Genomic DNA, 72,089 nt, shown 5'->3' with positions numbered 1-72,089 from the left:
CACACAAATAAAGTCAGACTTAAATAATTGGAAAAATATTAAGTGCTCTTGGATAGGCCGAGCAAATATAATAAAGATGACAATACTCCTAAACTAATCTATTTATTTAGTGCTATACCAATCAGACTTCCAAGAAAATATTTTAATGATTTAGAAAAAATAACAACAAAATTCATATGGAACAATAAAAAGTCGAGAATCTCAAGGGAATTAATGAAAAAAAAATCAAATGAAGGTGGTCTAGCTGTACCTGATCTAAAATTATATTATAAAGCAGCAGTCACCAAAACCATCTGGTATTGGCTTAGAAATAGATTAGTTGATCAGTGGAAAAGGTTAGGTTCACAAGACAGAATAGTCAACTATAGCAATCTAGTGTTTGACAAACCCAAAGATTCTAAATTTTGGGATAAGATTTCATTATTTGATAAAAACTGCTGGGATAACTGGAAATTAGTATGGCAGAAATTAGGCAAGGACCCACACTTAACACCACATACCAAGATAAGATCAAAATGGGTCCATGACCTAGGCATAAAGAACGAGATTATAAATAAATTAGAGGAACATAGGATAGTTTATCTCTCAGACTTGTGGAGGAGAAAGAAATTTGTGACCAAAGATGAACTAGAGACCATTACCAATCACAAAATAGAAAATTTTGATTATATCAAATTAAAAAGCCTTTGTACAAACAGAACGAATGCAAACAAGATTAGTAGGGAAGTAACTAACTGGGAAAACATCTTTACAATTAAAGGTTCTGATAAAGGCCTCATTTCCAAAATATATAGAGAACTGACTCAAATTTATAAAAAATCAAGCCATTCTCCAATTGATAAATGGTCAAAGGATATGAACAGACAATTTTCAGATGAAGAAATTGAAACTATTACCACTCACATGAAAGAGTGTTCCAAATCACTATTGATCAGAGAAATGCAAATTAAGACAACTCTGAGATATCACTACACTCCTGTCAGATTGGCTAAGATGACAGGAAAAACAATGATGAATGTTGGAGGGGATGCGGGGAAACGGGGACATTGATGCATTGTTGGTGGAGTTGTGAACGAATCCAGCCATTCTGGAGAGCGATCTGGAATTATGCCCAAAAAGTTATCAAACTGTGCATACCCTTTGATCCAACAGTGTTTCTATTGGGCTTATACCCCAAAGAGATACTAAAAAAGGGAAGGGGACCTGTATGTGCCAAAATGTTTGTAGCAGCCCTGTTTGTAGTGGCTAGAAACTGGAAGATGAATGGATGCCCATCAATTGGAGAATGGCTGGGTAAATTGTGGTATATGAATGTTATGGAATATTATTGCTCTGTAAGGAATGACCAGCAGGATGAATACAGAGAGGCTTGGAGAGACCTACATGGACTGATGCTAAGTGAGATGAGCAGAACCAGGAGATCATTATACACTTCGACAACGATATTGTATGAGGATGTATTCTGATGGAAGTGGATTTCTCTGACAAAGAGACTTAACTGAGTTTCATTGGAGAAATGATGGACAGAAACAGCTACACTCAAAGAAGGAATACTGGGAAATGAATGTGAACTATTTGCATTTTTGATTTTCTTCCCGAGTTATTTTTACCTTCTGAATCCAACTCTCCCTGTGCAACAAGAGAACTGTTTGGTTCTGCAAATATGTATTGTATCTAGGATATACTGCAACATGTTTAGCATATATAGGACTGCCTGCCATCCTGGGGGGGGGGAGGAGGGAGGGAGGGGGAAAAAACGAAACATAAGTGATTGCAAGGGATAATGTCGTGTAGAAATTATCCTGGCATGGATTCTGTCAATGCGAAGTTATTATTAAATAAAATAAAATTTAAAAAAAAAAAAAAAAAAAAAAAAAAAAAAAAAAAAAAAAGCATTCCTTTTTGATGCGTGTATACATGTCTATATTCATTCTTTTCTTTTCTTTTATGTATTTTCCTCTATCCCATTTTTCAAAAATATATTTTAGTTCTAAACACTGCCTTCTTCATCCTGCTTTATTTTATCATTTCCCCTTTTCTATAATCCTCTTTGTACCTTACTTCTCTATTTGGCAATACACACATATATACAAGCATAAAAATATACACATACATATATATGCAAACATAACTAGGTGTGTGTATGCATCAACAGTTATACATATTCATATATATGTGTATCTTCTTCCCTCTCTGAATCAGTTCTAATAAGTTTCAGTCATTGCCCCACCTCAGGCTCCTCTCATTTCTCCTTTGACTATAAAAGCTCTTCCTTATACAACCTTTTTTACAAGATATTTTCCCAATTCCATCTCCCATTAGAGGGTTTTGCTCAGCCTCACTCTATGTAAATCTTTCCAAGTTTTTCAAAAATATCTTGTTCTTTTTTTTTAATAAAACTATAATATTCCATTACTTTCATATATCATAATTTATTCAGACATTCCCTAATTAATGGGCATCTACTCATTTTCCATTTTTTTTTATCTCCATGAAAAGAGGTGCTACAAATTTTTTTGCACACGTGAGTTCTTTTCATTCCTTTATGATTTCTTTGGGTTACAGACCCAATAATGGCACTGCTGGATCAAAGGACATACAGTTTTATAGCCCTTTGAGCATATTTTCCCATTGCTCTCTAAAATGGTTGAATTGGTTCAGAACTCCACCAACAATAATTAGTGTCACTAATTCCCTCCATTTATCATTATCTTTTCCTTTTGCCTTAGCCAATCTAAGAGATGTGACGTGGCACCGCAGAGTTGTTTTCATTTTCATTTCTCTAATCATTAGCGATTTAGAGCATTTTTATATAACTATAGGTGACCTTAATTTTATCATCTGGAAAATGTCTGTTCATATCCTTTCACTATTTATCATTTGGTGAATGACTTGTATTCTTAGCCTTTATCAGAAACACTGACTGTACCTTTCCCTCCAATTTTTAACTTTCCCTTTAATCTTGCTTGTGCTGGTTTTGTTAAGATTAAAACTAAAATAATTAAAACTGCCCATTCTGCCTTTCATAATGTTCTCTGGTTATTTTTATTTATTTATTTATTTGGTCATAAAATCCTCCCTTCCCCAAAGATCTGATGTGTAAACTATCCCTTCCTCTCCTAATTTGGTTATAGTAGCACCCTTTATGGCTAGAACATGTACCCATTCTGTCCTTATTTTGTTATGGGATGTGAGATGTAGGTCTATCTTGAATTTCTGACAAATAATTTTCCTTTTTCCCAGCAATTTGGGGGTGATCAAATACTAGCTTACTGTAAGAATTGATTATTATGTGATGTGTATTATGTGATGTGTATTTAACCTAGTCCACTGATTCACCACTCTATTTCTTAGTCAGTGCCAATATTTCTGACTTCTTTTTTATAATAAAGTTTTGAGTCTGGTACTGCTAGGCCACAATCCTTCTTTTTTTTTTTTTTTTCATTAATACCCTTGATATTCTTGAGTTTTTGTTTTTCCAGATGAATTTTGTTGTTATTTTTTTCTAGCCATATTTTTTTTTTTTTAGAAATTTAGACTGCTATAACACTGAAAAAGTAGACCAATTTAGGTAGAACTGTCATTTTTGTTACATTAACTTATCCTACCCATGATAAATAGATATTTTTTTCCAGTTGTTTAGACCTAACTTTATTTGTGTAAAAAGTGTTTTGTAATGATATTCATATAGTTCCTTGGTTTGTCTATAATTTCTTGAAATATGACATGTAAGCATTTTTTACCTTGACATTTTGGTAGTTCAACAATTTTTAAAACCGCTTCATGACTTACTTACAGCTCAATTTTCCCTAACCCCCTACAATATAATATTTAATCTTTTTTTCTTTTATGAAAACAATTACCAAACACTTCTCACACAAATAAATTTAGATCAAAATAATTGGAAAAATATCAATTGCTCTCAGATAGTCTGAACTAATGTAATAAAAATGACAATTTTGTCTAAATTGATCTACTTGTTCAATGCCATACCAAACTGCCAAAAAATTATTTTATAGAATCACATAAAATAATAACAAAATTCATCTGAAAGAACAAAAGATCAAGAATACTAAGGTAATTAATTTTAAAAAAGTACAAAGGATAGTGTCTTAGCAGTATCAAATTTAAAACTATATTTTAAAGCAGCAATCATCAAAACCTTTTTATACTGGTTAAGAAATAGAGTGGTGGATAACTGGAATAAGTTAGATACATGACACAATAATTGAGGTCTATAATAATCTAGCATTTTATTAACCCCCCAAACCTCTAGCTTTTGGAAAAACAACTCACTACTTTTCAAAAACTGGGGGAAAATTGGGAAATACTATATCAGAAATTCCACATCTCTCACTCCACACCAAATAAAGGTCAAAATGAGTTGATGATATGGGCATAATTGATGATACCAGAAGCAAAATTGGAAAGCAAGGGATAATTTACCTATCACATCTTTGTAGAAGAGAAAAAATCTATGACCAAAGAAGAACTAGAGAACATTATGAAAGATAAAATTGATTACATTGAATTAGGAAACTATTTAAACAAATAAAACCAATAGAAAATAGATTAAAAAGGAAGTACAAAGCTGGAAAAAAAAATCTTTACAGTCAGTATTTTTGATAGAAGTATCATTTTTAAAATATATTTTAAAATCTGCATAAAATTCATAAGAATACAAGTCATTGCCCAATTGGTAAATGGTCAAAGGATATGAACAGACAGTTTTAAGATGTTGAAATTAAAACTACATATAAACATATGAAAATGCTCAGAATCACTATTGATTAGAGGAATGGAAATTAAAACAACTCTGAGGTACCACCTCACACCTTTTAGAATGGTTAAGATGACAGGAGAAGATAATGCACATGTTGAAGAGGATGTGGATACACTGGGACAGTGATGCATTGTTGACGGAATTGTGAAATGACACAGTCTTCTGGAGAACAATCAGGGAACATGGCTATAAAACTGTGTATACCCTTGATGTTACAGGAACAATTTGCTAGTGACTGTTGGGGATCTAATTCTGACCAGCAGAATAGATCCCTTCATGTGAGAGGATGATAACAATATAGGAGACTGAGAGGCAGGTGCGTTCTCTGATCTCTCTCCTCTTTCTTTTTGCCTCCAATTTATTTCATTCCCAATCCACCAGCAATATCTGTGTCAGTAAAGACTGAATTGCAATTCCTTCAAGTGTGTTATTATTCACAGTTGTAGGGGCTCTCCACAGTTAGGCATGGTCCTTAACACCTTTGACCAGCAGTGCCATTACTGAGTCTGTATCCCGAAGAAATCATAGAGGAAGGGAAAGGAACTGAATATGCAAAAATATTTATATGAGCTATATTTGTGGTGGCAAAGAATTGGAAAATGACTAGGTTCCCATCAATTGGGGAATGCTGAACAAGTTTTGGTGCATGAGAATAATGGAATAGTATTGTTCTATAAAAAAATGATGAACAAGCTGATTTTAAAAAGGCCTGAGAAGATTTACACGAACTGATGTTGAGTGAATCAAGCAAAACCAGGAGTACATTATATACAATAACAGCAAGAATGTGCAATGGTCAAGTATGAAAGGCTTAGTTCTTCTTAGTGGTTCAATGATCCAAGGCAATCCCAACAGACTTTGGCCAGAAAATGTCATCTGCAACCAGAAAAAAAGAACTAAGGAGACTAAATGTAAATCAACATATACTATGTTGACTTCTTTTTTCTAATTTTTTTTTCTCTCCCATGGTTTTTCCCTTTTGCTCTGATTTTTCTTTACCAAGATAATTCATAAAGCAATGTATATTAAAATAAATGAATAAATAAATTTAAACTTTGGGGGGGAAAGAAAGAAAATTTAACAATCAATTTTCTGAGCCAATACAAGTTGACTCCAACACAACTTTGGTGATAATTTTGGGGCAATGGCAAATTACAATTTCAAATAATCTGGTTTCAAGTTTTGAATCTTGGCTAACTAAAACATTCTAAGGTAAATATATACTACTACTACTACTACTACTACTACTACTACTACTAATACTACTACTACTACTTCTACTACACACATACACAACTAACAATTATATTGTGTCTATTGCATAAGTAACTAATTTAAGTTTATTTATAGATCTGTTCTTTCAGTTCACCATACTAACACTAATGTATTTTGAAGAAGAATAATCCTACACATATTTTGTTGTTTACTAAAATAGTTGAGGCTTGAACAGATGAAGCAGTTTCTAATATTGAATATATATGTGTATTTTTTTTTTTTGCTACTTTGGAGAACTGTTGATTTCAGATTCTAGTCCATACACATCCTTTTCTTATGTGATTCTTTTCGATGTTTTCCCATACATTCTCCATGGAAGATCTGTTCAATGTCAGCTTTTTTCGGGTTATTTTAATACTTCTATGCTTTTGTTTAAAGTATTCTTGTCATTCTTGCACCTTGATCTGTCTACCTCTTTTTATGATTGTACATTTCTTTATTAAGGTTTTTGCAAACAGAAAAGATGAATAGAAACATACATGCATACAAAACATACCTTACAATGTCCCAGGAATTGTGTAAAGTTTTGGAAATACAAATCAAAATAACTCTCTATCTTTATGAAGATCACTTTCTAACCAAGGAATAAAATACCTAAAGAATGACTGAAAAGTGTAAGTGGGAAGGGAGAGTACATTACCTTTGAAATGACATTACCAAAGATGTTCTAAAGAAATTGTTGTTAAATTCTGAAATCTAACAAAATAAATTTGAAGCTACACTATTAGAATAGGAAAAAAAAAGTATTATTATCCATTTTTTTCAATGATCGTTGAATTATTTACAACTTTGACTCTTTTGAAATGGTCATATTCCACGATTCATATTGATGTAGATTTATTAGGACAATATTATTGATAAAGACATGAGCATTTCTGTTAATGAAAAGTTTAGGATTATTTAAATTTCATTCAAATTTTTATTGACACAGTCTGGAGCAAACTCCACTTCCTATTCAGTTCTAGATACAATTAATTGTCTACTTCTTACATATGTTGAAATGATGAATATATGATGCTCTGCCCAATTAAATGTACAAGATTATTTCACTTACTCTACATATTCTGCCTAATGTAATGAAGATATTCCTTGGTATCACAGTGTTTTAGAGTATTTTTCTAATCTAATTAAATGTAAGCTGAGATCTGTAGAACAATAGAGCTATTAAGTTTCTGACAATGAACTACTGAAACTCATTTTAAACCCAAGAAATTATTCTCAGTTGGAATTCACAAATAACTATAAAGTAATGATAAATGTGAAGTATAACAATTTCACATGCTTCATTATAGGTTCTATTACACTTATTTCTAGGTGTGTTATTAGTCATGTGCATACTTAAGAATATAGCTAATTTTTCCAAATAGAAAACTACAATTCAAAGTGTTTGCAATTGTTCAAATGTTGATATATGGAAATTAACTTTGTGATTTGCTGAGAAATATAAAAGCACGAAGAACATGGGATATAGAGGGAGTTATTGTAAAAAGGTAAAACAAAAACAAAACAAAACAAAACAAAAAACCCTACTATTGTGTTATAGGCATTTCCTAAAGTATTTGATTGTGCAATAAATCATCCCTAGCAACTTATTCCTGTCTTCTCTTCATTCTTTCCTCCTACAGATGTATTTTTTTATAAAATATATGTGAAATTAATATTCATCTAAAGTAATATCCATTTAATAGACCTATTGATCTATCAAATTCCATTTGATAATTATGTAATTATCACATTTTGTTCTTTTTAAAAGATATACCATAAGAAATTTAAGTCAAAGAAAGGGATAGTAATAAAGACACATTTTGAACTAATGTTTCCTGATGATAAATTCAATGAACTTCTATATCCCCATAATATAGAGAAGATTGTTTTAATCATACTAAATTTTCAGTTGTTAGACATTTTTGGAAGTGATATAAAGTAGGGCATCAGAAGGGAGAAAAGGTAATGTTTACTTCCTAGAAGATGAATATTGAGGGAGCAAATGTCAGGGGTTTCTGATACTTCTTATTTATCAGTGTGATAAAAAGGCATCTTCCTTTGACAAATGATCAAACTGAGACTCAGAGACATGACATTGCTTGAAAAAGATCTCACAAATGTCATAGGATTTAGGAGTTGGAAAAGGCCACAGGAACAATCTAATCTAATTCATACTTTACATTATAATCTTTTTTACAAAGCAATTTGGCAGTACATAGTGAAAATTAATAATCGTCCTAATTTTTTTTAAATTGGTAAAATTGTACAAATAAACAATGAATAAATGTGGTCAATTTATGTAATTGCAACACTATTCTTTTAAGGTCCTTTATATAGTTAGTGGTGAAAAGGTGACATTACTAGAAATATAAGAAACACAATATAAAATAAGAAAAAAACTTATGGAGCAATGAAAAGTTAAAGAAAAATAAAAAATGGAAATGGAACAATAATTACCTGGCAACAACAATCATATGAAGAAAAGCAAATTAGGATCAACATACTACTGATGTTTCAAGAAATGACTTAGGGAAATTGATTAAGATAATGTCATATTCAAAAATTATTTAAATGATTATAGTTATAGATAAGGAACATTTCTATGTTTGTTTTGTGATTCAACATGTAGCAAATTTGATTTTCTAATAGAACATTAAGAAAATAAACCTCACTACACTGCTGAATAGTGGTTATCTCAGTTTTGTTTGAAGATCTCTATCAGGGAGAAACATAACCATTTCTTCAGAAATCCACTGTGTGTGCTGCATGTTTTAGAAAAAACAAAAAACAAAAACAAAAACAAAAACAAAAAGAAGGTTTTATTTTCCTGTATATCAAAACAAAATGCATTTCTTTGCAACTTTTATTCAATATGATGCTGAAAATTTTCCTGTAATACAAGATTTTAACTTAAATTTATACTTTCTGGAATATTGGATACTTGTAGCTTTGTCCCGCAAGTCAAATCTATAAATATCTATTACCTGCTTGTCATATGCCAAATACCAAGAGGAGTCCTAGTACTACAAATTCATACATAAAAACAGCTAATTTATGCTCTCAAAGTTATATTCAGATGGAGGAAGACAAAATATAAAAGGAAGCTGAATAGGGGAGTGATGATTAAGATATAGGGCATGATAGAGAAAGTAAAAGGAGTAAGAAGTAAAATCAGATGAAGAATGGAAATATTGCTGACTGTATCTTCATTTAAATGAAAGTTTTATGAGGAATAAATCAATCAGAAGGACAGACCACATGGAAAGTTTTCTTTTAATGTGAGAAATTCACATTTTAGAAGTTCCAGGGTAGAGTGATATTTCCAAGGTAAATAGGTTTCTGGAATAGGACACCAGAGAGTTAGGAGTGTAGCTTGGAAATGAATTTCTTAGCCATACAGTCATACTCATATATTATGTTACAATTGGTATTTTTAACTCCCTAGTTAAAGTAGTGACTATATATATATATATGTATATGTATATATACACACACACATACATAGACATGTCATAATTCTATATAGAAGTTAAAATAAAGTATATGTAAATGTTTATATAAATATATCAAAATATAAAATATGCAAACATGCACATATTATATATTCACATCCATATAATGTATAAACATATATACTTAAACATATATAATCATATATTTTATTTAAAACTATATATACATGTAATTTGTATAAATAATATGAATTGATGAGAAACTTTGCAATATTTAGTGGGACTATTTGTCAGGCTCTCTTTCCTACATTTTATCTGAATTGTAAGTAATTACTATTTTGTCTCTGTTGTCCTCATCAACATAATCAAAGGTTTTCTTGTCTTTCATTTAAACTGTTTGATTGCCCATGTTAAAGTGGCCAATTTGTTTCTGGCTTCACATGTTGACCTCTTAAGGCTTTTCATTCTTTTCCTGTGGGCTAAAAGGAAATCTCAATGAATTCATAATTGTTAGGTATCCAAGGAATATCTTTAATATTGGAAACTGTTGAATAACTCTAAGAGATCTAAGTAAATAAATGAATTGTAGAGGAGAGATTAAAGTAAAAAAACAATGAATGTCGGAAACAACAATTTAAAGCGTGTAAGGTTGAGGGTTTAGAACAGACCTTGGAGTTTATTTGGGACAACCCATTCTTTTTACACATTAGCAAACTGAAACCCATGGAGATGAAATATTTAGGGACAGGCAGAGAGACAAGCATATCTGTCCCTAATTTTTGGAATTTTTATTCCAAAATGAAAAACATTTCCCATATCAATCGCACTTTATTTCCTTGTTGCCTCTTTGTGGCCCATTTGGTTTTGTTAAACTTAGGAGAGATTTCTTGCAGCCCTGCTGTGATCACTTCAGTTTGGTAACCTCCTGTCTATATGAAGAGTAAAGGAATGAAGTTTTCCTACATGGTCCGATAGAAAGGCTGGGAGTAATTGCTTATTCATGAGGTACATGGTATCTAATCCCAGATCAAGAACAAAGTATAAGCAATAAGGTCAAAACTTAATGTTTATTTTGAAGACAAAAATAAATGAATCTTCCGTAGTTTTATATCATCCATGGATAACAGATAGATAAGAAAAGACAAGAATTACACCCACCTGTGTATAAGGTACAAGTGCTTTTTGGAAAATAAGTATTTCATCTCTCATAAGCCCTTTTGTTTCAACCACACAGCTGTAGATTGGCACAGGAAGAGAGATGCTAAAATGTTTTTCCAAAGAAGAAGAAAAATCATGCAATCTTAGACAGTATGCCAGGACTTTATAATTATAGCTTCTATCATGAAGAATTTAAGTGGAAATCTAGGTATGCTCATTAAAGCATACTATTAGCCATAACAAGACTTTGCTTAGCCCTTCCCTATTAACTTTGCAAGTCTTGGAAAGTAGAACAAGGCCCAAACTACTCTGGAGGAACAGAGCTGAGAATACACATTGGGAATATGGCCAGTGTCAGTACTCTGCTATTTTATTATTAATTTCTGTTCTAAATAATTATGATTGTTTCGCTGCTTTTCCTAACCTGAGCCTGCCAGCATGGAGAGACATTTCAATAGGGAAACCTGGGTCAACTTCAAAAATCCCAAGATTTTAACTTTGTAAAAGGAGCTATAATAGAATTATGGGGAAACTTAAGAGACATAGTATGTAGAGGATTAGGCCTGGAGTTAGAAAGACATGAAACAGAATCAAGAGTCAGATATTTATGAGCTGTATATGTAATCCTGGGCAAGGAAAATAATCTTCAGCCTCCATTTCCATTTCCACAAATGTAAATGAGTATAATAACAGTAATTCCCTCACAAGATGTTTTTGATACTCAACTAAGATAATGCATATAAAGTTCCTTGCAAACATTAATGGATGATTAATTGCTAATGTTAATGATGATGATGATGATGATGATGATGATGATGATGATGAAGAGAAAGCAAGAACTTCAAAAGAAATGTATTCTTCTGCTTCAATCTTAATTTGAAAAATAAAAATGTGTCCCGCCCTCCTTATTCTGATTATCTCCAAAAATAAGAGCAGTATAAAAGTAGGCTGACTGTCTCTTTTTACCCAGCCTCAGATGCCTCTTGAACCCAACTCTTTGTCTATTACAAATAGCCTATGTGTGAGATCACTACTGCATAGCTGGACTATAGGTTCCAACCTTTCTTAAGTCGGATCTTCCCTTTTCTGGTCCAGAAACCAGTAGAAGAGCAAGGGATCTCTTAGTGGATTGCTTAAAGATTGGAAGGAATACAGATTAATAAATAATGGGATTTGTTTGATGAGTCAGGAGTTTACAGAAAAACTAAATAAGGACAAAGGGAAGTAAGATGTCTGGAAGAGGGGTACTGTGCCTATGAATGTTAGAATGACCTTGTTCTTATCTACCCCACTCAAAGTCTTTCCATCTGTCTAGAATTTCCACTCCCTGCTTCTATGCTTCTGTTTATTTAAGCCCTGTAGAATTTTCAAAGCTCAACATCCAATCCTATTCCCTTCCTAAGTCCTTTCCTGACCTACAGGCCTGAATTGCTTTTGCTATGCTCTCAATTTCTATGGTAATAACCCCAGGTACAGTCTCTTGGGTAAGCTGGCTATGTGATATTTCTTCCTTCGTTCCCTTAGATAATAGTGTATTTCAAGATTAGGTAAACTTTTTACATGTTTGTTTAGCTTTGTCAATTCAGTTTAATTTAATGAATGTTTAATGAGTATGCATCTTGTATTAGACACCATGAAAGGGTCTCCCTCCTAAAAGCTTATATTTATTTGGGCAATACAACATTAATACATATTTTAAAACATATAACAAATTAAGTAGGGAGAGAGCACTAAGGGGATGGAAAGCAATGGAAGTGTTCCCTGCTCTAAACTTTGAAGAAAAGCATGGATTATGAAAGGTGGTAAGAAGAAAATTCTCTAGTGCTAATACATGGAGAGAAGAGACAGGATGCCAGCTGGAGAAACAGGTATTGAGGCATATTTTAGCTTTTTAAACCTAAGCAAGAGCTCATTTACTATACACAAGAGGGTCCCAATTTGAGATTAAGAAGCAATTGAATAATCAGATATGAAACCGAGTCAATATACAAAATGTTCACCATTCCCTAAGCAGGTCTTTGATTTGAAATTCCCCCAAAATAAAATATTAAGTTCTAAGAATTGTCATGTAGAAATTAGATGTTAGCCAAAAAAAAAAATGTCCTCAGGCATACCTCAGAGAGGGTTCAATTTCACCCAAACCCTCTCAGAATTGTCTCTCTCCTTTCTCATTTAGTTAACATGGAAATCCATCTTTTAAATGCTTCCAACGATCAAAACAAATGTTAGTATTAGAATGTGGATTCCTTAAGGACAGGAACTATTTTATTCCCCAACTTTCTTTGTATCCTCAAACTTTGGGATCCTGGAACAGAGAAATTATTAAATAAAAGCCTGTTGCCTGACTACATAAAAACTGGATATGTACCTAGAATGGATATGTACTAAAAAGTGAAATGAATGTAGAGCTATACTGGTAATTATAAAAAAAAAAAATAGAGTGCCATTAGGTTGTGTGACGGATAGTGTTTAGTCATGGGGTCAGGAAGACTTCTGTTCCTAAGTTCAAGTCTAACCTCAGAAAATTACTATCTCTGAGCCCATAGACAAGTCACTTTACCTTGTTTGCCTCAGTTTTGCCACCTGTAAAATGAGCTGTTAAGGGAAAGAAATGGCAAACCACACTAGTATCTTTGCCAAGGAAAATCCAAAAGGGATAGTGAAGAGTCAGATGGGACTTAAATGATGGGAGCAAATAAAAACATTTTTAAAAGGATAAAGTACAACTGAAGCAATATTTGAATCTACAGTCAACAGGGCACCTCTATAATTTATTGAATAGAAAAAAGAAATTGATCAGCTATGTAATTTAGGATCATTACATTGGAGGGTGGATTGGAGTGATGAGAGATTTGAAGTAGGAAGACAGATGAAGAGGCTCTTGAGAAAGTCCCAGGAGTGGTAGAGAGGGCCTGGATCTGAATAATAGCAAAATTAATAGAAAAAAAAGTGATAGGTATAAAGTATATGGAAGAAAGAATGAGAAGATTTGCAACTGTGAATGTGTGGCTGGAGAAAAGTCAGAGGCAATTTAATGATATTGCAAGGACCTTGCTTGATAGCAAAAGGGAGGTTTGCCTGTGTGCTTGGTAAAAGCTATTGTAGCAATACCCACAATCCAGGCCACAATTCACTCATGTCTACTTATTTTATGCAACTAACTCTCTGCCATCTCACAGTAAAAAGGGGAAAAACCCAGATTCTTATACTTTTAGCCTCTGATACATAGCCCAGAGTCAGCCTTCTCCAAGAAACTGGTATAGACACAAGCACTTGAGGGGCAAAGCTTTTAAGTAAGATGTTTTTATGGAACCCATGCAGCTGCTGCTGTGGATCCCTGAATGCTTTGAGAAACTAACATCAAATTCAGAAAGCTCACAGAGGATTGGGAGCTTCCACATTGGTTGGAGTCAGAAAGTGTTAGAGGTTAAAGTTGACATGCTAGATTGTTTATTTCTTTTGCAATTTTACTGTAATTTGTTGCAAATTTTTGCATTTTTTGGTTGATTTTCTTTTCTTCCTCATTTAAACAAAACAAAATAAAGCAAATTTTACTATAAAGGATGGCTCTCTGGGAATGTGATAATGGAAGTTTATAGGAAAAATTTAGGCAAAGTTAAAAACAAATAAAAACATAATAAATTCTATTAAAATACTTGAAGAGGAATAAAACAGAAATGGAGATTGAGAAGAGATTAGTATTTTAAAAAAAGAATTCAAATTTTGAGGTCTTTGAAGTGGCAAAATCATGGGTGATGGTGAATTTAAAATTATGACCATTCCTATAGGTTACTGAACTGGACAAAAGATGCAGCTAATAACAATAGAAGAGTTGCTGAATAATAACATTAATCTGTATATTGAAATGTTCATGGCTAGAGGTTAGGCCAGAATGGAAGACTGCAAACCAAATACTGAACTATTTGCGTTAAGAAGGGAATACAAACTTGAGGCTATAGTCTCAAGGATCAGAGGCTAGATTGCATAAAATAAAAAGATTGAATGAACTTCAAAGTAGGAGAGGTTATGATATCAACACACACACACAAAATGATCTAGAAGTACAGTGTCTAAGAAGAAATATTCTGTTTTCCACTCTTGGTCCATAGTATAATTCTTAGTGATACCTGTTTCCTCATCTGCAAAATACGCATGAGATATTACCTGCAGTGCCCAACTCACACAGTGGGTGAAATTCAAATGAGAAAACATACAAAAATAAAACATTCTCCATATTTTTAAGGCCTAGGGATTCACCAGTGATGGCAAGATGGCTATGATGAATAAGAGCCACCAGTGTTGGAAAGGGTGGCCAGCTATGGCTCTGAGGTATATGAGAAAAGGCAATCTCATAAATTCTCTTCCTATGTCATAGAACCCATGAGTTTGACCATATTAGGGTATGGCCAAACAATGATCTTTTCAAATATCAAATTTTTCTCCAGATAGGCAATTTGAAGTCTGACTAGTTAAAAAGAAAAAAAAAAATCCTACTGTTAAGACCTTTTTTTTTTTTTTTTTAAGAGAAAGATAGTGTGTCATAATAAGCTTCTTTTCTAACTCGGCCAGGCCTAATTATTTGTATGTAGACAGGAAGAGTGGAGAAGTGAAAAGCAAATGACATGCCTGAGCTTTCCAACTAGGGAAAGCCACATCAGCCTTCTGTTTATAAGCTATAAACCTACATGTAACACTGACAAACATTTCACTTATTCTGCAGCCTGGAGAAAACCCAAGTGCTCTGTTTCTGACAGTGTTAGTGAAAATGTGATGCTGTTGTTCCTAAATTGGGGTAGAGCTTGTTTAGAAAAGCTAAAAACATCCCCATCTTATTTATTATGAAATTATAAATTTTCCCTATAAAATCTTCTTATGAACCATCTCATGACTTGAAGAGTAGCAGTCATGCTTCTCATATTCTCAAATATTCAAAAATGAAAAACAAACAAACAAAAAAAACAAAAACAAAAACAAATCAGTAGGATGGAAGAAGAATACATAGTAATTTGGTGTAATGGCCATATTTCAGGTATATACCATGTTTTCATCTACACGCCCAAGTGTGATAACACCCCAATTTTGGATTAGATTTTCTCTATAATTTTAGCTGGTCAGGGAATGAGTCAGAGAAATATGTCTGAAAACAAGCACACCCTTTATCCTCCAAAGTATAAAATTGTTGTTCTACCAAGACTGCCTGCTATCTCGGATAGAAGGCTAGTTTTCAATGGCTGAAAGATATAGAATCAAAAATTATGTCAGATACTCAGTAATTGAGCAAATCTCTTCATAATTTAGAACCTGAATCTATCAACATATCTGCAAATCAACAGACATTTAATAATTTAAAGTAATTTGGGATTTTGTGTCATGAACCATATCATGGCAAAAAAAAAAAAAAAAGGAAACGAAAGAAACATAAATGGAGCCAATTCTGCCCTCAAGGAGCTTATATTCAATAGTGGAAGATAGGAAATATAAATAAGTATATACAAACTATACAGACAAATAATACAGTTCATTGGAGGCACTAAAGCTGAAAGTAATTCAGGAAAGGTCTTATGTAGATACATTTTGAAAAACTTATATTTGAAGAAAACTAGGGATTTTAAGAAGCAAAATTCAGACAGGAGTGGTTTCATTGCATGCAGGATAGCCTGAGTATAGAAACAGAAAGAAAATTGAAGGTTTGGGGTATTAAAGAGAAAGAAGGCATGTTTTTGCAAACCATATAGTGCATTGAGATGTTCTGAAAAGTTAAATTGGACCCAAATTTTTTGTTATGTGAGAGTGCTTCAGGAATATCACTTTGGTAATGTGTAAAGAAGGAAAATTAGAAGAAAGAAGAAATGTTGGTGACGGGAAGAAAGATGATGGAGGAACATTAACTAAGGTGGTTGTAGAATGAGTAGAAAATAGAGGGATATGAAAACTACTGACATATATACATACATATGTGTTTATATCTCTAGCTATAGATACATAGATAGATAGCAATAATATGATATGGGGTTTCACATCAAAATTATGTGGGTAATGTAGATACCAGATGATGATAGACACCAAAAGTTGGAGTTTGGTCATGTGAAGAATTCATAATGGCCATTCTCTTTGGGAAAAGTTAGATTTATTTAGGGAAGAAGTTACAGAACAAATGAAGGGATACAGTAGATACTAGGAATGTAAATATGAAATAGAGCGGAAGATCATATGAAAGAGAAGTTCCTCATTAGAACTCATAATTACCCAGGAGATAGGGAGCACCCCATGAGGTGGGGGTATCCTCTTAGCTGGCAGATTAAATCCAGAAAGGAATTTATCACCCTAAAAGAGTTAGTAAATTGTGAGGAGAAGGAGGTTGGGAAGCATAATAGAGTTAGGGGAAATAACATATGTTATTGGGGAAGGGAAAGGAGAAAAGGAAAGACACTGTGAGACAGAAAGCCAGGGTGAACTAACATGAAGGAAGCCAGCCTCCATGGGATAGCCCTTAAGTAGATTTTATAGGAAAAATTTAACCTCAGGGACATTACTGCCCTTTCTGACAGAGCATGACAAGGTGAGAGTGGTCCAGATCTCTACAGAGGGTATTCTAACTGGACTGCCTCCCCAGAAGGTAGGACCATGAAACTAAACTGATTACTATCAGTGTCTTCTCCTTGCCTGACTTAGAGATTATTTTTTTTATCAATTCCTCTGCTATCTACACCCAACATTGAAGATTGCATCAGACAGACAGACAGACAGAAAGAAATAGATATGAGATAGAGATAGAAACGAGAGACAGACACATGGAAAAAGAGAGGCAGAGACAGAGAGACAGAAAGAGACAGAGACACACAGAGAGACAGAGATAGACACAGAGAGAGAGAGAGACAGAGACAGAGACAGAGACAGATAAAGACAGACAGAGACAGATGATGAGGTATAAGAAATGAGGGTGAGAAATCCCCTGGCCAGTGCCACAGGTTCTTTGTGAAAGAATTTGCAATTCTGAATGCAGGTGAGGTTTCTGGCAAAAAAAAAAAAAAAAGTGTTTATTATACTGAGAAATAACTTCCCAGAGGGTAATAGTTCCAAAGGAATTAGCAAAAGTAAGTTTTTAGCCAAAATGGGTTTATACTGAGAAGAACCAAATTCTCCTGTTAGTATTTTTAGGAAGGGTTTGGGATTCAGCCTTTGATTATATTGGGTTTTATGGCCTGAAGCTAGGGAGCAATCTCCAGATGAATGTGAGGGATTAATTTTCAATTCAATAAAGGGTTATGATTATTCCTCAGGCCAAGCTTTCCAGTTGAATTGTAGTTGGAGATCACTATAGGAGTTTTCCCTAGGTACAAGAGGGTGGGGCCTCTCCCAGAGGTAGAGAGAGGTTGAGATTTTAGCGTTTTTTAACCCAGGTCCACCCCCCACGCACACCCCCACCCCCACAAAGATCTAGAGGGACACAGTTTACATCAGAGATACAGAGACAGAGAGAGATATTTTTTTTATTTGATCTCTTAGTGATTCAGACTTGGTAGTAGTATTCCTGAATCAAAGGGTGTACAAAGATTTATAACCTTATAGTTATAGTTCCAAATTTTCCAGAATGCTTCTTCCAGTTCCTAACTCCACCAAGAATGCATTAGAGTCCCTATTTTTTTTTCCCACATCCCATCTAGCATTTGTCATTTTGTTTTTCTGTCATGTTAACCAATCTGTTAGCTCAGAGTTGTTTTAATTGGCATTTCTCTAATCAGTAGTAATTTAGAGTATTTTAGATTTTTTAGAGTATAGCCATTGAGAGTATAGATAACTTTAATCTCCTTCATTCCTTCTTTCCTTCCCTCCTTTTCTTCTTTCATTTCCCTCCCTCCCATCCATCTATCTACATAGAGTTTTATACCCTTATCTTCAGGTGCTCTGCCCAAAGGAATTTAAATTTTGTTCAATTATTGAAACATCACAAGATGTCTGGACATAGGTGGGGTAGATTTTTTTATCTTAAATCCAAATCATTCTGAGTATCCTAGATTGGCTACCAATAGTCCCAAAGTCAAGCCCCACTATTAATTATTTATATTAATATTAATAGAAGAACTGAACATAAGTCCCCACCACCCCATCCACCACCACCACCAGTTTTCTACTTTCCTTCTCATCAATGCACAAACATTTTTTAATCACAGACTGCGTGTCCTATAAGTGTTAGGAGAGACACAAAGATAGCATGAAGCTCTTGTCCTAAAGGAACCTGGATTCAAATAGAGGGTAAAACACGAGCAGAGCAATGTATAAGAATCATTCATTCTACATGTTGACAGCACATTTATAATTTAGAGAGGGGCAATAAAATAAAAGCAATGCATACACATATGAAACAATTTTAAAGCATGTCATTTCTTACAGTAATAATGAGTCTTCACTTTTTCTAAGTCTACTTTGGGGTCAATGACATGTATTTCTTAAACCTTCGAGATAAAACTCAAATAATTAGAACTTGTATTGTCCAGTTTAAAACCTTAAAATAGCCAGCTGCCATGAAATATGCACTGAATGGAGACTTAAAGGTCCTGGGTCCAAATCCAGTCTCTGATACATACTGCCTGTGTGACCTTTAGCAAATAAAACTTCTATTTCTTCATTTGTGAAATAAGGGAATTCCATGATGTAATCTTTAAAATTTACTTTCTACATTTCCAAATCTATCTTGTTAAAGGTTTTTAAGTATAAAATCTTACTTGTAACAGATTCTTCCCAAACTTTCTGACTAGAGTATATTTCATTCCTGAGAATGAAGAAGCTTAAACAAGCTTTCCTTGTCTTGAATTTGTATGGTACTTTCTTATAGAAATTAGATTATGCCCTAGTTTGAAGTAAATTTAGGCGGTTAATATATTTATCTTTAAAGACCAGATGAACAATTTAGTATTTAAAATGTGATTTTCTATTTAAATGTTTTAAAACCAATTCAATCAGCATTATTTATATTCCTCCCTGCATTAAAGATATTATTCTGACCTAAACCATGTGATATTTATGTTCACAATATATATGACAAAATACTTTTTTTAAAAATTTGTGGTCTGTCTTTCATGGTGAGTTCCAGTTGTCTTTTCCTTTTGTTCCCTCTGAAAAGCCAATAAGTTTAAAAACAAATTCACAAAAGTTTACTGTAGTTATAATCTTTACTGGTCGTCATGTATTCAAGAAGGAGTGATAGGGGCATAAAGGAGTTATCTTTACTTCAGTTTCTGTTTTGTTTTGTCTTTAATCTAACTGCTAATCATTATCCAACAGTCTTGAGATTTAAGAATTCTGCTACATTTCTAGTGGCTAAGGATGAGAGTTTTCAAAATTCTGTTTGAACTTTTTATAAATAAATACAAGTTAACATAAAAACAAAAAATTAAATTACTAATTGGCAGATCTCGGAATGAGAACATACCACTGGGTTAAGTGGGTGGTATGTATTCCCCAATTATGCCTCAACTTTTCTGTTTACTTTGAGAAAGGAAAAAACCTCTATTCCTAAATAATAAATTTATTAATTACACTCCTTATGAGACCTGACAGCAGTCATCTTTGTGGAGTTTTGATTGCATTCCAAGGGGTAAAATGTCTATGTGATTTATGCAATAGGCAGCAATGTCATGGGGAACAGCTCCCAGCATATAGAGTTTTAAGGTACAAACACAGATGGTTGCCTGTGGAGTATGTCGTAGGTGTTAATGAAAATGCATTGAAAAGTGTGGGAAGGGCAACAAACAAAATCATGTAAAAAGTACCCATTTTTTTTTAAGGCAAACACCTACCATACTCTTCAAAAATTCATCCACAGGCATTTGCTTTTTATTTCTTCACACAAATGCCTAGAGTATAATGGACAAATGGAAAACTGTACAGCACAACACTCACAATTACCCCCCCCCCCTTTTTAAAAATTAAAGCTGTTTATTTTTCAACATTGATCCTTACAAAACCTTGCGTTCCAAATTTTCCCCTCCTTGCCCTATCTCATCCTCTAGATGACAAATAATCCAATAAATGTGAAACGTGTTAAAATATATGTTAAATTCAATATATGTATACATATTTATGCAAGATTATTGTAAAAAGTCAAAAAGTAAACAAAAATGAGAAAGAAAACAAAATGCAAGCAAACAACAAAAAAGAGTGAAAATGCTATGTTGTGTTCCACACTGTTCCTACAGTCCTCTGAATGGGTATAGATGGCATTCTTCCTCACAAGATCATTTGGAACTTGTCTGAATCATCTCACTGTTGAAAAGAGTCACATCCATCAGAATTGATCTTCATATAATTTTGCTATTGTCATGTATAATGGCAATAGTTCTGATAATTTTAGTCAGCATCAGTTCCTGGAAGTCTCCCCAGGACTCTCTAAAATCATCCTCCTGATGGGTTCTTATAGAATAATAATATTCCATGACATTCATAAACCGTAACTTATTCAGCCATTCCCCAACTGATGAGCATCCACTTAGTGTCCAGTTTCTTGCCACTACAAACATTTTTGCACAACACATACATGATTTTTAATGTCAACCTTGACAAAATGAATCATTTCAAAAAACCTAGCAGTTCATTTTGGCCTTTCTCCTAAATGAATATGCTACTTTAATCAATTAGTAATGAGAAAGATCAACTCTTGAAACTTGCATAGTATGGAAAGATTCTAAAACCAAAAACTTGCAGCATCTTTTTGTCCATTTGCAACCTTGCCTGGATGGATTATGCATACAGTCAGTTTTACAGAGGGGTTACTACCAGTCACTTAGACTTAGTTCTCTAGCTTCAGAAACTCAATATTGTTGGTATATATGAGGCAATCAGTCTTAATGGAATTGATTTCCTTTTGGCCAAACTTGTGAATGATTGCTTGAAATATCAAAATTCTACTTTATTAATTTGATGTGGATTCTGGATTTTTTAAAGGTATCAGACAATTTTATTCACTATCAAAATTCTATGGAAAAGAAAATTTGAATTAGAATGTTATTTAAACAGAGTATATTGAGTTATTTTGTTTTCATCATTACTCCATTTGCCATTCTAACAACATACTTTTTGTAGTATCATATTTTTTTTCTTGCCAATCATCAACAAGTCCTCTCCCCCTTTAACAATGATAAACACAATTTCTTATTTCTTATTAGTCCCCTCAAATTTATTATATCACAATATTACCTAATGAAACATATGAAAGTATCCAAAGCTTCATTTAGGAAGTACAACGTACCTGGCCTGGAATCAGGAACACTCATCTTCCTGAGTTCAAATCTGGCCTCAGAAACTTACTAGCTATGTGACTCTCAGAAAGTCACTTAATCTTATTTTTTTTCAGTTTCTTCACCTATAAAATAACCTAGAGAAGCAAATGGCCTACCATTCCAATATCTTTGCCAAGAAAACCCCAAATGGGGTCATGAAGAGTTAAGACTAAATAACAACACTATTACCCAATCAGTAAAGGCAAGCTTTGAAGTCAGGATGTAGAAACTTAGTTCTCAAGTTGGAAGGCATATCAAAAGCAATCTAGTATGATCTCCTCATTTTAAAGATACATAAACTGAGCCCATAGAGATAGTCAAACCAAGAGATTATATAAAGACAAAAATGAAATCATCCCTCTTTTTAAGGAATTTATCTTGTTAGAAAAGAGAGTAGGGAGGTGCATATGTATGCATACATCTGTATTTGTATGTATATTTATAAAGACACACACACACTCAGCTATTATCTATAAGGAGATTTGTGGAAGAAATTTTGGCTAAGATCTCATTGAATGATCAAATTTGAATTCAGGGCCTCTGTTTAGCGAGATAAACTTCTTTCCATTATAATAGAGTGCCTTTATAGGACCATGATCTATACATGACTACCTTTGTAAAACTCATCTTATTGAATAGGAATAATCTCATTTATTTCATGTTATTTTATTTTAATTTGAGAATTATTTTATCTACATTTAAACTGTATTTGGGGCCATGTTCTGTAGAATATGGAGTCTGTAGTTCACTCACTATACAAGACAAATGAGAACTATAAAATTACCCAGTTTGTCATTTGAATATTCTTGGTGGACTTGATCTAAATTATTTTGGATCTCTCATTTCCCCTTCCTTAAAAATATATTTTTTTAATCACACTACTCCTAACTGTGATTATTCTATAGATAAATTTCATTTTCTCTCACAAAGAGAAGAAAGAATAATGCTTTCTGAACTTTATTTCTGGTCAAGGAGGAAAAAGAAACAAAAAAAACAGTTTCTTAATATCGAAGTAATAGGAATCTCAGAAATGAAAATCAAATTTCCTTCTTTGAGTTTGCAATTTAGTAATAAAAAAAGTAAAAAGGGGGAAGCTAGGTGGTACAATAGATAAAGTACCAGCCCTGATGTCAGGAGGACCTGAGTTCAAATCGGGCCTCAGACACTTAATATTTCCTAGCTGTGTCACCCTAGGCAAGTCACTTAACCCCAATTGCCTTAGCAAAAAAGAAAAAAAAAAAGAAAAGTAATAGTATGGGTAGCTTAGATTTATACTCCAAAACATATCACTCCATTACTAGAGATTAAAAAGAAGACTTCCAGTAAGATGTGGGGAAGGAAGAAGGATATTTTAACAAGTAAAATACTGGTGATGCAATAGCAAGTTTTCCTGATGAAAGATGAGATAAAAAGGGGAAAAAAGCATGCTAAATATTTAAAGAAATCAATATGATTGCACAGGGAATTTCTGATTAGCCCAGACAGTAAAAAGACATATTAAAAATGCTTGAAAAAATTAATAAGAAAATATGAAAACAAAGATCCGTTATCAAATTTGTTGGGCTAACATCATGAATGAGGTGAAATTTTTGGTAATTTGGTAAGTGTTATGGGTCAGAATGAGAACATTACAGGTAAGCTTGCAAGAAGGTCAAGACATGAACATACTCAAAACTTGAGCTTCTAATGAAGTCATGCTAAGAAAAAATGAAGAGCAAAAATTGTCTTGTTTTCCCCATGTATCCACTCTGTCCATCAATAAGAATGATTTTCAAATTGATAAAATGTTGAGGTTCAAAAGATACCCCAGAATGTTGGGGTCTAAGACTGCTGTCCTGAGATGTCTCAAAAGAATTTGAAGGCTCAAACCTATCCAAGTCAAGGGGCAAAATTTACTGTAATTGTAACATCTATTGAAATTGGCTAATTTCCAAAAGAATTTAGCACAGAACCAAGAGCAATGAGACAAATTTATAGGAAAAGACAAAGATAAGTTCTTCATGTCAATGATATGCTAATTTTATGTCCCAGAGGTAGAACTGAGGAGTGTCTCAGGAATTTGCTTATGACTGACCAGCAGATCTTGTATCTGACAGTCAGCAATGTTTGTTGATGGGGGAAGATTGTTAGAACAATAGCATTCTAAGTTCAGAGAGCCTCAGGATCATTAATGTATCTTCCCTAAAATCTAAGGGAAGAAATATTATCATATTCCTAGGCCAGAAGACTTTTACAATTATTGATGGACAAATTGACAGAACAATAGCACTCCATGGTCAGGGGGACCTTGGGATCACTGATTTCAAAGCCAGAAGACTTTAGAATCATTGATAAATTGTAGAACTGAAGCTACTGCTGTCTTCCCTAGAAGCTATATTCCATCATTTTTTCAGCAAAACATGACCTCTCCCTCATAGATTTTTTAGTGATTGTACTTAACTTTCCCTATACATTTAATTACTTTCTAATTATAAGAATTGTTGTTGTTGTTGTAGAAAGAAAAATGTACCGTTTGTATTTTAAGATACAAGTAGTCAAATGTTTTATTTAATCCATAGTTACTATTCAAGAGAGAAAAAAATATATTATTTGGCACATATCAATAGGGCAGAGATTCCATGTGGGATAAATGAAATGCTGAATATAAACTATTCCCCCCCAGGAATGTATCATTTAAATTAAATACATATCACACTTGGTTCACAGTAGATCAAATGCTGGCACTAGGGCAAATTGGTTGAGTTGTAGGGGAAAGGAGACAGACTTTCTAATATTCTAGTTTGTTGTTGGCTTTGGGGATTCAAGGCAGAGAAGACTCCATTTTTTCTTTTGGTTGACCTTGACCAGTATCTGGAGGAGAAATTGGGGGAGGGAGGGTGGTGAGAGAGGAAAAAGCAAAATATAAAGGTTAAAGAAGAATGACTATTTACATTGAAATGGAAGCTTCCCTAAAGTGGTATTCACAATTCAAAAGGCACACAATATAATATCTCCCTTTTTTCTACCACTACATCTGTTTACATGGGCCACCCATCACCACCATCACTCACATTCTGAATGTTAAGTTCTACCCTTGCCTCAGTTCACCATTTGTTTTGCCCCTTTAGACGTGAATCAATTGTTCAAAAAAAGAATTCCATTGGAAGTTTTAAGCATGACCAGATTCAAAATCAATAATGCTAAAGGAGAGTATTTGAAATCTAAGCCTCTTAGAGTAATGTCAGTTGCATGTGATGCTGAAAGCATTTATCGAGTAATTGTATAGTACACAGAATAGGTTGTATGCGGTGACATTCACTGTGAGGACTTCAGTAGTCTCTTTGCATTTCCTGCTGGATAACACTGGGTTTTGCTACATTTGTTTCATGTGCAGACAGCGCAGAACATGGCAAATGGACTGTAAAAATAGATTTTTGTCAGTTTTGATTGGTTGAGAGGGAGAAAGATTGCTTAGGAAGCAATCATGTAAGTGTTATATTTGTCAACATTGCATAAAATGAAGAAGAAAAAACAACAGATTACTACCCTGGAGGGCAAAAGGGTAACCACACACACACACACACACACACACACACACACACACATAAATTAAATGGACAGGAAAAGAAAATAATTTTCAGTAAAATGTAAGCTACTGTGTATAAAGGGAGAGGGGGGGTAAGATCAGTAGAATTTTAATTGGGGGGGAACTCACTAGGTGTTATTTTGAATAATAAAGAATAGTATAGACACAACTGAGTGAAGCAGCTTCACAACTGAGTGAACGCATCAGCTCTGAACACTAGAACCGCAGCAGTGGCAAAATACGTTGAGAGGGTTCTCCACTTCAACAACACAATTATTCCCCTTAATTACCTAAGAAGTAGACAGTTTCCTCTGAATTGCACTTGGATATAGGACTCTGTAGTAGGTGCTATGAAAGAATATAAATAAACCAGAGTCTTCCTTGATGTCCAACATACAAAGAAATGAAACAGCTAGCAGAGACTTGAGGATAGACCTTGTCAGCAAATGCAAAACAGTTCAAAAGGTGCTATCTATAGGATCTATAGGATGTTTCAAAATGAATCATTCATCAAAATACTGTCTTTCTGCAAAGGTAGTGAAGCAAATCTCAAATGCTTAAGAGGCCCATGTGTGTGCATAGCCATGAAGATGAAGTTTGGTACCTTGGACAGTTCCAATCGGTGCTCAAGATGGATGAAAGAGAAAAATTTTTGACTCTGTGGTCAATATTGGATGAATTTCACCTTAATAAATAGACAAAAGTTAATTTTTCTTTAAATTTCTCATTTTGTTTCCTCTAATTTTCTAAAATCCCAATAGGGTTCAGTTCCCAGGCAGGATGTGTAGCATCTTTATGACTTTAACAAGTAATTTTATATTTTTGAGCCTCAGGTTTTTTTTGTCTAAAATGAAGGATTTGAAGAAATAGGTGGGCTTTGGGGGTTCATCTAACTTTATGAACATTATCCTATGACATACATTAGAAAGGCAGAACCCAGATAAGTGTGGCTCTATAGAAAAAAAAAAAAAGAAAAATGAACAAACACAACATTCAAACCAGATTATTGGAGAAATACCCTCGTTTCCTAATTGTGAACAAAAATGACTTGCGACTTGTGCTGAGGGAAACTTTTATCAAGCATTTGAACTCTCAATACCTGCTGAATGCCCACTAAGGACTTGCCAAGTGCAAGCATTAAAAAAAAAAAAAGAAAGAAACATTGAATGTGAATGGTGACCTCATGGAGTTTGATGAGAGGCAGTTCCTTCCAGTAGAAAAAGCACTGATCTAAGAATCAAACTGAAATTTGTTTGGAATTCTTCCACTATAATACACTGAATTACCACAGGCAAATCGCTTCACTTCTCTGAATCCTCCCACTTTTCACTCTAAAGTGGGATAAATAACATCCCTAGTATCTATATCAAAGGGAGCTATATCAAATAAGATACTGTGTAGTCCTATAAGTTCTTTCTATACATATTGAACATATGTTCTAATTGAGAAAATATTCTTAAATGGATTAGATATTATGAGGATATTTTTTAAAAATTGAATAATAATTTCAAATGTTATTCCAGATAAAGACCTGAAATTATGATTAAAAATGCATTTCATTAGAGTGCATTAGTTTTAATTGGGTAGAAGAAATATAGGAGCAACTCTGTATTTCTCCTAAAGAAAAAAAAAAGACTAAAATGCAAGCCCCTTCAGGACAAATACTTTAATTTTAATTTTGTACACAATTTCCCAAATAATGTATTTTGGCAGTCTATACTGCAAAACTGTAGGTGCTAAATAAATACTTGTCAACAACTAAATTAGTGTTGATTGTTGTCAACACCAGTAAAACAAACATCTTGGAAAAGTCTAATTGTTTTTATCTGTCCATGTTCAGATATCCATTCGATACAAAAAAACAGTGTTTTAAGTTACAAATAATGGATGAATATGCTAAGTTTTAAGATATTAATAGCAATAACAATTTTAATTGAAGTTTTTGAATATTGCTTTATTCAGCAGTTAAAATAAGAGATAATCTAGAGTGTTGGATTCAAATTATAAACATTTTAGAGGGACTTTTAGGTATATTTTAGAAATTGACCAGAGTTTCATCATTGACAAAACATTAGTATTCATATGATGAATATATAGATTTTTTACTAGCTTAGATAACATAGCATTATGCATTCAGAGGAACTATTCAGGAATTTTTAACTAAAAATGAAATCTAAATCAACAAAACTGTATTTCCCTTTTTTAACTTTAAACATTTGAGGATGTATTTTAAAGTGAAAATATTACCAAGTTTGGTGAGAATTTTGTAATGAAGAATTTTGACCTATATGTGACTTTAGTTAAAAAAAAAAGAATCATAAAAGTCCCTCACTATTATCTGGATTAAGAAAGAGGAGGGAACATAGCTGTTTAAAATTACTTTTTTAAAAAGCTAGTCCTCATTAAAGTATTTTTTTCCAAAAATATTAAAATCATGTGAACCTAGTAGTATATACTAATATTTTCTTTATTTTACTATGGCCAAAACCTGAATAATCCATTACACAGAAAGACTAATAAACATGATTTTTCTTCCTAAAAGAAGATTGGCTACTGTTTCTTGATGTCTTTCTGAAAGTTGTGACAGGTTCAAGCCTTAACATATAGAATAATATATACGCATGCAAAATGTTTTTCCGTGATTTGGTATAAAAGTGATGGTAAAAGCTGAGTGAATTTAATTGCTTATGACAAAATAATTGCCATAGCAAAATGAAGCTTATATTAGACAAAATAACTAAAAAAAAATAATGGTTCAGTGTTGACTTAAATCTTCTTGAATTCAGATTTTTCTGCATAGTAGACCATTGTGTAACAGAGACAAAAAGAACAACTTAAATATAAATATCTTCCATGAAGCTGTGCTCAGAGAGAATGTCAACTAGACCCTAATTTTTCAGATTGCTTCTCTAGATTGCTGGAAGGGAAAGATTCCTCAGATGCTTTATGATCTGGGCTCTGTTGACATTACCATAAATACAGACAAAAGTTAATTTACTTTATCTTTATCATCTTGTTTCCCCTAATTTTCAAAATCTTTATAATTCCATATAGGTCTTGCCACCTGAGATTTGCCTCATCTTAATTTATGTGATTTTAGAAATACTTAAGTACCTGAGAAAATTCTGAGATTCACTTAATGTATTGTCCAAGAAAAAAAAAAAAAGAACCCTTGTCCTGAACACCCTTAGCAATATGTCCCGACTCCAAACGCCAACTGATATTAAGAATATCATATACGTCGAATATGTGAATATAATATGTATATAATGTATAATAATCTTAATTAGATAAGTCTGAATGAGCTTTTGTTCTATTGTAATATCTGGGCTAGAGCCAACCTGAATATAGTCAAAGATAGAATGTCTGTGGCTGACTTTATCCTTAGCTTAAATACCCTATTACAAAAACATCAACTGTAGAACTATTATGTCATCATGTTACTAAGTATATAGTCTCATCAATTGCACTGAGTTAACAACTTATTTCAAGTATACTTCTCCAAAGTTCTGCCGTCTACATACTATATTAATCATAACCTAGTAAAATATAATTGTTTGACTTTTTGTGTGAATAGATCACTTTAGAAAAATTGGGAAGCTCACCTACCTTTTCTCAATAATTTTAGCGATTTTAAATATACAAAGAATCTAAATTATTTTGAAATAATAATGCAATTTTTGTCACATAGATTCGTGTATCTTCTTAAATTTATCTATGGATCCTATGAGGGTATCTAAGAGGGTAATATGTTTTGATACTGCAACACAACTCTGCTGTTTATTACAGTTACTAAAATAGCTCTAGGTGTTTGATAAGTGATAATGATAGACACAATAAATACTAACATTAGAATAGAATTAATTCAGATATTACGATATGAATGAAAAATTCAATAAATTTATTATAATGCCCAACTGACATTCAAGGAGTGATGAAACTCTTTGGCTTATCACATGTAAAATGAAAATATTAAGTTATATATGGAAAGTTGGCATGAATAGAACATTGCTATGTGCTAAAATCATTACATATATTAGTTATTCTACTTAAATGAAATGAGCATTCTATCCAAAACTTTTTCTCTATAGAAAAAAAGTCACTTGAATTATTCTTTCTAAAGTCAACCTCATTTTATAACTGGATACTCATAAGATGTGATCTGATACAATGAAAAAATCTTGGTACTGGAGTGATAATAATTTATGTTCAGATCCCGCCTCTGACATTGATTATCTAGGTGATCCTTGGCAAATTTCCAACTAAAAATGCAGTTTCTACACCTGTGAAATAAGGGAGTTGGATTAGTTGGCACTGAGGTCCCTTCTAGGGCCAGAGCTCTGATTCAACAAGAGTTTGGAAACAAGTGGTACAATGACCCTGAAATTAAGATATAATAAATGAGTAACTCCAGGTTAATTCACATTCAATCTCTGGCAACCTCTTCTTTAAGACATTAAGAAAAGATCAGTTGAATATCTACGAAAGGTATGGGAAATTATTTATCCTGAGATTCTTCTATATTTTTCTCTATATATTTTGGAAATGAGGTCTTTATCAGAACCTTTAATTGTAAAAATGTTTTCCCAGTTTATTGCTTCCCTTCTAATCTTGTCTGCATTAGTTTTGTTTGTACAGAAACTTTTCAATTATTTTTTTTTTCAATTATAGGTGTCTCCCTTCATATATATTCCCTCAAAACAGGCACAAGAAGACTTAAGCTTCATGGATACAAAAATCTTAGAAATAAATATCCATAATCTCATTATAATAGGTTCTGCTTTTGCTATCAGAATTTTTTAAACTTATATAATATTTAGAGCCATACATAACAACTTACTTAATTTAAATATTAAAAAAAATCCTAACAACCAGAGAACAAAACTAATTAAAATTATTTTACAAAACAAAACAAAACAAAAACTCCCTTTTTGGGGGACATTTTTCCCAACTGGAGCTGGGGGCATAGATCTTCTTTAATATTATACTAGATGTTTTTTTTTTTTTTTTTAATATACTTTATGTTTTTCTTTCTGTTTCAGAGACTCATTATGTCTGTTTATTCATCTTTGAGCTGAGAGTCTTTTTTTATTATTATCATTTTTACAAATTTCAGTCTAATAGATTCCTGTAAAAAAGGTCACTTTAAGCTTACAAGATGACCTTTAATTTCATACTATAAAGATTTCCTCTTGCTTGTTACATTGAGTTTATCTACTGGAAAGAAAGCTAAATAATGTCAGCATTCCTCTGGAACATCCAACTCATAACAAAACCTCCTGGGATTAGAAGCATTGGAATGATAAATGATATCCTAAAACTACAAATTACTATATTAAACCCCAAAGGCACATATGCATTTTTTGAATATAAAGATTAAAAAAAATCCCCAGCACTTTTTATGCCTTTGAGGCAGATAGCATTTAAAATTTGAGGGGGGGATATCTTTACAAACCTAGCTACTTGATTTTAGCTGAAAAGTGATACTTTCCTTGGGAAAATAGCTTTTTCAGCTGTCACTCTACCAAAATTTGGCTGACCTCCTTGTTTTAATCGCCAAAGGCTTTTCTACCGGGGATTGGGTGAAAGAAAGAATAGATTTTGATGTAAGTCGATAGTTTTCAACTTATGCTCCAAAACTCTTATTATCTTAGAAGAAATGTACAGTTGATGGTTACTAATTTATACTGTTATATATCAGCATTTTCTATCAGAAAAAAATGCAATTTCAGTAATGAAAATAATAGTAAACCCTAATCAAATTTTATTTAACATGGCTTTTTAACAATAGATACTACTTTTACCAGTTTTTTTTTTTTAACAAATATTAGATGAAAAATAGTAAATACTATTTATGTATGTTTCTATTTCTATCCATTTATGTAAAGACATGTCATTATAACTTTTTATTTGAGGTTACTAGTTCAAATATGATTATTAATTTATAATGAAGTTTAAAATTAATCAAATTAATCTATGGTATTACAAATACATATGTTGCCTGGAATGAAATAGAATGTTACCCATGTATGCCTATACATTTGATATTTGTCTCCATTGTTTCATAAGTTCACACCAGAGGATGCTATAGTCACTTAGTCTTAATAATGTGGGGATATAAATGTAAAAGCTTTTCCAACATTATCCATTACTCAAAATCTAAGATCAACCTATCTTTTTTTTTTTAACCAAGCAATTGCATTTTTGACCACATCCTTTATGATTCATAATTCGTATATGTCATGTGTTATACTTTATTTGTTCTTACCATTGGCCTTTTGATGTTATTTCTAATTTAACAAAGTATAAATAGGATGCAAATTAATATACTGATTCTAAGTAGCCTACACTTAATTTATAGATGATGAAATTGAATTGCTGAGAGGTTTAGAGAAGTCATTGATATTTGACATTAAAGTGGTGTATTTGGGGAGGATTCTGGGAAGAGGCCTGAGCAGATTGGTATGTTTCAAGTTTTCCAGATTCCCCCAACAAAGATCCTTGCTTTCAGGTCTGGTGCTCTACCCACTGTGCCATCTAGCTGCTCCGCTAACTATATCTTAATCTATAATGTTTTCTTGATGTCATTGCTGGACAATGATAGTCATTTCTTATGGATTAAAAACAAACAAAACAAAATAAAAATGTATTTTCCTCTCTTAATACAATTGTCTTACATTCATTGCAGATTTCTAGAAGCATAACTATCTGAAGGTTCATTTTATTCCCTATTTTATGGCTGAAATCTATACAACATATATTATCTCAGAATTATAACAGTCACTATGGAACATGCCTAATTCAGGGAATGATTAAAAGATGTAAGTGTGAAACTCTAAAAAGTTGTGCTTGAATCATACAACGAAGCACTTAAGGCTAATTACCTATTCGATGTGAGACAATGACTCTATTAGCACATGTTTGGAAAAATAGTTCTTCTCACTCTTGGTGCTTTCTGAATGTTTGGTGTTAAGATAATCATAGGCAAGGATTGGAGGGCAGAGGGACAGAAGCCAAAGTCACCTGGCAGCAGGATGAGGAGGAAAAAAGTTGGTGACTCTAGACTCTGGAATCTAGGATTCTGCTTGCCTGCCTCTTTCATATCTCCCCCTAAACACCAAGGACTTTAATTTACCCTGACTCTGGCTGACTCCAAAGCCCTCCAGGGAGCCAGCCTATATTCTACATGTAAGAAAATGGCAATTCTGCTTAAACAAAGTAATTGAAAGGCCTACTTTTTGGTAAACATGTTATTTAGACAGCCACATAAAAAGAGTTTTTTTACCATGAGATGATCCACTGATTGACTAATCTGGCCACTGAATGCTCTTTAAATGGATTATTTCTGATTGCTTACACATGAAATGAGTACCATTGAAATAAAAAAATAAATAAATAAAAACTATCCTTCAGTTATTATCTCAGATTAAGTCAGATTTGGATATCTTAAACCCTTCATAAAGAAAACACAGTTGGAAAGTCCTAAACAGCATCTTCTAGAAAATATTAAATGCTTTCAATATTTTTCCTTTTCTTTTTTTTTCCTGGAAGTGATCTATAGATTTTTTTTTTGATTAACACTTTTTTTCTTTGTATTAAGAAACTGAGCAATTTTTCCTTATTATTTCTTCCATTGTGGTGTTCAGGTGTTTTGACCTATGTGTAAATTGCTTCTACAATCACCATCTTTTAAACTAATCAGTGTGCTTTACTAGGATAGACATCATTTTCTCTAATTGTTTTGTTTTGTTTTTTGCTCCTTTGCTTCCAGATTATTTCTCAATCCTAACTGTTTACATTCCTAATCAACTATATTCTGTTTCTTTGGTGAATCACTCCATGATGGATTAAAGTTATTGTATTCTGCCACTTATTTGTTTACTATATAATATTTTTGCAATTCTTATTTCTTTTTTAAAGTCACTTAAGTATTTTTTGTTGTTATTCTATAATCTTGAGTATTCATGGAAATCTCTACCTTATTAAGAGTTGATTCATTTTCCTTAAGCTTGTAGCTTTTATATATGGAAACCTGCATTCTTTTACCTAATTTAGATGTCATATTCTCTTCTATTATTTATGTCTTCCTTGTTGTTTTGTTTGCCTCTACCAAAAGTCCCTAATTAAATTTCTTCTTTGTGAGACCTTTGGTAATTTCTGTCTTTTTTACACTACAGCTTCTTAAACTGTTGTTTATGACCCCATATGTGGTCTTGTGTAGAAAGATGAAACTCTGGAGAAGTATACTTGAAACAAAGATACTTATGACAAGGGGTTAATTCAGTGGAAATGATGAGATGATGGTTCTTTAGTATACATATATTTAGAACTATGGTGATATAATGGTTCTCTAGTTCACACATACAGAGTGTGTTGTAATGATGTAATCATACTGAGATCTTTAAGGGCTAAGAGGACTGGAAATGAGACATTCCATCTTTGATCATGCTCCTAGTGACTCTCCTTCTTCCTGCACTCCTCCACTAAGATCAAGAGTGGTCAGACTGTGACAGACACAGACTGTGAAGGAGATAGATTATGAATGAAACAATAAAAGACTTTACACTCTATTCCTGTCTATACTTGTGGTGACTCTCCTACTGAGACCAAGGGTCGTCCAGAAGACCTCCAGAAAGCTAGCCCAGACATTACAGTCTTGTAACTGAGTGTGTATGTGGAAGGGGGCACAGAATTATGATTTATTATCAATAAATGTTTAATTTCCACACCTGTTTTATACACCTATCTACTTAGGGTCATGTAAAAATTTCTCAGATAAAAAGTTTAAGTACTGCTTCATACTATATTCATCATTCACTTTTAGATTGCTTCCCCTTTAAATACAACTTTTTCTGAGAACTGGAAGTCAGTATACTCAGCCTACTCTCATAGAACAATTCATAGTTCAACAGCATTAGTTTCTTTCCTGCCAATGAAGTGTGAGCATTGAGTGGGGAGACAAAGCTAGCCTTATCTGAATACTAGTTTCTCTTAATCTTAGTGGAACACCACAGATGGCTATACAGATTTCCTGTCAAAGTTACCTTTTTTTCCTCATTTGGCTGGCTCACTTCTTTTTTGGCATAGAACAGCATCACTTTGCTGTCTCACTTAAAAAAAAAAATCTGCTTTCGCATTTCTGAGAAATTGATATGAGGCATCATGGATGTAGAATTAAGTTGTTTTGCAAACTCATGTGTGTGTTTGCTCATATGTTTTTGAGTGGGTGTGAAACTTTGCAATCTGAGATTGGTAGGTAATGGGTAAGGGGATACTGAATGAGTGTGATAGAGGCTCTTGAAGAGCATTCTCCAATGTTATTTGGATGAATTATTTTATTTAGGTTTTTGGTGTTCTTGGCCATGGAGATGGCTAAAATTATTTTGTCTCTATATGATTTCCCCACTGTAGAGGTTCTGAGGATGAGAGAATAAATTGTCCTTCATCTTGTTGGTCACAGAACTGGAAAGTTCCAATGTCTTGGATTTAGTGAAATGAATATTATATTCATTCTAAACCTTAAATATATGTATGGGATTCAGTATAGCAATCAGTTTAACTTACTATCATATTGGGATATATTTTATTGTGATTATAAATTATTCTAAATGCTAATGTGATCAAGGTAATTTAGTGTCACATTTGACCATGGGAAAATAAGTCTTTAAAATGTCCTTGCTTTGAGGAAGCCTGCTAATTAACTACTCAAGAGCATTCTATGAAGAGGTCTTTCTAAAGTAAAGAACCTGCTGAACTTCAAGGAGTGAATTTCAATTAATTATTAAAAGGAAAGAAAGCTGACAAATGAAATCAATTTTAAACATTTTATATCATAAGATCTCATGACCTTGCTGTTCTAGTTAATCAAAAGAATCGGGAAAGCTTCTCCTTTCACTGACGTCTATGATTTAGTTATTTTTTTAAAAAGTTTCCTTAAATGAATAATCTTTTCTCAATGTTTTTAAGTTTTTAAAATTTTACATTATTTTTGTGTAAGCAAGCTTAAACCTAAATTATATAATTATATTTATGAAGTATGCCCAGAAAAAATTCAAATCAGTACCAAAGGGAGACTAATTATTATATTCAAAAAAGAAGATGAATCAATGGAGTTATCAGTATGTAGACAATATTATCCATTTTGATTCAAGATTTAATAGATTTTGGTTTTATAGTTTGGACTATAGAGCTGTAAGCTTCCCTTATTTTTGGTTAGGTTGGAAAGAGATACAGAAAGAGAAAGGGAGAGGGAGAAACAGATAGATAGACCCAGAGACCCCAGAGTCCCAGAGACCCAGAAACAGAGTTTGGAATAGAGGGATACTGCCTGAAGCTTCAGATTTTTGTGCAGCTTCACCCCCAAAACAGAGTCCAACTTTAAAATTGAAAGTAAAGAAATAGGTGGGGAAAATGATTAAATTACAGAAAAAAGGACCTGACTATATTAAGGTTATTTTTCTCCCCCTGGAGACAGAGAAGATCAAGACACAAATTCAGAAAACAAATTTTTTTTTAAATGTTTTATCCAAAGCCCTAGGGAGCTATGAATTAAGCTCAGACCCTAAAATACCTCAGAAAGGATTTTAAAAATCAAATTAGGAGCAGCTAGATGGCCCAGTAGATAGAGTATTAGCTCTGAAGTCAGGAGGACTTGAATTCAAATCATCAGACCCTGATTACTTACTAGCTGTATGAGTTTAGGCAAATCATTTAATCCCAATTGCCTTGGAGGAAAAAATCATCAAAAAAAGTTTCCTGTGCTATTAAGAAAGATTTTTAATCAAGAGAGACTTGTGGTCACTGCTTTTTTGTCATCCAGGCAATATTGTTCCTTAGTTCCCTCCTTTCCTTAAGAGAGCAAGTGCTCTTCTCTGCTATGGAGCTATGACCCTGAAGTGGATATGGACAATGGATTTGTCAAACTTCACTTTGTCCTGTACCTAGTACTAGCTCAGGCAACCCCTGTAGTTTCTTTCTGAGAAATTGCCTAATCCCATTCATGTCATTGGTTTGGGAGTTTACAACACTAGAGATACTCTCTTGATATAGCTTTTAAAAATATAAAGTGACCTAGGAATAAGAATTTATTATCTGTATCTGAAAAGAATTAGAAATCACCTCTGATTTCTTAGTATCCACCTCCATTCTGAACAATATATTTTCCCCAAGTGTTAGTTTTTTGATCTTTAAGAGAATTTGACAGATATTTCCTGAGATTTTTTTCCAGCTTTATACCTACTTCATTTACTCTAGTTCTTTTATGTAATTCTTTGCTTAAAAGATTACAGAATACTTGTAACCACCATGTATAATTATTATGTCATTCTAGTACTGTGTTAGAGAAACCATGGTCACCTTAAAGTGATAAAGCATCGAAGGAACCTTATTTTACAGGAGAGAGAATTGAGGATTAGAGTGATTATTAGTCTGTGGTGACAAAGCTGGTAGATGTCAATTCAGGGTTTTCTGTAGATATCTTCAAATCAGCTAAGAGTCTAATCACCATTAAAAACAATTTTTTTTCTGTTTTTCTGGGAAAAATTGCTCTCCCAGATTTTGAAAAAAAAAAAAACATAACTTATAAACTTTTGGAAATAACAATGTGGAAGTTAAAGTCTGTTTGTATTGAGATAGATGAAAGAGAAATTGAAATCCTCCTCAGGAGATGTTACGCTTTTTTTTTTTTTTAAATCTAATCTTCTCTAAGATTTTATCAAAAAACATACAAGAGCACAAAGGAAACAAAGCTATAACTGTTAATTAGTAATGCTTTGAATGCATGAAAATTCTGCAACTGGAATAAAAAGCACAATTTTTTTTTTTTTTTTGGTTTCAAATATGCACTGCTAGGCTTAGTTCCAGGCATATTTTATTTTCGCTATTTGAACAAAGATACTTTAGACTTGATTTTCAGTTCATTTGGCTAAAATGAAAAGTTTGATTTAGAATTTTAAAAATACAGCTGGATTTGAAAATAAAGGATTGCATCCCCACCCATGTATCCTCCCCCAAATGGTTCTTTAATGTCAGGACTAGAAAGAACAGAACCACTACAGAAAATTTTATTTTAGCCCTTAGGGTGAAGAGGAAGGAAGAGGATACCCTAGTCTAGGAAGTTCCATTAAGGAATTTTTGTCTTCCTCAAACTCTTTAATGTTTCTTTCATAAGACACTGTGACTATTCTGTGTTAGGAATGTAGGGAACCTCAAAATACCACTCCCTACATTTGATTAATTCTGTGACCTTTGGTAACTACTATCTTTGGGACTCATTTTCTTCATTTATAAAATATCTTTAGGTCTATTCTATCTCCAAAAGGTTGGTTCAAATTCCCTATTAGGATCTAGTGCTAAAAAAGCAATGATGTAGATTTTGTACCAATTTTTAGCTCTGCCTCTCTCTTATTAGCCTTTTGTAGGTATTCACCTAAGGTTCAATATCTTATGTTTGAAATATTGCCGTATATAAAGGAATTAATCAATTCTGACCATTTAATTATTTAATAATTAATTATATACCAAAGACTTCCTTTGATCATCTATCATTATAGGAAAAACCTTCATTGTATCCAGTATTTTAATAATGTCAGTTGAAATTAGGTCATTTAACTTGTTTGCAAAACAATTTACTCTACTCCTTTACATTTTTTTCTGAGAAAATAAATCTTGAAAATTATTATGGCAAGAACAGACAAAAAAGTTATTTGATTCCCAAACAAAATGTCTGCATTAAATTTGAGGAATTGTATAATATACTTTTGAAAGAAAATATTTTGAAGTCATGAAGTATATAAAATACAAATTATAATAAATAAATTTCATCATATTTTCCTTTCATTCTGAAAATTCCAATACACTCAAATTTATTTAGAATTAAAATACAGTAAACTTTCTTATCTCTTTTTTTTTTATTTCTAGTATGAGAAACAATCAATATATTATGAATATTTTCAAGATTGGCTCAGTACCATCAGTGGGTATTGTTCTTTAAATCATAGATATTTGGTTGTGAATTGTTTATTGAGATTTTTTTTTAATTTAAAGAAATGTTCTAAAACTTAATGTGTCTTTCAACTGTCAAGTTCTAAAATGACTATTTCTGAAAGGAAGACAAATATCTGAATATTTAAATAGAGATTCTGGAATGAATTATTCCAGATTCCAGAAAATCAAATTTCATGGGTTTTTGTTTGTTTGTTTGTTTGTTTTAGTTTGGTTTGTTTTTTCTGGTACTTAGAGTTTTGTAACTCAGTGGCTTGATGAGGAAGGAAATAAAAGTATTTACTGATAAATTAAATAAGTAGCAGGGCCCAAAGATTGCCTTATAAAGATCAAAAGAATTATGTGTTGGAGGATGAAAGGGAGCTGGTGGAAAGGAAAAGGTTAAAAAATCTAAGAAAAGCATGGACCCACACTTAACACCATATACCAAGATAAGATCAAAATGGGTCCATGACCTAGGCATAAAGAACGAGATTATAAATAAATTAGAGGAACATAGGATAGTTTATCTCTCAGACTTGTGGAGGAGAAAGAAATTTGTGACCAAAGATGAACTAGAGACCATTACTGATCACAAAATAGAAAACTTTGATTACATCAAATTAAAAAACCTTTGTACAAATAAAACTAATGCAAACAAGATTAGAAGGGAAGCAACAAACTGGGAAAACATCTTCACAGTTAAAGGTTCTGATAAAGGCCTCATTTCCAAAATATATAGAGAACTGACTCAAATTTATAAGAAATCAAGCCATTCTCCAATTGATAAATGGTCAAAGGATATGAACAGACAATTTCAGAGGATGAAATTGAAACTATTACCACTCATATGAAAGAGTGTTCCAAATCATTATTGATCAGAGAAATGCAAATTAAGACAACTCTGAGATACCACTACACACCTGTCAGATTAGCTAAGATGACAGGAAAAAATAATGATGAATGTTGGAGGGGATGCGGGAAAACTGGGACACTAATGCATTGTTGGTGGAGTTGTGAACAAATCCAACCATTTTGGAGAGCAATCTGGAATTATGCCCAAAAAGTTATCAAATTGTGCATACCCTTTGATCCAGCAGTGTTTCTATTGGACTTATATCCCAAAGAAATACTAAAGAAGGGAAAGGGACCTGTATGTGCCAAAATGTTTGTAGCAGCCCTGTTTGTAGTGGCTAGAAGCTGGAAAATGAATGGATGCCCATCAATTGGAGAATGGCTGGGTAAATTGTGGTATATGAATATTATGGGATATTATTGTTCTGTAAGAAATGACCAGCAGGATGAATACAGAGAGGACTGGCGAGACTTACATGAACTGATGCTGAGTGAAATGAGCAGAACCAGGAGATCATTATACACAGTCGACAACGATATTGTATGAGGACATATTTTGATGGAAGTGGATTTCTTTGACAAAGAGACCTAACTGAGTTTCAATTGATAAATGACGGACAGAAGCAGCTACACCCAAAGAAATAACACTGGGAAACGAATGTGAACTATCTGCATTTTTGTTTTTCTTCCCGGGTTATTTATACCTTCTGAATCCAATTCTCCCTGTGCAACAAGAGAACTGTTCGGTTCTGCAAACATATATTGTATCTAGGATATACTGCAACATATTTAACATATATAAAACTGCTTGCCATCTAGGGGAGGGAGTGGAGGGAGGGAGGGGAAAAATCGGAACAGAAACGAGTGCAAGGGATAATGTTGTAAAAAAAAATTATCCTGGCATGGATTCTGTCAATATAAAGTAATTATTAAATAAAATTAAAAAAAAATCTAAGAAAAGGAGAAATGCTATTGAAGTCCTGAAGAAGGTGACAAAAGGAGATTTAATTGTGATTAAAGGTTGCTTTAATGTTTGTGAAGTCCTCTGGTCAGAACAAGCTGATAAACTACATTGTTCAAGTCTGATAAATCTCTATTTTACAGATGTAGAGACCAAGTGTCTGAGAAAAAGTAGAGAAACACTTTTCTGATGAAAAGAGAAAAAAATGAACAAGAAGGATAAAGATAGACAATTTTTTTGGCAAAATAGAAGACTGAAGAAATATTGAAAAGACTTATTATCAGTAATTCAGAGGTGAGATTATGAAAAAAAAGTCTAAAGATGGAGAAGAGAGAATAACTTTAATAGTTTCAAGAGAATGAAAATATTTGAAATTATTATTATTATTATTACGAGTACTGATGTATGCCTATAAGTCTAAGAATGCTATAATTCACCAAAAAATTACAATAAGCGCAGCCCAGGGGTCAATTTTTTACAAGGAAAAATTAAAGCATATGATCAAAGAACTATATGACCAAAATGGAAGGTGAAATCATAATATGACAAGATGAAAGAGAGCCAGCATGTGCCCTACTCGTATTTCCAGAATGATAAACATAAGGATAGCCCCAAGCGGGTTGGATCGCTTCACTTGGTCCACTCATGGGAGAACATGGACAAGAGCAACACAGGATACACAATCATACATCAATTAATTTGTACATAGTTAATGGGAATACTAACATCAGTGAGATCTCTACTCCGGTTGATTATTTATGTATTGCTTAAAGTCATTTTATGTATAGATCCCACCTTTTTTGGGTCATCTCCTTTTCTCTGAAGATTATTTATATGTTGTGTTATTTCCATCCCCATATACCTATATATATATATATATATATATATAATATATATATATATATATATATATATATAGTAAAAAATACATTTGATGTGTTGGAAGCCATCCTATAGATATTTTAATATTGTATGAATTGGAAAACTCAAGTATGCTCATCTTATCTATAATTTCCATTAAATAGCTGATCATCCTCCATTTCCAATCCTACATGCTTTTAATGATAACTTATCATGCTATTGCTTGTATTATTTAATAAAATATTTACAAAAGGATAACCAAAAATTAGTAATAGCCTGGCATTAGGAAACAAGAAATGCATTTAATTTTTAACACAACCTTTTGACAGTACAATATGTCATATTTCCTTAATTATATGTGGAGGTAGGATCAAATTGATAGTTCATTCAAAATGTCTGTAGAATATATATATATATATATATATATATATATATATATATATATATAAAGAGAGAGAGAGAGAGAGAGAGAGAGAGAGAGAGAGAGAGAGAGGAGGTACTATGACTTCATGTTAAGTAATCACAGTCTTAAGAAAGATCTACATTTCCAAAGTGTCCCTGTAGGTCTTCATGGAATTTAAATTATTGAATAAGTACTAAAGAAAGAACCTTTAAAATGCTATTTTAATAGCAAGACTCAATGGCACTGGGGTGCCCAGGAAAGAAGAAATTATTTTATCCCAGTATAGTACATGACCATGAGTGTTATTGATTTTATGAAATGGGTTTTGTAACTAAGATAAAAGCAATGTTAAAGCCTCTAGGGTTCTTTTTTATTACTCTTTATTTTCAATTGATATCAGAAAATAATCTGCTTTTTTTAAGAGGAGAGTTAATGATTTTGAAATATTGCTTTATTTTGAAATGGAGGTTAGGTTAAACATTGTCTGAAGAAAGATGAAAGAGAAAATAACAAGAACAATATTGGCTAAAATGTTTTAGTGATTTTTAAACAAAATGACAAATTCTCTAAGAGTAAATCATGAATCATATTGCATCTGAACATTAAAAAAAAGAAAAAAGAAACATGAAAAATTAAAATTGTCATGTTTAGTGATTCTGAATCACCAAAAACATTTGTATTTGTTTGCAGGAATGGATAGAAATATCTACAGACCTCAGTATATGCTACAATCAAAAAAAAAAAAAAAAAGGTCACATTATCTAAATTTAGTTGCACTTTCTCAGTAACCAGGAAAGAACAAATTAAGAAAGTATAATTTAGAAAATAATTTCAGTGAGGAGTGACTATGTCAAGTTCAGTCATTCCTTATAAAAAGTGTCTGGTGATTTCTGAAACTGAAATCTAGGTACTTAAAAGAGAGAGAGAGAGAATTCTAATCCATTCTGACTTGCAAGAACATTTTAAAATTGACATTTTCTTACTTTAGAGACCAAAAGATGTGTGTGGGGAAAGCCTATACAGTAAAATAAAATAATGTAGTATGCCAGTTTCAAGAGGCAGTGCAGAAAAGGTTTTGGGTTTGTAGTCCCAAGACTTGGTTTTAATTCCATGTCTGAGGCCTCCTATGAAACCCTAGGCAAGGAATTTCACTCTTCTGAGACTCAATTTCTTCATCTTTAAAATGCTGAACATAATAACTTAAATCACAGGGACAGTACTTGGCAAAAAGCTTGGCAAAACTCAAAGGGAACAATCACACCAGTGCAAATACTAATAGTTTAGCTTTCAAATTCCTGTTTAATTTTTTCCTTCTCTACTTAGCAAACTTATTTTCCCAGTCTACCTAACATTTATTCTTGGGAAGGAAGGAAGGAAGGAAGGAAGGAAGGAAGGAAGGAAGGAAGGAAGGAAGGAAGGAAGGAACAAAATCACTCCCTACCCTCCACATTTTAATTATGGAGACAAGTATTCTCCTCTCTCCCCTTCCCTTCTCCTTCCCTCCTTTTTTCCTCTCCTTCTCTTTCTCCTTGCCTTTCTCTTCTTGCCTCTCTCCCTTCCTTCCTCTCCCTCATTTTTTCTCTACTTCTCTCCCTCCCTCTTTCTTCCTTCTTCCCTCTCCTTCTCCCTTTTCTGTGAAAGTCCAGCATGTAGCATAGAACCTGGCACATAAGAACTTAATAAAATCGTGTTGAATGACTGTTTCCTCTACTTTAACTCCCATTTTCAACAATCACCTTAGTTCAGTTCTAGTTGATAGTAACAAGTTCCAAATAAATGGTTTGTTCTTATTTCCTTTGCATTTTAAATTTCAGTTTTTCAGCAAAGTTCAGCTGGATTGAGGGGACTGGGAGGCAGAGGACGGTGGGAAGTCTTTGACAATAGCCTGATGAAAGTCCCCCATCCCAAGCTTTGGCACCAAGATATCCAGGACCAGATGCAGGATAATTGGCATAGGCTTTGTAGCTGAGACAGAGTTGGACCAACAGGATCAGAGTTCATCTTGGCAAGAGAAAAATTGGCTTAAATTTGCTCTTTGCCTGTGGGTGGGATTAGGCACCAAAATGGGAAAGTCTTAATCAAAGTTGAATAATGAGACCCCCTTTCCACAAATATCTCTTATACTCCTGGAAGAGAGGGGATGTCTATAGTTATATGAAATTTCTTTAACATGCAATCCATTATGTAGAAGCTAGCACTAGTCTTCCACCAGAAACTGGAAACTGAGTGGATGCCCATCATTTGGAGAATGGCTGATTGTGGTATATGAATGTTATGGAATATTATTGTTCTGTAAGAACCGACCAGCAGGATGATTTCAGAAAGGCCTGGAGAGACTTACATGAACTGATGCTGAGTGAAATGAGCAGGACCAGAAGATCATTGTATACTTCAACAACAATACTATATGATGATCAATTCTGATGGACATGGCTCTCTTCAACAATGAGAGGAACCAAATCAGTTCCAATAGAGCAGAAATGAACTGAACCAGCTACACCTAGCGAAAGAATTCTGAGAGATGACTATGAACCAGTACATTGAATTCCCAATCCCTCTATCTTTGTCCGCCAGCATTTTTGATTCCCTTCACAAATGAATGGTACACTATTTCAAAGTCTGATTCTTTATGTACAGCAAAATAACTGTTTGGACATGTACACGAATATTGTATTTAATTTATACTTTAACATATTTAACATGTATTGGTCAACCTGCCATCTGGGGGAGGGAGGAGGGGGAAAGGAGGGGAAAAGTTGGAACAAAAGGCTTTGCAATTGTCAATGCTGAAAAATTACCTATGCATATATCTTGTAAATAAAAAGCTTTAATAAAAATATATTATAATTTATTGAGTTTTGAATTTGGGAGTGATTAGCTGATGAATTATTAAATTAATAAGCTACCATTTTGAGAGCAAAGTTAGCTATAAAGTGCAATTGTTTCTATATAATTGGTTATCAGGTGTGCCCTCAAGTTGGGGCCCTGAAGGATCAGCTTTGTGGCCATTATAATTATGTCCATGATTTTTCCTCATAACAAATTTCTAAAATCAGAGTAAGTGGTCAATAGAAGCCATAAATATGATTCAAGTATGTGATATCTTGCTGTTCTCAATGTGAAAAAAATGTAATAATTATCTTAGATAATTAGATAAATTAGTATTTGGCCTAGTTATCTATCGTGCGCTCTCTCTCTCTCTCGCGCGCTCTCTCTCTCTCTCTCTCTCTCTCTCTCTCTCTCTCTCTATATATATATATATATATATATATACACACACACATACATATATACATACATATATATATATGTCTACATGAAATAAACTCCTTAAAAACTTTCAAAATAATGTAAGAACAATTAATATGGTTATATGGTTATATGTGGAACCTGTTATTTCATTGATTATTGAAACTAAAGTTGAAACATCCTTCTTTTGGCTTAAAGAAGAGGAATTTAGTGTTCCTTCAAGTTTCTTTCGAAAGATGTAACATATGGAATATTTTTTTTTGTATCACTGGGAAATTCAATTTTATTTAAGTATTTACTAATGTAACATTTGTTTGTATAGTGTATTCTGTGGCACAAAAATTTTTTTAATGATTTATATGAAAAGCTGCTGGATAAACTAGATATCTGAGTGCTTTTTAAGCAACTTCATACAAGTTTCTATTCCTAGAGCCAAGCTACTGGATGTTGTATTGGGTCTACAACAGGCTACAAAGGGTCTTGTGAAATCTATTTACTTTTTTTCACTAGTAAATTTGTTTATTTTTAATACACCATACTTTATGAATCACGTTGGGAGAAAAAAAATGGCACAAGGGAAAAACCATGGGAGAGATAAAAAAAGAAAAAAGAAAAAAGAAAAAAGCAGCAAACACAGCATATGTTGATTTATATTCAGTCTCTCTCATTCTTTTTCTGGATTCAGATTCTTTTCTGTCCAGATTCTATTGAGATTGCTTTGGATCACTGAATGACTGAGAAAAACCAAGTCTGATCATCACACATTCTTGCTGTTATTGTGTATAAGGTGTTCCTTATTCTGCTTATTTTTCTCATCTTCTGTTCATGTTAATCTTTGCAGGCCTTTCTATAATCAGCTTCTTCATCATTTTTTTAATAGAACAATAATATTCCATTTCCTTCATATACCACAACTTGTTCAGTGATTTCCCAATTGAGGGACATCTTCTCATTTTCCAGTTCTTTGCCATCACAAAAAGAGATGCTACAAACATTTTTACACATGTGGGACCTTTTCTATCTCTTTGTGATTTCAAAAACATCATAAAGATTTTCTTGGGATACAGACCCAATAATGGCACTGATGGCGCGAAGGGTACACATAGTTTGATAGTCCTTTGGGCATAGTTCCAGATTGCTCTCTAGAATGGTTGGATCATTTCACAAGTTCACCAACAAAGCATTAGTGTCCCAGTTTTCCCACATCTTCTCCAACGTTTATCATTATCTTTTCCTGTCATTTTAGCCAATCTGAGAGGTGTGAGATGGTACCTCAGAGTAGTTTTAATTTGCATTTCTTCAGTCAATGGTGATTTAGAGCATTTTATATAGCTATATATGGTTTAATTTTGTCATCTGAAAACTGTTTGTTCATATCCATTGACCATTTAGCATTTGGGGAATGACTTGTATTCTAATAAATTTAACCGAGAAACACCGTGTCAACACTGGCTGTAAAGATTTTTTTTTCCCCCTCCAATTTTGTTCTTCCCTTTTATTTATGTTTCTGTTGGTTTTGTTTCTTCAAAACCTTTTTAATCTAATATAATCAAAGTTGTCCACTTTGCCTTTCATGTTTTCTAATTCTTCTTTGGTCATAAATTCCTCCCTTCTCCAAAGATCTGATATATAAATTACCCCTTGCTCTCCTAATTTGTTTATACTATCATTCTTTATACCAGATCATGTACCTATTTTGACCTTATTTTGGTATGGGATGTGAGATGTAAGCCTATTTAAAATTTCTTACATGTTATTTTCTAGTTTACCCAGCAAACTTTTTTCAAATAGTGAGTTCTTCTTCTAAAAGCTGCTGATTGGGGATTTCTCAAATACTAGATTATTATACATCCTAATTATTGTGTCATATTCTATTCCACTAATCCACCACTCTGTTTCTTAGGTAGTAGCAAATGGGTTTGATGACTGCTGTCTTATAACATATTTTTAAGTTTGGTACTACGAAGCCATCATCGTTTGTATTTTTTTCATTGATTCCCTTGTTATTCTTGATTTTTTTTTGTTCCTTCAGGTGAATTTTGTTATTTTGTGTAGTTTTATAAAATATTTTTTGGCAGTTGAATTGGTATGGCACCGAATAAGTAAATCAATTTAGGCAGAATTGTATTCAATTATTTTGGTCTATCCATGAACAAATGATATCTTTCAAATTGTTTAGATCTGACTTTATTTGTGTGAGAAGTGTTTCATAATTGTAGTCATATAGTTCTTGGCTCTGTTTTGGCAAGTAGATCCCCAAGTATTTTATTTTGTCTGTATTTTTAAAGGGAATTTCTCTTTCTATATCTTTTTAATGGGCTTGGTCAGTAATATAAAGAAATGCTGATCATTTTTGTGGATTTATTTTTTATGCTACAACTTTGCTAAAACTGTTCATTGTTTCAATGAGTTTTTGGATGATTTTCTAGGAATTCTCTAAGTATATCTTCATATCATCTGCAAAGAATGATAACTTTATTTGCTTGCCTTAGGCAAGCAATTTACACTAATGCCTGGGTAGAATTGGTTAGGTGCTTTGCAAAGAGTCTGAACAAAAAGCCATTTCTATATCTGTGCTACAAGTTACTCTATGTCCAGATAGTACCATTCCCTTTGGGTATAGAAAAACCATGAGAGTGAATTCAAGTGCAGGATCTTTTAATTTCCCAGAATAACATTCCTGAGGAGAATGACAATGCTTTGTTCTACCTTTCCCTCTGTGAGGGAACAAACCAGGCTATAGCAGCCCCTTATCCTTGGAGATCAATCAATTTGCCTCTCATGGTAGAGTTAAAGTTTCCAAAATTTAGGGAGTACAGTGGCATATACCTGAATCTGGAAGCTCTGGCAATTTATTGGGAATGAGCATATCCCAACCTTTAGTGATAATGTGAAATCATCACTCTCAAACCTACTTTGACTGGAAAGTTACTAGGCATCTGTGCACTGATCCTATTGTCTATTCTTTTACCCTAGCATTCTGAGAAGAACATCAAGGATAGTAACTGATGAATTTAAGAGTAGAAATCTAGTTAGTTCTGGTCATTCCTACGCTGGTGGGTAAATATTATTGGATAAGTTACACCAGAGATTCAGTGAAGGAAGGAAGAATAGTTGGATGTCACTAGCAGAATAGCATGAAAAAATAGAATGACACTGGACAGATTATTGGTAGGAAAAGGAGAACATTCCTAGTAACAGATCTGTCCAAAGAATTAGTAGAGAATTCAGGGGTTAATTATCCATCTTATATAACGAGATCTGTACAGAAGTTAACAGATTTTTATGAAGTGGGATGTAAAAAAGTATTAGTCAATTTTGAGAAGTTAGAAAAGGACATGGAAACCAAATAAATACAAAGGGGAATACTGGGAGAAATTGATTTATTCGGTTTTCAAAGTATAAAAATGAAATCAGAGAAATGAATCTTTAAAAATGAAATTAGAGAAATGAATCTTTAATTAGAAAATTGAAACCCACAGGACTGTCAAGAGGAGGCTGTCTCCCCCAAAATAATTTAAGCATGTAAGGTCCTTTTGGAGCGAGGACTGAGTTATGTCATCAGGGGTGGTGGCTTGAGATTTGAAAATAAATTTTTGCTCTTTGCCCCCAGCTTTCCAGTATTATTTTTTTTTCTTTTAGAATGGAAGCTCCTTTTGGACAGGGACTGGTTTGAGTGAGAAATACTCTGCCTTGTTACCATTTGATAGCTTCAGGCTTTGTTACTTCATTTTTTTAGAAACCACATTTTAGAAATTCACTCAATGGGAAAAGGAGCCAAGGGGTTGGGCTTGAGTTGGGGAATAAAAAAGGGAATGCCATTGCCTGGGTATGTGTCTCTCTCTACAAAACTACAATTTGCATGTCAGGGTCTGTGTGTCCTTTCTCAAGAAAAAGAAATGAACTTTTTCCTATACTCATACTCAGACCCCTGATTGTTTTTTTGGTCACAACTGTCCTCCTCTCCCTCCCTTCCTCCCTCCCTTCCTCCCTCCCTCCCTTCCCTCCCTCCCTCCTTCCTCCCTCCCTCCCTCCCTCCCTCCCTTCCTCCCTCCCTCCCTCCCTCCCTCCCTCCCTCCCTCCCTCCCTCCCTCCCTCCCTTCCTCCCTTCCTCCCTTCCTTCCTTCCTTCCTTCCTTCCTTCCTTCCTTCCTTCCTTCCTTCCTTCCTTCCTTCCTTCCTTCCTTCCTTTTTTCCCCACCATTCTCTCTCTTCCCCTCCCCTCCAAATCCCCCTCTTCTCTTCTCTCTTCCCAATGAATGTAAAATTTGATCTCTGAAACCTCACTAAGATAGCTTGGGGTATATGGGCCAGATTCATTTCTTAATGATAATGCTTTCAACCTAAATCATTCTGGCTTTCATTGATTGGCCAACAGTAGGTTCCAGCCCAATCCCTACTCAATTAATGTTTGAACAATGGAGATGGCTCAGAGTGAATGTAAATAGCAATTATTTCTATTTTTACCAGAAAACCTGAGGGTCTTTGCCTCCCAGATTTAGTTGGATAGATCGATAAATAGATAGATTGATTATAATTATATAAAAAAGGCTATTTTTATATAGCCTTTATATATATTATATTGAATTGACATTGACTCAGTCAAACTGTAACCTGTTAAAAACATCCAGGGCCATCTCCAGGAATCCTGATGCATATCTTGCTAGTGAACCAAGATGCTACTGGGGAAGGAAGTGAATCTGGAAACCTTAAACTTAAATCCAATTCATCTGCATTTCATGATGTCACCTTTCTGAAGTTATGGTCATCTTTAAGAATTAAGAACAGATACCACAATCTCTCTGCTCATTAAGAAAAAGAAAAGAAAAGGATAGCTTATCTATAGTATATGTCTACAAAGATATCACTTCTTTCCCTTTTAACCATGTCACATAATGCAAACAATTTCTCAAATAATTCTCATCATAACTGTCTGCTCCTCTAAACTCTTAAATAGACACTCTAATTTGGCTAGCTCAAAACAGGGTGGAGTGCCAATCTTATAATAAGGGGATTAGTTTTCTAGACTCTAGCTCACAGTTTTGCCTGGAGGAATGGAAATGAATGAGATTGTAGTCACAAAAAAGCCATTGATTTTGCTGTTTCAATGGAAATACTTACTGGTGAAAACGCTTGATGGTTAGTAGAACTTAAGAAATCACAATGGAAAATCTTCAGCTCTACCTGGCTCCAGTTGTGGGAGGTTTTTTAGGTACCATATATGCATAATAAAAACTGGAATTCTGAACAAAAAATTGAGGTAGAGCATTTAAATCTAGGTCTGTCTTCATATAGTTTTTGTTGTTGTTCCTTTAGTATGTAATCCTGTAAACAAAAGATCCAAAAAACTATTTTTTGGGGAGAGGAAAAAGCATTATGGTCCTTATTTTTGAGGGAGTTTGCATAAAGGGCTGTAAATTGTCTATGGTATGAGAAAATAAGAAAAAAGGGGGGTGGTAAATTCTGGCACTGTAGTCAGAAGATGTTAATTCATGTTCACCTCAGTGTGACTTTTGGCAAGTCTATGAAGCTTTCTGGGTATTACTTTGCTCTTTATTAAGGAAGGGTAGCTAGGTAGCATAGTGGAGCCACTGGGCCACACTGGGATTGAAGAAGATTTATAACCCAGAATTTAAATCTAGCCTCTGATATTTACTAGCTGAATGACCCTGGGCAGTTCTCTTAACCTCCTTTGCCCCAGTTTCCTGCTCTGTAAAATGAATTAGAGAAGGAAATGCCAAATCACTCCCTTATTTTGGGCATGAAAACCCCAAATGAAGTCATGAAGAGTAAGACATGATGGAAAAATGACTGAAAGAAAAACAAAAGGGGACAAGATATCATGATCTATGAGACTACTTCCTGCTCTAGTTTTCTAATTTGACTGCAAGTGTAGAATGGACATTCACAGTCAGTCAACAAATAATTTCTAGAGGAAAACAAATAAGGAAAAGAAAGATATTCCCTGGCCTCAAAGAGCTTACAATCTAATAGGAGAAGACACAAACAAAAGGTGAGTGAGAAAGCTGAAGATATTCTTGAAGATTGATCTTTTTATTTATTTATTTTTGTCACTTTCAGTTTGATTCTTGGGCTTTCATTTTATATTATATATATTTATAGATTATTACCTCATGAAAGATATTTTGTAAAAAGATTCAAGTTAAGTAAAACTAAAAGTAATAACTTTATTTGAAAATTCATGCAACATTATACAATTCTATCATTTTTTCTACCTCCCCCCCCCATTGTTTTTTTTTTTTCTTCTTTCACTATCTACCCCAATGTTGAGGGGGGAAGGGTGGAAGCAGAAGAAAAAAAAAAAAGAAAAACAAAAAGATATCTAGATAAGGACCTATTTAAAGATTCATGCTTACTTCTTAGAAAATATATGCTGGCTGCTAAAACTTAAATTTCCTTCAATTTATTCTCCTGAATTTTTGAAATTCATAAGCTGAGAATTTTCCTCAACATACTATATAATAAATAAGTTATTAAGATGCTCCAGAAATGAATAAGGTCAAAACATCATAGTTGTGGCTTGCAGGCCCTTTGAAATGGTTCTCATAGTCAAAGAACTTGCTTTTTCTACCCATAATCCAACTGCAAAACAGTCTACACACATCCCCCGGCCACTTACCATTTGGATTCTTTTGGGAACAGTCTTTCAAAGTTTTCTACATGAAGAGACTTCATTTCAGGCCCTTTGTTTTCTACAGTCAAAACTTTTGACTGTCAATGAGAACTACAGTGTGATAGTAGAGATAATTTTGTCAAAGAAAGAACGAAAGTGAAAATAGTAAAAACTCCCAGCATCATTTCCTTGGTCTTGTTAGAAGCCATATTGAACTAAAACAGAGTATTACATTTCATAGAAATTTTACTTTTTCAGATGAGAACTGTTTAAGCAGTTGGGTCTTATGTAAGAGATGTCATCCAATGTTTTAGTATAAGACTACACTGAAGGACAAGTACAATTTAATAATGGTTGAGTTCAGATAGAAATTTCTACAGATATGAAAATGAAAGAATACTTTAGTTAACCCTGTCATTTAAAAATAAATACATCATTAGAATTTCCTGTCAGATACAATGACCAGTTTTGAAGTGTCTTAAAGAATTATGTAGGGAACTTTCTGGGAATGTGGGCCAGTAGATCAGAAAACTTGAAACTTTGGAGATTATCCTCACAGAGTATATTTGTGCCTTGGGACAAATGGTGAATAATCAAGAAGACTTGGGGCAGAACAGGTGTTCTCCTGGGCCACCCCAGAAGCCTGGAAGAAAGACACTAGGCCGGAGATTAACCAGTGTGAAGGGTCAACACATCTGGGCTAGCTTCATAGACTGAAGGGAGATGGGGTCCAAAGATGGAGCCTCAGCCTGAACCACAGGAGTTTTTATCTACTGGATTATGTGGGAAATTGGGTCTGTATCCTTATAGACTGAGGGAACATCTGCTGATTAGGAACACAGTACCCAGCTGTGCTGCTGTGACATGGCACAAGAAGACAAGAAGAAGCCAGCCAATAAGCTTTGGGTTTGGGATTCCAGGTTATAGGGAAGAGCTGAAGTGAAGTCAGAGGCACCATTGCCCCTTCAGGATAAGAAGTGTTTATACTAAATTCTTAACAGGAAAAAAAAAATCAATTATGCTGGAGTTATAATTAAAATTGTATGGGACTTACCAGTAGCCATAATAAAAGACAGCAGGTCCTGAAATCATATGTATCAAAAGAAGTAAACCTGTGGCCAAAAATATCATGTCCAGCAAAATTATCCATAATATTGACCCCCCCACACACACACCCTCAAAGGAATATTCAAAATACTTGCAAATTTTCAGGACTTTGTCTCAACTAACCCAAACTTAATAGAAAATTTAATATATAAAAGCCAATATCAAAGATTCATTTCAGGGAAATTAGCATGGAAAATTCTTTTATGCTTTTAACATGGAAATGTATATTTTCCATGTTATTTAATTTATATTTATTTAACATATTTAAGACTGACATCAGTAATTCATTGACTTAAAAAAAAGATTAAAGCAGAGTTGAGTATGATCTGATTCTAAAAAGAAAAACTGATTAGGAAAAGGTAAAAATAGTAATTATGTTTTTTTGTTTTTGTTTTTGTTTTTTTTTTTGATATTTTTGCTAAGGCAATTGGGGTTAAGTGACTTGTCTAAGGTCACACAGCTAGGAAGTGTTAAGTGTCTGAGGCCAGATTTGAACTCAGGTGCTCCTGATATCAGGGCTGGTACCCTATCTACCACACCAACTAGCTATCCCTAGTAATTATGTTTTACAAATGAGGTACAGAGGAAGAAACAGAGGCACTGGGAGGAAGAACTATAGTTCTAAATATCTACACAAACACACACCACATCCACACCCAGAATATATACACCAGGAAAGTATAGCATCCTCCAAAATCTATAAAGAAATAGGAGGGCAGGGAATAGGATAAGATGGGCTATAAAAGAATGTGTAAATTTATAGCCATAAGACAATGTATATAGTTTAATGGGCAAGGGATAAAGGATAATGTGTGGGTATAGAAGGATATAGAGTTATGGCAGGAAGACAAGATAAATAGATTCATGGGAAAGGTATAAAGGGAGGAGAAGGGTAACATAAGATAAGGTGGAGATCAGAAAGGTGTCAGATTAACAGGAAAAAGCAAGATAAGGGGTTTAGATTAATGAGAATGGGATAAAGAAGGAAGAAAAGAGTAGGGGGGAAAGATAAGGGAAAGATTCATAGTTAGGGGGAGGTTAAATAATAGCAAGGCAAGTTAAGGAACAGAATTAAAGTAGAAGAAATAACAAGGATAGGAAATAAGAGAGATATAACAACACCACAAGGATCAGGAATAGAATTTATTAAGAAAAAAAAAAGTAGGGCTAGTAATCATTGATCTTAGACAAAGTCAAATTTAAAGATTTAAAGACTTGATTCAACCAAGAAAGAAATCTTCATTAAAGGTCAACTATATCAATATTGTTTTAGCTGCATGTTTATATATGGGTAAATGCATATGTGTGTTAGCATTTGTGGGTATGTGACATGTAAATGTGTATATATATAGATATGTGTATCCATGTGTGTGTGTGTGTGTGTGTATGTGTGTGTGTGTGTATACACATCTGTGCTTGAGGAAGTTGGGAAGGATGATGGGGGAAAGAACAAAGTGCACAGCAAAGAACAAAAGATAGATATTCATGAATAAGATATCTTCAATTATTCTATATGCTGTCTTGAAATGATAATTTATTGTCATATATTTTGAATATTCCTGTATGTTCTGGGTACATTGCAATGTTTTTTTTTTTTTTTTTTTTTTTTTGTTTTTTTTTTTTGTTTTTTTTTTTTGTTTGTTTGTTTGTTTGTTTGTTTTTGTTGTTGTTGTTTTGATTTGATTTTCCTCTTTTGTCATTCTTTTTATATTTTTTCTTTGTATTTAGTTCAATAAAAAAATTACAAAAAAGAATTATGTAAATTATTAGGTCTATATCCCAAAGAGATTCAAGGAAAGGGGAAAGGGATTTATTTATTTGTACAAAAATGTAATGGGCTGAGGCTGGAGTTGATGCACTGAGGTCCCAAGCACATGAGGCTAAATAGTAATTGGACCATACTCTATTAATATATAAGCTTGGAGAAAGAATGGCCCCCACCCACTCTTTGTGCAAGTCCTGATGTGTTGTATAGGAAATGACGATTTTGGTGGGTGGAGGCAGGGGAATGGAAAAGGAAGGGGAAGGAGATGGCTCAGTGGGTAGAACACCAGCCCTGAAGTCAGGAGGACCTGAGTTCAAATCCAGCCTCAGACACTTAACAATTCCTGGTTGTGTGACCATGGGCAAGTCACTTAACCTCAATTGCCTCAGCAAAAAGAAGAAGAGAAAACAAACAGAAAGGTCGTGGCAATGGCAATCCCAAAAGTCTCTCCTTCCCCTTCCTTTTCCACTCCCCTGCCTCCACCCACCAAAATCGTCATTTCCTATACAACACATCAGGACTTGCACAAAGAGTGGGTGGGGGCCATTCTTTCTCCAAGCTTATATATTAATAGAATATGGTCCAATTACTATTTAGCCTCATGTGCTTGGGACCTCAGTGCATCAACTCCAGCCTCAGCCCATTACATCAGGAAGGGGAAGGAGAGACTGTTTTGCTTTTGCCATCCATTCTTTCTCCAAGCTTATATATTAATAGAGTATGGCCAATTACTATTTAGCCTCATGTGCTTGGGACCTCAGTGCATCAACTCAAGCCTCAGCCCATTACACAAAAATATTACATAGCAGCCATTTTGTACTGGCAACAAATTGGAAATTGAGGAAATGCTCATCATTTGGGAAATGGCTGAACAAGTTGAGGTAGATAATTGTGATGAAATGTAAGAATTGCTATATCAGCAGTGGTGAACACAATATTTTCAGAGAAACTTGCAAAGATTTAAATGAACTGATATAAAGTGAAATGAGCAGAATCAGGAGAAGAGTTTACAAAGAAACAGCAGTAGTATACAAAGATGAGTTTTGAATAACTTAGCTATTCTGATTAATTCAATATCCTAAGAAAACCCTAAAGGACTTACAATGAAAAAAACTATCGACCACCAGGGAAAGGAATGGTGGAGGTTCAATGCAAATAAAAGCATACTTTTTTAGCTTCATGTCTTTCCTATTTTTTGAGGAGAGTAATCTGTTCCCTCCCCCCACACACACACATCCTGTCTAATATGGAAATATGTTTTGCATGACTTCACTTGTATAACATTTATCAAATCACTTGCATTCTTGACAAGGGGGAGGCAAAAGAGAAAGAAATAGAATTTACAACTCAATCTTTAAAAAATGATTGTCAAAAATTCTTAAATGACATTCTAAATGAGCCCTATTTATGTAGATGGTTGTTCTGTATTCCCAAAGTAATTGACACCTAGAAACCAAACTTCTCTTTTTATGGTGAGAAGCTGCAGATAGTTAAAATAATGGGAGCTTACAGATTCCTGTCCTTTTAGAGCATATGTCTCTGGGTATGTTTGGATTTCTGCTTTTGTTTTTGTTTTCCTGATATGATGACAGGGTGTGTGAAGAGCCTGTCTTTTTCACAAAAATAACTGAAGTTTAGCCACTGCTCTTTAAACTAAAAAGGAGTTGGCAAAGCTTCCCTCCTCTTATGGGGAAAAGGTAGAATTTCAGCTGAGGACCCTATATGAAACAAAAAGCTAGTAACAGAAATTTCCTAACAATATGCCCAATTGAGATACCCAGCAGTAACCACAAGCCCATTGGAACAGATTCTGCCATATATTACTTGCTAAGAAGTGGCCCTAAGACCAGCAGGAGCAAAGTGATGACATAATGAAAAGGTGTGGATATTGCTCTAGCCCTGGAGACATTACTTGTTCCTTTAAACTTTGAGCATGACCTTGACCACACAGCGCTATATATGGCTTTCCAAAAATGTTCTCTAGCTATGTATCCTTTCCCTGATGACAGTGTGTATGTATTTGTGGGAGACTGACCCCAAATTATGAACTGATATGGTTGATTGAATAATAACATAAGCATATCAATGGAGTGATGTGAGTCATAGTTTTGAATGTACAAATTTTCAGAGTGTCTTGAAGTGGGATAAGTTGTCAAAGGAGGAGTAACAAGTATGAATTGGAACAGTACCCCCAAGTACTGATGGGTCTACTAGCACTTTGCTGCATTCCACTTGCTTGGTATAATTGAGCACCTGTGAACTTTCATTTATTTATTTAGGCTATTCAAATTAACTTTTTATTTTTATTTTTTTCAAGGGATATGTTAATTTTATTGTTGAATTTTATTCAATTCTTTTTAAAACATTCAGTGGTAAAATATTAACTTTTTATTATTAAAGAATTTTATTTTCAAAACATATGCAGAAATAATTTTCACCATTCACTTTTGCAAAACCTTGCATTCCAATCTCCCCTCCCCCTTCTCTTCACCTCCTCCCCTAGATGGCAAGTAATCCAATATAGGTTAAATATGTGCAATTCTTCTCTACATATTTCCACAATTATCATGCTGCACAAGAAAAATCAGATCAAAAAGAAAAAAAAATGAGTAAGAAAACCAAATGTAAGTGAACAACAATAAAAAGAGTGAAAATACTATGTTGTGATCCACATTCAGTTCCCACCATCCTTGCCATACCTACAGATGGCTCTCTCTAACACAAAGCCATTGGGGCTGACCTGAATCATATGATAGTTGAAAAGAGACCTTTCCATCAGAACTGATCGTTGGATAATCTTCCTCTCCTACAAATTTTAAACTGGAGACAATTCAAAGACTATAAAAACATATGCGACTCCTGACAATATTCAAACAATTGTGTTACCTTTTCTATAATAATCACACAATATAGAAAAACATCAAGTTGAAATGTAGACACATATTTTAATCAGCATGACTTCAACAGCCTGTCTAATTAAAATGCTAAATAGTTCTGAGCCTGGGATTAACCCTTTTTAGAACACAAATTATTATCCCACCCTAAGCAGACAAGCATTCATTGAGAGTGTTCTTTAAATAACATCTTTTGTGCTAAAATATGAGTTATTATATTCTTTGAATACATAGGGTTAAAAAGAATTTTAAGAGATCATTTAGAACCACTGTCTTGCCTATATCCTGAGATGACATGACAATAATCCCATGTGGAAATTAACATCATTTAAAAAGATCATTTTAAAATGCATTCTACTGCTATATTTAATACACTATCCACAGTATTAGGCAATGTCATTGCGAGACAATATAAGCCATTCATGTGCTGCTATGTAATGAGATCTTTGGATGCTCAATTTTTTTTTTTATTGTTGAATAACTAACATGTAACTTGAACTGTCCTGTTGCAGTTTGCTCCTCTTGCTTAATCTCAAATGGGAATGGGAATATACCTGGTCATGCTAAACTATTAAAAAAAAATAAATTCTTGGTTTTCCTTAGCTAGTTATATTCCAAGAGAATAAAAAGTCTCAGCACCAGCGGATACTTATCTAGAGCTTGGTTCCATATGGGAAGAATAGAAATGAAAACCTGACCATTCAGTATTTTCTTGACACTAAAAATATTTCCTACTTTCTATATTTTTTCTGCTCATATGCTCCTTTAATCCCATCACATACAACCCAATCATTTCTCTAGTTTCTCTTCATTTGATACTTTCTTAAGACTTTTTTATGAATATTCCCTTCTGATATTAAAAGAGTGGCTTCTCTCTGCTTTCTCATTTGATCCTTGCTCAGAATTTATCCCCTAAGTAATTCTAACAATTAGAGATTGATCACTTGGCCAGTGATTGTGAATGAAACCCTTAATGCAGCAGTAATGTGACCCTGCTATTTTGCTCAATTGCCATCCTCTATGGAGCATGGGACCAACTAGTATAATTAACAGAAGAAAGGGATGGTGGGAAAACTCCTGGGAAAAGAAAACATATTTCAAAATTATGATCCTGATAAGCAAAGGATGCTATGTGATGCCAAGAATAGCTCAATGCCCAGTATTAGCTGAGGGGTTGTTAAAGCATCCACAGGAGTGTTCCAAAGTAGGAGAAATCATCAGGAACAGATCTGGAAGTATATAAGGATGCTCTGCCTCAGAGCAGGGTGCAATGGTGTTTTATTTCTTGCAACTTTACCTGAATGAGTATATGTGGCAGTGCTATGCAAGTCACACTGCCTCTTCATAGCATTAACCTTGTTATTTCTTCAGGGATCTGCTTCGTTATGGTTCTGAACACAATTCTTCCAAATTCAATGCCTCTTTATAATTCAAATATCATGGGCTCATCTCTATGGAAAACATTCACCAAACACACATGTTGCAGGACTATAACCTGTTCTTTGTAGATCTACAATTCTGCCAATCTACTGGACAATTTACCTATATAAGACTCAAATTTCCTTGACCATGTATTTGTTTTGTTCATTAATAGTTGTGTGTGTGTGATTTTTATAAAAAAAAAATCAAGTCCAAAATATTGGACTTTTATACATGGACTTTTTATATATATGCTTTTATAAGAAAGCATTTTCCCCAATTTTCATTCTGGTACAAATGATGAAAAAAAAATCATCACCAGACTCTATTTCTTTAGGTGATAAGATTTCTTATATATTATAAAGTCAAAGACCTATTTTTCTCAAAATTTACTTTCATATTTACATTTTAGATTTTTTTTTACTTAATTTTATATTTTGGTCCAGTTTTATTCATGAAAGCATCTGAAAGTAAATTTAGCAAGTATTTACTAAATGACTAAAATTAAATACTTTCAGTAACTTTATAGAAAATAAAATCATGCTTCTTGTTAACATTTTAATTTTGTCTGCTAAAACAGAATTGAACTTATCTCACATATCCAATCATTTGCCAAATCAATTTTTTTCTACTTCTGAATCTTACATATGTTCCCCCCAACCCAGTACTAGAGAATCATAATGGAAACTCATCCTTTTGTCGTCATTCATGTAAGCCAGGGATAAGCAAACTATAGCTAAATCTAGCCCATGGCCTATTTTTGTATGGTTGGTGAACTAAGAATGGTTTTACATTTTTAAATAAAAATCTATTGGAACAGCCATATTCATTCATTTATATATTGTCAATGAATGCTTTTTGTGCTACAATGGCAGTGTTGAATAGTTGCAACAGACACCATATGTGCAGTTCTCATCTTGCTTCACATTATTATTCAATGTACTACAAATCATAGTGACAGAGTTATAACTCAACAGTTTTGATTGTGGTAGTTGTCACCATATCATGATACTTGAAAAAAATTATTAACAGTGCATATCCATGTTGTCAAGATAAGAAAAGTAGAGAAAAAAACAAGTTTAAGATACTGTTTTTTTTTTTTTCTGAATGAGAATCTCAACCACTATGATAGAACACTGAAAAGCTTTGCAAATTTGTTTTTGCTATAGATTTGATAATGTTTCTTAATGAATTCAGCCCAAGTTATAAGACAAAATATCATTTATATGTGAAACATACTGTGGTAAACTTAGGCAATAACTAATATCTTTTGAATCACAATCATGTCAATATGCTACATATATTTAAATGGGCCTAGAGACAGGAAGAGCTGAGTCAAAACCAGCCTAATGCTTTAGTTTCTTCAAATTGAGAATGCAAACAATAATGGCACTTTCATCTCATCTAGCACGGTGCTTGGCAAATAATAGGTACTATATAAATGCTTATTCCCTTCCAATTCCTTTTATATATTTCTAGTGCTGTTAAAAGTTAAAACAGAAAGCAAAATATGTATTTCCACATAAATTGGCAGTGGTTATATTTTTCAACCTCAAACTACAGTTCTGGCAGCATATTTTGAATCAATGTAATACAAAAGAAATATTCATGTTCCATATTCCCTTTCACTGTACAATTTGAGTGACTTCTTCCTAACTTTTAATTGACAGTGATTAACGTATAATAGAATGGCATTCTTAAAAGCAAATATATAAGGAAGAATCTAAAAGGATCCTATAAATATCTTCCAAGAGACGAATCTGCTGATTAAAATCAATGATTTTGGATTGAAATAGAGGTTTTCAAAGATGAAATACATAAGATATCATTACAGATCATCATTAACAGATGAACATTCATATTCAACTTTGGTAGTAAGGTATACTTGAAATTAAATCTCAAGAGAAATGTAACCATTCTCCAAGATTACCTTATTTTTATATTGTGAAATAACCTTTATTTTTACCCAATTGCACGTAAAAACAATTTTTAACATTAAAACAAAAAAAAAAGAGTTCAGAATTCTTCCCCATACTATCTCCCCTTCTCCTTCCTTGAGATAATGAACTCTTTCATATATCACACAGGTGTAGTTACACAAACCATATTTCCCTGGTAGTCATGTTGTAAAGGAAAACAGACACACAAAATAAAGTGAAAAATTGTGTTCAAATACATTCTGACTCCATCAATTCATAATTTTGGTATGGCTAAAGGATTTAGAAGAGTTTTATTAATTCAGGGCAGAAATGGAAGGAAACATTAAAAAAGAAAATAGTAAAAATGAGACAAAAGGGCTATTTACATAGATATGTATAAAATAATTTTACTTTTTCAGAAATGTGAAATATGAGATTCATAAAATTAAAAATAGAAATTTTTCATAAAGATTTGATTCTTCCTGAGATTTTTTCAATAATCTTCCTATTTTTTAAAGCCTTTCTGAAGAATGTGGGTAGGGTTGGAAACTTTTAAAGGATCCACATATCAGTGTCTCTATTAAAACAATTTATACAAAATGTAAAGTAAAATATTGAACAAATGATGACAAAAATTGAGTAGATTTAACTACCATTTGGCTGCAGTATGATGTAGTCTGTGGTAGTGATTGCTTAAAACAAGCATACCAGTCATCTAGTGACAAATGATATATTTGTTCAGTTCCTGTAGTTCTGTGTTGGGAATAGTTATTTCAAAATACAATATGCATTTTCTTTTTTTTAAATTTTATTTTATTTAATAATAACTTTATATTGACAGAATCCATGCCAGGGCAATTTTTTACAACATTATCCCTTGCCCTCCTTATGTTTCAATTTTTCCCCTCCCTCCCTCCACCCCCTCCCCAAGATGGCGAGCAGTCCTATATATGTTAGATATGTTGCAGTATATCCTAGATACAATATATGTTTGCAGAACCAAACAGTTCTCTTGTTGCACTTGTTGTTGGAGAATTGGATTCAGAAGGTAAAAACAACTCGGGAAGAAAATCAAAAATGCAAATAGTTCATATTCATTTCCCAGTGTTCTTTCTTTGGGTGTAGCTGTTTCTGTCCATCATTTATCCACTGAAACTCAGTTAGGTCTCTTTGTTAAAGAAATCCACTTCCATCAGAATAAATCCTCATACAATATCGTTGTCGAAGTGTATAATGATCTCCTGGTTCTGCTCATTTCACTTAGCATCAGTCCATGTAGGTCTCTCCAAGCCTCTCTGTATTCATCCTGCTGGTCATTTCTTACAGAACAATAATATTCTATAACATTCATATACCACAATTTACCCAGCCATTCTCCAGTTGATGGGCATCCATTCATTTTCCAGTTTCTAGCCACTACAAACAAAGCTGCCACAAACATTTTGGCACATACTGGTCCCTTTCCCTTTTTTAGTATCTCTTTGGGATATAAGCCCAATAGAAACACTGCTGGATCAAAGGGTATGCACAGTTTGATAACTTTTTGGGCATAATTCCAGATTGCTCTCCAGAATGGTTGGATTCATTCACTACTCCACCAACAATGCATCAGTGTCCCCATTTTCCCGCATCCCTTCCAACATTCATCATTATTTTTTCCTGTCATCTTAGCCAATCTGACAGGTGTGTAGTGGTACCTCAGAGTTGGCTTAATTTGTATTTCTCTGATCAATAGTGATTTGGAACACTCTTTCATATGAGTGGTAATAGTTTCAATTTCATCCTCTGAAAATTGTCTGTTCATATCCTTTGACCATTTATCAATTGGAGAATGGCTTGGTTTCTTATAAATTTGAGTCAGTTCTCTATATATTTTGGAAATGACGCCTTTATCAGAACCTTTAACTGTAAAGATGTTTTCCCAGTTTGTTGCTTCCCTTCTAATCTTGTTTGCATTAGTTCTGTTTGTACAAAGGCTTTTTAATTTGATATAATCAAAATTTTCTATTTCGTGATCAGTAATGGTCTCTAGTTCATCTTTGGTCACAAATTTCTTTCTCCTCCACAAGTCTGAGAGATAAACTATCCCGTGTTCCTCTAATTTATTTATAATCTCATTCTTTATGCCTAGGTCATGAACCCATTTCGATCTTATCTTGGTATATGGTGTTAAGTGTGGGTCCTTGCCTAATTTCTGCCATACTAATTTCCAGTTATCCCAACAGTTTTTATCAAATAATGAATTCTTATCCCAAAAGTTAGAATCTTTGGGTTTGTCAAACACTAGATTGCTATAGTTGACTATTCTGTCTTGTGAACCTAACCTTTTCCACTGATCCACTAATCTATTTCTTAGCCAGTACCAAATGGTTTTGGTGACTGCTGCTTTATAATATAATTTTAGATCAGGTACAGCTAGGCCACCTTCATTTGATTTTTTTTTCACTAATTCCCTTGAGATTCTCGACTTTTTATTGTTCCATATGAATTTTGTTGTTATTTTTTCTAGATCATTAAAATATTTTTTTGGAAGTCTAATTGGTATAGCACTAAATAAATAGATTAGTTTAGGGAGTATTGTCATCTTTATTATATTCGCTCAGTCTTTCCAAGAGCACTTAATGTTTTTCCAATTATTTAAGTCTGACTTTATTTGTGTGGAAACTTTTTTGTAATTTTGCTCAAATAATTCCTGACTTTCCTTTGGTAGGTAGATCCCCAAATATTTTATGCTATCAACAGTTATTTTGAATGGAATTTCTCTTTGTATCTCTTGCTCTTGGATTTTGTTGGTGGTGTATAAAAATGCTGAGGATTTATGGGGATTTATTTTGTAGCCTGCTACTTTGCTAAAATTATGAATTATTTCTAATAGCTTTTTAGTAGAATCTCTGGGGTTCTCTAGGTATGCATTTTCTTCAATTCAATAACTACATTAGGTACATTTTGGTTTTCTAAATGTATGATTTACTTTCCAAAAAAAATCAAGTGATTTAAAAAAAAATTCTAGACCAGAATTATCAAATGTACAACTTTATCCTGTCCCCTCCAAATGTTGTCTCAAATAAATTAAAAATGAATTGGAAGATATTTAAAAAATAAATAAAAATACAATAGAATATAGATAACATCACTATTGGCTTTTCTTATCCAACATGTAGCCCATAGAAAACATGATGTAGTGTTTAGTAAACCCCCATATATATTTGAGTCAGGTATCAGTGGTTCTCTTATTTTACAGATAAAGAAAGCTTTAAAAAAAAAAGTAAAAGTGGTTTGCCAGGGGAAATAATTTTAAGAAGCTAAGACTTTTTAACTCTTCCTCAATAACTAGTCAGCACTTATTAAGTATTCCCTAGGCACTAGACATAAGGGAGAGTTTTCACACTTCACTCACTCAACTTTCCTGCTATAGAACTATGCTTTATGTTTTTTGTCTGTTTGTCCTAAGATTCATTCCTATTTTTTTCTTCTATGTTTTTTTTCTTTTCTTTCTCCCTCTCCCTTTCCATGGTTTACTTTCATCAATTCCTATCAATTTAAAAGTTATTATTAATTACTTCCACCTCTATGTCCCCTAAGCATCTCAATACTGAATTCTAAGACTCATCATCCTTGACTCAGGCTTTTTATCCACCCCCACATCCAGTCAGTTGGCAAGACTCTATTCCCATCCATTTACTCATGACACAACTACCCTGTTTCTTAATCTAATTTTTTCTCACCTGGATAGTACAATAATTTTCTAACTAGTCTACATTTTCTCCCACCTTTTTCAAATCTATTCACTTTTTAAAAGATATCTCCTTTTTAAAAGATAAAATTTAATCTCTGTTGATTTTTGAAGTCATTTACGATGTGGCTCTAGTTTATCCTGGTAGGTAGATTGCAGATTACTTTCGATGCATGGTGTGCTCTAGTCTAACTGGTTTATTCACTGGTTTTTGTTTTGTTTTGTTTTTTTCCCTTAAAAATGCCTCCATCTCCCATCTCTTACCTCTAGATAAGGCAGAATTGATATCTCCAAGCTTCTTCTCCAAACCATCCCCACCAACCTTCCAGTGAAAATATTTTAATTTTTTCTAGGAGGAGAAGAAGCAGGTTGAGACTGGAGGCCATCCTGCTTTTCTTGGAGAAAAAGAGTATCTAGATAGAATTGTTTTGATTCCATTAAATATTAGTACAGAAAATATGATTAGATTCAATCAAATTTGTGATAACTTTGTAAAGGTTAGACCCCTTTCTCGCCAAATACCAGTTACAGAATTCAGACCTATAGCAATAGCCAAAAAAAAAAAAAAAAAAAAAAAAACTAAAACAAAACAAAACAAAAACTATCATCCAAATTTGTAGCAAAACAAAAACCAGGGAAGTAGTAGAACATAGAAACATATATACCAAATAATAAAAAGAGAAGATGCTATCTCATCAGGAGTAAACTAACAGCTCAGTACTTTGATACAATACCACCCCCAAAATGGAAGAAGAATGTAGCTCTCCTGATATTGTCTTTTTTTTAAATTTTTTAAATTTATTTTAATAGCCTTTGATTTGCAGGTTATATGTATGGGTAACTTTACAGCATTGACAACTGCCAAACCTCTTGTTCAAATTTTCTCCCCTTCTTCCCCTTCCCCCCTCCCCCAGATGGCAGAATGACCAGTAGGTGTTAAATATATTAAATTATAAATTAGATACACAATAAATATACATGGCCAGACCGTTATTTTGCTGTACAAAAAGAATTGGACTCTGAAATATTGTACAATTAGCCTGTGAAGGAAATCAAAAATGCAGGCAGGCAAAAATAGAGGGATTGGGAATTCAATGTAATGGTTCTTAGTCATCTTCCAGAGTTCTTTCGCTGGGTGTAGCTGGTTCAGTTCATTACTGCTCCATTGGAACTGATTTGGTTCATCTCCTTGCTGAGGATGGCCAGGTCCATCAGAATTGATCATCATATATACGTATATTATAAGTATATAATGATCTCCTGGCCCTGCTCGTTTCACTCAGCATCATTTCGTGTAAGTTTCTCCAAGTCTTTCTGAAATCATCTTATTGGTCATTTCTTACCGAACTATAATATTCTATATTATTCATATACCACAATTTATTCAGCCATTCTCCAATTGATGGGCATCCACTCAGTTTCCAGTTTCTGGCCACTACAAAGAGGGCTGCCACAAACATTTGTGCACATACAGATCCCTTTCCCTTCTTTATGATCTCTCTGGGATATAAGCCCAGTAGAAACACTGCTGGATCAAAGGATATGCCCATTTTGATAACTTTTTGAGCATAGTTCCAAATTGCTCTCCAGAATGGCTGGATGTGTTTGCAATTCCACCAACAATGTATCAGTGTCCCTGTTTTCCCACATCCCCTCCAACATTCCGCATCATCTTTCCCTGTCATTCTAGCCAGTCTGACAGGTATGTAGTGGTATCTCAGAGTTGTCTTAATTTGCATTTCTCTGATTAATAATGACTTGGAGCATCTTTTCATATGGCTAGAAATAATTTCAATTTCTTCATCTGAGAATTGTCTGTTTGTATCCTTTGACCATTTATCAATTGGAGAATGGCTTGATTTCTTATAAATCAAAGTCAATTCTCTATACATTTTGGAAATGAGTCCTTTATCAGAACCTTTGACTGTAAAAATGTTTTCCCAGTTTATTGCTTCCCTTCTAATCTTTTCTGCATTAGTTTTGTTTGTACAAAAACTTTTCAGTTTGGTATAATCAAATTTTTTTCTTTTGTGATCAGTAATGATCTCTAGTTCTTTTTTGGTCATAAATTCCTTCCTCTTCCACAAGTCTGAGAGGTAAACTATCCTGCGTTCCTCTAATTTATTTTCCTGATCTTGTCAACCCTGTTCCATTGCTTAGGCTGGGGCCAAGGGTTCACCTGCATTAAAGAAGGAATGGGGCCATGTCAATGGATTTTGAGACAGAGTTTTAAAGAGGTGGTCCCTGGTATATCGAATGCCCTTTGCCTCATCCACTCCTCTTGACTCCCTCAAAATTTAAATTAAGTTAAATTCTTAACACCCCCCAAAATTTGTTTACTGTAGATTCTGACCCTTTTAAGAGTTTTGTGTTTTGTTTTGTTTTGTTTTTCCCATTTGGCCTATTTGTTATTAATCACTATAGTGGTTTTTGTTGTGATTCCCCATCTCGATTTCAACTCTTCCTTCCCATTCAAAGAAAGAAGTTTTTTTTTCCTTTTGTCTTTTTTGTCCTTAGTACGAATCCCTAGATACTTTGATGTTTCTTTCTTAAGTGAACTAATATTCATTTTCCCCAGAATACTAGACATTTAATTATTTATTTAATCGATTTGACTCTTTAAATTGATTTATCCTTCAGATTGAGACTTAGGGGTCAATTAATTACAGTCAGTTGATCCCTATTTTGTCCTGTACATATCAGCATTTTAATATTTATTCAACTGAACTATATTTCCACTAGCTCCTACCTTTCTTATTGCCACTTGTTCCCTGGTAACAACTTCATCTTCCTCTTAAGGAACACTGAATTTTCTTGTACATTGCCCAATAATTTATTTTTGTCTTTAGAAAAGGATTTGATAAAATAATTCACATGGGCAGTAGCTAACTATTAAGATTTAATATGCTGGTGATATTTGCATGATAATTAGCAATAAAGAGTCTGGTTTGTTTAAGCTAAAGGAATGGATTTATAATTATGAAATTTTAAATGTCTGCCTGCCAATTTATGCAGGCATTTTTTTTGATGAGATGACTTTCTTGAATCTTTGAACCTTGTACCATTTAGATGACCACTTATTTTACATCCTCTGTTTTTATCTGTTTTTTTTTTTCTTTATAGATACAATATAAACTAACTTCTTCCTCTAAAATTCCTTAATGTGTGTCCTCAAAGAATCCATTTCTTTGGGATTGACATTCTGTGCAATTTTGTTTGGCTAATTTAATTTTATCTTGTCATTGACACAGTGCTACCTCCCCCAGACTATTTAATCTCACTTCCTGAGTTTCTCTCAAAGCAATGTAGATAATACAATAATAGGCGGTAACTCACTTTACACCTGTCATTGACACAATACCTTCTTCCTAGACTGTTTGAGCCTGGAACTTTAGTTTTCTAAACATAATGGAACATCTAATGCAAAAGATATTTCAAATCTGTGGAAATATCTTACGAGTTATTCCAAAAAAAGTCCAGTAATTTTTGTTCTTGATGGAGCTATCAGAAGTTAGATGTCCATAGCTCAGAGAAAAACAAAAAACAAACAAAAAACAGAGAATAATACTCTATATATGTGTGTATACCTCTTTTACCAGACTGTTTGACTCTTAATTTTTTGTATCACACATTTTCCCCCAAGTTTCCTCTATTTCTCTTAATTGATTTTTTAAAAATTATTTTAAATAAATAATTAGTTTAGGTCTGATCATGCTAAGCCACCCCAATATTGTATTTTTTTATTAATTTTCTTGATATTCTTGATATTTTATTCTTCCAGATTAATTTTGTTATGTTTTTTTTTCCAGTTCAATAAAATAGCATTTTTGTCTGTTTCATTAGTATGATTTTAAAATTATTGTGTTATAAGAAAAGATGAACAGACAGATTTCAGGAAAAAGCTGAAAAGACTTACGTGAACTGATCCAAAATGAAATGAAGAGAGCCAGGGCAACATAATAGCAATATGTTGTTCTGATCAACTATAAAAAATATCTATTCTCAGCAATACAGTAATCCAAGAAAGTTCTAAAGGACTCCTAATGAAAAATGCTATCCACATCTAGAAAAAGAATTGGTAAAAGTTTGAAAATAAATGGAAGAATACTATTCTCAGTTTCTTTTTTATGCCTTCCTCAGTTTGGTCTATTTCTTCTTTCACAGTATAACTAATATGGCAATGTTTTACATGATTCAACATATGTACCTACATAAAATTGTTTACCCTTTTAGAGAGGTGGAAAGTAAAGTGAAAGAGGAAGAAAATGTGAAACTCAAATATTTTTATGAATCTTAAAATTTGTCTTTAAATCACATAACATTAAAATTAAATTGAATTTACAATGGGAAAAAAAAGGTCTTTTCTTCCCCAGTCATACTGAATCTTCCCTTTAAAAGGGGGGAGAGGGAGAGCATTTAAACATATATAGTGATGACATCTTTTATCATATTAATACTTTTGCTTTCTTTGACATGACGATGAGTTTGTATTTTCCAGATTACTTCAAGTGCACCAGTAATATTATCATTTAACATTTTAGTGGTGTTTTCATTAATTTTGCAATCAGAGTCTATATTAATATTTTGCTTGTACTGATTTCAATCTACATTAATTGATACTGAATGGAGATCATGCTTTAGAAAATCCTTCCCCTGTCACTATCTTTAGCATTTTCTGTGAACAAAATATTCTCCTTTCTGTTTTCTGTTTGTTTATGGTTATTATTTCTATAAAGAAATATAATAATTTGGGGGGCCTGTTTGGTATCCTGTGATTTGAATATGGTACTGTTCTCACTGATATTCATATAAGGTCAAATCAGCTCATCATGTTTCTAGAAAACTAAACTGTCCCTAGAATGATTCTGGTTGTGGAAGGTGTTAAAGATAAAATACATATATTTTGACATTCTTTAGGTTTCTTTTGGGGGGGTGATCTTGGAAAAAAAAATGAAACACATGAGAAACACGTATTTTGCATGGTTATTTCAATTCTAGAAAGTCACTTTTTTTCTTTTAAGATTAATATGATCATTTTGTTTTTTGATGATTATGAAGGTGTTAAGTATAAGAATAATTACATCTTTAACTTTCTGTTTTCCTAGCATTTCTAGAATTGGGTAAAATAAAGATGGGGAGAAAAGTCAGTCTTGCCTTTATCTTCTTTGTATTGCAACAGCTTCTATGATTTTTCATTAGACATAAGCTAGCTGATAAATGTAGAAATATGTTTAGTAAAATTGCACATTTAATCTACATTTGCTGTCTAGAGTAGGAGAATAGGGGGAAGGGAGAGAGAAATGTTTTGAACATAAGGGTTTACAAGAATGAATGTTGAAACTATCTTTGCATGTATTTTCAAAATAAAAAGCTATTGTTAAAAAGACAAAAAAAAAAGAAAAAGAAAGAATGCTTAGGCATATGCTTTTGATTGTATTTAAGAAGACTCCTTTCATTCCAATGTTTTGAGTTCCAAAAAAATCTTATATGAGTAATATTTTATTTGATTTTTTATTATAGCTTTTTATTCACAAGCTATATGCATGGGTAATTTTTCAGCATTGACAATTGCAAAACCTTCTGTTCCACCTTTTCCCCTCCTTGCCCCTACCCGCTCCCCCAGATGTCAGGTAGACCAACACATGTTAAATATGTTAAAGTATATATGTTAAATACAATATATGTATACATATCCATACAGTTATTTTGCTGCACAAGAAGAATCAGACTTTGAAATAATGTAAAATTAATGTGAGAAGGAAATCAAAAATGCAAGCAGACAAAATCAGAAGGATTGGAAATGCTATGTTGTGATTCACACTCCTTTCCCAGAGTTCTTTTGCTAGGTGTAGCTGGTTCTATTCATTGTTGAACAAATGGAACTGATTTGGTTCATCTCATTGTTGAAGAGAGTCACGTCCATCAGAATTGATTACATGAGCAATATTTTAACAAAAAATTTAACTCTGTTAATAGATTGTTTAGGGAATATATGATAAATTGGTAATCTATCTAAATTTTCTTTGTATAGCTATTCTTGAATACAAGGTAATATCATAACATCTTATTTTACCTAAAATGAATTATATTACTTGCTCTCCCAAATTTTTATCCTCACCATATTCTTTTCTACTTTTTTTTTTGTCCCACCAGTAGCATTATCTTATGTACAAAAATTTCCTTAAAAAGTTGGTTTAATATTGTAAAGAAAAAGAACACCAGGAATACTTATCATCTAGTGTTTAATTTCACAAAACATATATATGTATGTATATGTATATGTACATATATACATATATATATATATATAAAGTCTTTTGCATATAATTTACATCATCTCTATATCTTTTATAACATATGATGTAGTGAAGTTGATATATAATAATCCTGGGTGTCTGGAAGATGGAATTGAGTGCCACCTCTAAGACAAACATTATTCTTCTGACCCTGAGAAAACAATTTTCAATGCTAAGGAACACTCCAAGGCTAAAACATTCAGAAAATATATTGACTTGCAAAGATCAAGAGTGTTTCCATATCAGGGTGCTTCCTACTAAGACAAGTTACGGGTTCCATCCCTTTCTCTATAGTTTTTATTCCCTTGTGCTTCTGAGTACACTTCTGAGTGTGTGTGTGTGTGTGTGTGTGTGTGTGTGTGTGTGTAAATGTGTTTATTTAGTGCTCATGAAATGATATAAAGTGTGCAATTCTTTAATATAATGGTCATTTCCTCTTATAGCAAAATATATTATGGACCAATAGATTCTTTATTTATATATGGGTTGCTGACACAGTCATTAAATTAAGAACAAAACAACTTTTTTCTCATCAATAATATCTTGATTTCATTGAAGCTAAGCTGCAATCTTGTTATTTTAGTGCAGGGAAGGAAGTAGGATAATAGAATAAATATTTATATGCTCCCTACAATGTGCCAGGCCAGGTAGTAAATAAGTGCTTTGTACAAATATTTTTTCATTTGATCCTTGCAAAAAGCCCACAAGGTAAATGCTATTATTATGCTCAGTTTATAACTGAGAAGTTTATGGCAGAGGTTAAATGACTTTTACAGAATCACACAGCTAATAACTTTCAACCAGATTTGAATTCAGTTCTTTCTGGCCCCATAAACCAAGCATTCTATCCATTTTGCCACCAATTGTGTCAGCTTGCTACATGGGTATTCTTCTTATATCCAGAAATCCAGAGGAGAACTCCAAGCATATTTTGTGAACCTCCTCTGGAGGAATTCTAAAAAAATATGGAGAAAAGTCACCCAGAATAGGAAAATATCGATGGGATTGGATTTACATTGTAGGAAACGGTATCCACATGGATGAGATCATGGACCTCATGAGTAAAGAGGTAAAAATGTAAAGAGCTTAAGGCCTCATTTCCAAAATATATAGAGAACTGACTCAAATTTATAAGAAATCAAGCCATTCTCCAATTGATAAATGGTCAAAGGATATGAACAGACAATTTTCAGAGGATGAAATTGAAACTATTACCACTCATATGAAAGAGTGTTCCAAATCATTATTGATCAGAGAAATGCAAATTAAGACAACTCTGAGATACCACTACACACCTGTCAGATTGGCTAAGATGACAGGAAAAAATAATGATGAATGTTGGAGGGGATGCGGGAAACCTGGGACACTAATGCATTGTTGGTGGAGTTGTGAACGAATCCAACCATTCTGGAGAGCAATCTGGAATTATGCCCAAAAAATTATCAAATTGTGCATACCCTTTGATCCAGCAGTGTTTCTATTGGGCTTATATCCCAAAGAAATACTAAAGAAGGGAAAG

Source organism: Antechinus flavipes, chromosome 6 (assembly GCF_016432865.1).
Source record: "Antechinus flavipes isolate AdamAnt ecotype Samford, QLD, Australia chromosome 6, AdamAnt_v2, whole genome shotgun sequence".
Lineage (NCBI taxonomy): Eukaryota > Metazoa > Chordata > Mammalia > Dasyuromorphia > Dasyuridae > Antechinus > Antechinus flavipes.
This window is presented reverse-complemented; position numbering follows the sequence as displayed.